Consider the following 72,089-nt stretch of genomic DNA (forward strand, 5'->3'; position numbering starts at 1 on the left):
TCGATGTCAATTTGGCTGAATATAAAATTCTATGTACAACATTTTAAAAATAGCATTGCTTTTTTATCTTCTCGCATCCTGTTGCTACTGAGAGGTATAAAGTAAATCTGATGCTTGTTTTTTTGTATGTGTGTGGCTTTCTCTCTCTGAAAACATTTCAGAATATTCTCTTAGTCTTCACTGATTCTACTTCAGATTAACGCATCTGATTTGGAGGGTTACTACGTTTTCTGTTTGGCTTCATATCATAGCCTTCATTTTCTCCTCTGTTTTTTTTTTTTTCCTCTTGTGAAATCCCTTTTATCTGACTGTTGGTATTTTATCTCTCGTATCTCTTAAATATTTCTCCTATTTTTAAAAATCTCTTTATATTTACTTTACAGCTTCTTAATTCACTCTTTTACTGTATCTATCTTGCTTCTTATCCCAACTATTATGTCTTTTGTTTCAACTACTGTATTTTTCATATTTGATATTTCTACTTGGTTGTTCTTACATCATGTTACTAATATCCTCCCTGATTGTATTTCTGACAAGCCAGTGAACTAGCTTGTGCTGATGGTCCTGTCCTCCAAAATTAACTCTTGGCAAACTACAGAACTGTTGGAGGGAAGAAAACATGGATAGGAAAAACTCACATAAAACAGAACCCTCTGAGAAGACCAAAGGCTCTTTCTGAGCAGGAGTGTGAGCAAGGGAACCCGAGGGGATATATGTCCACAACCTGGAGGAGAAAAGGGTAGGTCAGGGGAATTTGTAAACCATCTATGCTCTCCTGGCCCTGCCTGGGGTGCCTCATCACCACAGCGATCGTGGGCAACAGGGCTGTCAGCCTGGTGATGGCAGAGAGAGTGAGAGGAGTGAGTCTGGGCAGTGCAAGAGGAAAAAAGAAACATATACGCAGCCAATCATTATTCACAGTGGCTGTGTTCTGTAAAGCCACTACAAACACTGACTTAGCGAATCCCGAACCTTTGCTCCCAGGGGAAATACAGGGTTGGGTTCCTGTGAGCCCCTGGTCACAACATTTTTATCCAGTGATCAATATAGAGTTTTGTTTTATGTGCGTCTCTGTTCAAAGACACCTAATTTAGAATACATGGTTGCCACAGTGCTGAACTCATGGCCGACAGCACCATAACTCATACTGTAGTGAAGCTTATGTAACACATGGGTCTTTCTCCATAGGACACATAGAGCCTTCTGGCCTTTAGGAACATTATTAGACAGCACTTCAGCATTGTTACGGACTAATTATATCCACCAAAATTTATATGTTGAAACCCTAATCCCTGGTATGACTGTATTTGGAGATGAAGGAAGAGTAAAGACCAAAATCTCTGTGAGCAGAAGGTGCTTAATGACCTCAGACTTTACTCTGGGTCCACTTAGCTGGGTGGTTTTATTGGAAAACTCTGGACATCAGCATCATTAGATCTTTTTCAGTAAGGTTATTTGATAAGATTCTTTTTGATATGATGAATCTTTTCCAATATTCTGCCTGAAAATATCATGAATACTCTGTTTGATTTCTGCAAACTAGGTGGGGGAAGAGCCTGGTGGCAACATTCAGCAGAAATGTTGTCTTTGATGTCTCTGTTTTTAATTATGCTAAATTTTCTTCCTTCCCTTTGTCCTTGTGGTTGGTGTCTTTTCTTTTTTTAAGCTTAATGTTATTTTGGGGGGGTTTCAGAAGAGAGTAAAGGCTAACTCATGAGTTAAGCTGCTACCCTTAACTAGAAACTGCCCAGCCTTACCATCACTCCTTCCCTGTTCTCACCTTGAAGGCAGCTCCCAGGTGGCCCCAGTGTTAAAGAACCCACTTGCCAATTCAGGAGACAGAAGAGACATGGGTTCAATCCCTGGGTCGGGAAGATCCCCTGGAGGAGAGCATGGTAACCCACTCCAGTATTTTTGCCTGGAGAATTCCATGGACAGAGGAACCTGGTGGGCTATGGGCCATAGGGTCGCAAAGGGTCAGACACGATTTAGCATACATGCACCCTACAATCCAGATTTTACCTCCCCAGTCCATTGGCTGGGTTCTGCTGTCACAGTTCATTTGGGACCTCTGGGACTGCTTGATTTGTCAATAAAATTCATGAATCGATTGCCCTCTGCCAGCATTTGCTATATGCCCCTTCCTGATGCCAGCTCTGACCCCTGGGTAGATCTCAGACCTTATCAGAGGTAAGGTATCAGAAACATCAAAACCGCCCCTGCCTCCCCACTCCCCTGCTCTGTGTTGCTGTGAATAAACCACATTTTTTGGTTTTAAACCATCTGTGGAGTGGTGCCCAGACGTGTCATCAGGATGGCCCTGCATCAGGGCGGCCAGCAAGGTGGCAGGTGGCTGGTGGCTCAAACTTGGCTTTGTGGGGCAGTCTCAGAGATCGTGTTCTTTCACTTTTAATATGTCTGGTATAGAATTTTATCTGTTTGTCCTATGTGGCCAGATATTACGAAACTCACTCAGGTGAATCAAACTCACAGCACACGAAGTCACCTCGGTGTTGTCGTTCAGTCTCTTTGTGACTCCATGGACCATGGTCCGCCAGGCTCCTCTGCTCATGGGATTTCCCAGGCAAGGTACTAGAGTAGGTTGCCATTTCCTTCTTCAGAGGGTCTTCCCAACCCAGAGATCAAACCCATGTGTCCTTCATCTCCTGCATTGACAGGCAGATTCTTTACCCCTGAGCCACCAGGGAAGCCCAAGTCAGCTTACAGAGGGCTTATTTATTAACCCAAAATGGGCTGTGTCTCTTCCCAATAACTGGGCCATTTATATCTGCTATCCAGCATATTCAGTCTCAGATATCAAGCCAGAAAGAAAGCTCACAGTTATTGGATTTCTTCTGTACACAGGACATGCCAGTCACATTTACACATATTACTTCTAGTTAATCCTCATTTCAACCCTGTGAGGTGTTATCTCCATTTTAGAGATAAAGAAACCAATAGTCAAAGAGGCTGAGTAAATAGCTCAAGCTCGCAAAGCCAGTGAGCGAGAGTCAAAACCTTTTGGCGGCCATACCTGTGGGCCTCCTCCTCCTTTGACCTGGAGGACCATAGAGTGAGACACAGAGATGAAATGGTCTCATCTGGTTCATGTCACAGCAGAGTTCAGGGAAGGTCTCTTTCATGACCCTCAGTCTGAGTCCTGAGAGAAGAGTGTGGATAGATGAGAAGCCAGGTGAGGAGTGTGGACAGTGGGGTCAGCATGTGCAATGGCCCTGTGGTGGGGGACACGTCGGTGAGCTTGAGGAGCCATGTGGCTGCAGCCCAGCCAGCACAGGTGAGTTCCACACTAGAGACTGCATAGGAAAGACTGAGATGAAATTGCCAGGCTACAGCCAAGGTCCCCTTGAGCTAGGCTGACCCAGCTGCTAGGATCTGACTGCTTTTAGGAAGAGCAGGGAATCTATCAAAAAAGACTGGAGTTTTCCTTCATGCGACACTCTAGAGTGTTCCAGTGACTCCAATTACCTAAATATGTCTTTCAACCAGACTTCATTCCTTGCGGTAGACGTTATCTACCGGGGATTATTCAGCTGGGCTTTTGTTTTTCCCTCGGTGCTGTATTATTGATCAAGTCCTCAGGTTTGACCAGCCACAGGACTAGGAGACCTGTGGTTCCCTACTTGAAAACCCCTTGGGATTGTTATTGTTAAAAACAGAGGCTTGGGCCACAACCTAAGCTACTGAATCATCATTTTTTTTTTTTCCCCACAGGCTTCACAAGCTATTCTGTAGCTGGTCTGACCACATCTCAGAAAGTCCACACTCTGGGACAAGGTCAGTGGAAGGTCACACAACATCAGCACAAATTTCAAGCAGGGCCAGTGTTTTCTGCCTCTTGGCGGAGATTCCAGCAGGCCAGGAAGTGTATTTTACATATGTATTTTTCAGTACGGAAAAACCCAAACAAACCTGCTGGCCAACCCAATAAATAGATGCCTCAGATGTTTGTTTCTTTTTCTTTCATCAAGACTGTACTCACCCATTGAATCAACTGGCCAGTGAAATTTTCAGTAAAGTGGTAGGGGCAATGCTGAGAAATGGCCAAAGTCTTCAGGAGGCTTTTTAACTATGCATTTCATTAATTCTAAACACATTTTTTTTTTCACATTTTAACACCTCAGGAATAGGGTTGAAACTATAAATTGATTGTATCTTAGCATTTGTTAAAGTGCAATTGAGAGTGCTTTTTCTTTTAAATGGTGTGTAAATAATGGTGCCAGTTAAAATCAATAATGTCTTCAAACTGACGAAACATAGTAGTTGATAAAGGAATAACATATTTGCCTCAACAGACAGTCAGAGTGAGCTTTGCCCCTGCTGCTCCCTCTACAGGGGTAATTCTACACCTCTGCTTCAGCAGTTCTTTCGACTCATCTATTACAACTCAATTCAAATGCCACCTCCTCCGGGAAGCCTTCTGGGTCCCCCAGTCCTGCCAACCAATTCAGATTTCAAGTCCTTCCTCCCGTATTGGCCTCTGACCTACACTTATCACACGGTTACATTTATCCTGTAATTAGTCCACCCCTCCCCCATCCTGCGGAGCAGGCAATGGCACCCGACTCCAGTACTCCTGCCTGGAAAATCCCATGGACAGAGGAGCCTGGTAGGCTGCGGTCCATGGGGTCGCGAAGAGTCGGACACTACTGAGCGACTTCCCTTTCACTTTTCACTTTCATGCATTGGAGAAGGAAATGGCAACCCACTCCAGTGTTCTTGCCTGGAGAATCCCAGGGATGGGGGAGCCTGGTGGGCTGCCGTCTATGAGGTCACACAGAGTCGGACACGACTGAAGTGACTTAGCAGCAGCCCCCAACCTGAGCACCTTGAAAACAAAGATGTGTGCACCTCTGTGTTTCTAGCACCTAGCAGAGGGCCTGGTAGGTAGTACAAGTTCAATAAATGTTTGTTGAATGAGTAAGTGATGTAGGGATTTAATAGTTATAGGCACTGTACCATATGTATGCCACAAGACTGTGGGGAAAAGGCAGAGCACAGGGCTGGAAAGGCCAGGGAGGGCTTCAGGAAGGAAATGGGTTAGGAGTTATTCTGGCAGGATGGCTGATGGAATGGCACAGGACTGCAATGAGGAAGGAGAAAGGGGGCCTTTCTCTTTCTCTTTCTCTTCCTTTCTCTTCCTAGTAGATCTCATGATGACTATCACTTGACTAGACTCCATGTTAGAATTTCAGGAGGCGATGGGCTTTCATTCATCATTATTCTTAATAATTAACTCTGGGTGTTAAAACAATAGAAGCCCTGGTTCAGAGAAAAGAACAGCTCAACCCTCTGTGAGCTTTCACAGGAAGTCCTGAATGTACAGAGACTTTGCGGTTTAGACCTCAGAGCTTCCTGCCAGAGCTCGACAGGGTTTAACAAGTCTAAGAGGCCGGGAGAAGGCGGGCGGACGGGACCGCAAACAGCACGGAGCCAACATTGCAACCAGGTGCCTTCTCACCATCTATTGCTTTAGAACCTTAACTGTAAACTGGTTTTTTCTTTTTTTTTTCTCCCCCACTTCCCTCAAAGTACAACTAGCATGACTGCCAGCTGAGGGTGGGGCCTGACCTTTTAATCATGGTCACTTGAGACCTGGGGTTTGCTTCAACCGAGTTGTGTCTCAGCCTGCCCCTCTTGCATGTTGTTTGACAGGCTCGTGGAACCTCCAGTCTTTACGGATCCCCCTCTTTTCAAGGATGCTTCACCATGAACGTGTCTGAAGAACCAAGGAAGTAAAACTGCAAATGAGGTTATGTTTTCTGGTGCTTCTTATTGAAGTTTGTGCATAGAGATTTCAATTCCTTATACAAATCTACCAATAGGCCGTGGGTCCAGCTTTGCACCTGGAACGTGGGGAGTGGATGTCAGTTGTTCTGGTGGGGGATTAAGGGGAACTGGTTGAATTGGGATGGCCAAATTTGGTCGTGCTGTTACACCGCACCAAATAGCCTCTTTCCCATTCAGCACTAGATGACACCTGGGGTCAAGTCAGGGCTTTTATTTCACTGCTACTCCCAATACAGTGAGCAAGTGTCCACCAGGCACATGAGAAAACCAAGAGTGTCTCAAGCAGGAAGCTGCTTGTACAAGACACGGCCACAGTGACTGCTTGACATCTGACATGGGCACGTGCTCTGAGAGGGAATCTGTGTGCGCTCTATCACCCAGTCCTCATGTGCGCACTTTTATTGTTTTTTCCCTTCCTGGTGAAGTGGTGATCGGGGAAGGGGGCCAGAGACTCCAGACGTCAGGTGGCTGCGTCAGACCCCACGTGGCTGCGTTAGAAGGCACAGACCATGGCTCAGGAGATTGTGGCTCACAGGCTGGGGAGGTGATCGTGGTCTGTTGGAGAGCACCCTTGCTGGAGGATGGAGGTGTGGGCGTGCACACCGGAGTGCAGAAATTCCACAGTGCCTTTTATGGGAAAGGACTGGTTTTCATCTCTTTTGATGAGAGGAAGAGGACAGCTGCAGCAGAGTTAGGAGTTTTCTCCGGCGTCACAGGGAGGTTTCGTTTGAACGCGAGGCTTGGGGAGGGGAGGGCCTTTTTGCTGGTGAACGTGTGTGCCTGGCGTCGGAGGAAGCCTCTTCTGCTGGGGCTGGACACGGGGGCCATGAGGCCGGGGACGATGAGCGGGGGGCTGAGAACGATGGCCAGGTACTGGAGGAGCTTGGGACGTGCCTGGATTTGCAGGAGCTGAGCCTGGAATCTGGGGAGGCTTCCGGCCTCTTTCCTCAAGGGTTGCTCTCTGTGCTTTTATCTCCAGCTCCTCATCTGCAAGGATCAAAGGAGAGTTCTCTAAAGAGTTCTCTTGGCGAAAATCAACATACCAATATTGAATGCACCTCCTGTGTAGGCCACAGCATGCTAGCTGCTCTGGGGGGGATATGATGAGAAGGCAGAAGCCACCTCTCCTCTCCAGAGATTCCAGGTCTTGAGCGGGGTTGCAGAAAGGCCCGCCAGCCAGATAGAGAGACAGCCTAGGGCTTCAGAGAACTCAGGGAGTCAGAGGCAAGGAATCGCTGGAGAACCTGATGCCTGGATCTCTGGGGGACAGAGAGGGCACTCAGACCCCAGCCCTGCCTCAGAGTCATCCCAGGTATCACACCGTAGTGCCACTCAGGGTCAGAGCGCTTATAATAGGATCTGTAGTAGTCAGAGAGTGGCTTCCCTGGTGGCTCAGACGGTAAAAAATCTGCCTCTAGTGTGGGAGACTCGGCTTAATCCCTGGGTCAGGAAGATTCCCTGGAGAAGATTATGGCAACCCACTCCAGCATTCCTGCTTAGAGAATCCCACAGACAGAGGAGCCTGGCAGGCTGCAGTCCATGGGGACACAAAGAGTCGGACATGACTGAGTGACTAACCCACACAGTCAGAAAGGGTGTTATAACCACCTGCCTTCAGACGGGTCTCCGAGATCTACCTTTCACCCACTTCTGTAATTCACCCACATTTTGGAGAGGGGTTGGGATGTATGCAAGGGGCTGTTTAGTCCTTAGAGACAAATTAGTTTCTCAGAAATTCATAAGCCAGCCCTATGCTCTTGGACTTGGAAGAAAAATTTGTCCTCTGGTCACTCACCTCTCTGGGATTTTCTGCTTTCTGTGCTAGCAATCCGTGAAGACAGGCCTACAACTCAGAGAACTGTAATTTTCCTTTTGCTGTTTTAAAATTACACAGGAAATCTGAGGATGCTCAGGTGCCATAGGCGTGGAAGGCCCGAGTGGCCCCTGTGGCCCCCTTTGGGCTACAAGTTAAGTATTTCCTTCCCTGTGCCCAAAGCCATGCTCACAGTGTTCTCTAGAAAGCTAGAAAGAGGATCCCTCCCCGGGGTGGAAGACCGCTCACCTCAGTACAGGGGTGTATGTTAGGAAACGTGCCCTCTCTGAGCACCACCCTGCGACTTCAGGTGACAAGTGAGGTGAAAGTTACTCAGTTGTGTCTGACTCTTTGTGACACCATGGACTACACAGTCCATGAAATTCTTCTGTCCAGAATACTGGAGTGGGTAGCCGTTCCCTCCTCCAGGGAATCTTCCTAACCCAGGGATCAAACCCAGGTCTCCCGCATTGCAGGCAGATTCTTTACCAGCTGAGCCATCAGGAAAGCCCGAGCAGCCTCCTCTGACTGCTGGAAATCCAGGCCTTGGGTGACTCTGAACGCGAAGACTCAAAACCAAATGCTGGGGTTTTGGTGAGGAGCTGCTGCTGTGCTATGAGCACAAAAAGTGAAATGCACAGAAAGGGAAAAATATATCTTCTGTGCCATCTTTGGTACCTCCAGGAGGCAGAGGTGGTGCCATGAGGCCATGCAGAGGACTTTGAGCCCCAACCCCAGGTCCCAGCGATGGGGCTGTGGGAAAGCCTTTTTCCATCCTAGGACTGCAAGCTGGAGCTGGCCATTTGCTTACTGCTAGTCTGGTCACCCACTGTTTTGTTCATTTGTTTTTAGAACACTTATTCCCCATCTTCTAGGTATTAGGTATCATTGCTAAATGCCTGTGATGGCTCAGACACAAACACTCTTCTTGGCCTAAAGTCAACAAGCGGCACAAACCAGGACTGCAAATCACTATGTCAGTCTCTGGTGAGGGCCCAGGGCTGCTAGAGAGATGCAGACAAAGAGCCCCACGAGTTCTGGGAGGAAGAGAGGGGTGTGGCCAAGGGGCTGACACCTCAGGTTGGCTTGGACAGACAAGGCAGTCATCAGAGCTCTGTGCAGCCCACCGTCAGAGCAGGATTGTGGGCCCCAGCACACCCATGCCCGCAGCTCCAGCCACGGCCCACACTGCTGCACGGCTGCATGGCATCCCTCCAGCCCCATTGTGCTCCTCTCTCACTGCATCTACTGGTTACTCAGCACTAGGCCAGAACTAGATGAAGCAAACAGCCACCCAGGGCGCAAAACCAAAGGAGGCCCTAACCCCTGGGGCTGTGCAAAGGCAGGGTCAGCCCTGGGAGTGGAGGTCTCCTCAACTTGGGGATCCTTGTTTACCTTACCCTTGTCCTAACTCAGCCTACTGGCCACAGTCTTTGGGACAAAGTATTTAACCTCACGGAACTTGAACTTCACCTGAATGAATATAATCTGTCTCATATGATCATGCAGAAAGTTGGATGAGATAATGAATATAACACATCAAAATAGGGAGGGAGGTTCAAGAGGGATGGGACATGGGTAAACCTATGGCTGATTCATGTTGATATATGGCAGAAGCCAACACAACACTGTAAAGCAATTATCCCCCAATTACAAATAAATACATTTTGTAAAAGCATCATATTACAGATTAGGGTCTGGCACAGCCAACTGCTTTGTCAACATGAATTGATCATCATGTTGGTCATTTCAGCCTCATGAAAGAGCAGTTGTTTTGCCACCGGGTGGCATGTGAGGTCCAAGCATGTGATCTTTGACTCTTAAGCAGTGGGGAAGGAGTCTTTGCAGGGGGAATGGGGATGGAAAACTGCCCGAGCAGGGCCAAGAAGTGAGGAAACCATGTGTGCTTATGGGACTAACAAACAGCTCTGGTCCACTGGGGTGGAGGGTGCAGGAGAGAGGGAGGTGGAAGCTTGGGGTCCTGCTGGAGCAGTGGCCAGGGGGAGGCCTGAGGAAAGAAGTCTAAAGTGAGGAAGATAAATCCAAAGGTGGCCCAAGGCCACCACGGCCTGGGGAGATGCAGACCAGATCTTTGGGCAGTTGCAGAGGCAGCTGGCCTGGGAGTGCCAGGCCCACTCCAGGGAGAGACCCCACATGGGGGGACCCAGTCCTGCCGTGAATGTGAGCTTGTGCAGAACCTGAGGACCCGTCCACCTGGCCTCACGTCCTGCTGATGACTGGACACCCCCTGCTACACCCGCCTGTGGCATCGCTCCCTAACACCCTCATCCCAGCGTTCACAGAAACATCATTTTCTGAACACACTGCTTTGGGTGGCCTGGATGCTCCTTGAGCCAGCTCCTCACTAGCATAACGTTTTCATTCTTAGTGGGTTGTCAGGACTGATTCAAGGAAGAAACACTCACAACCCCACCACCTCCTCTTGGAACAGTGAATTGGAGAGGGACTAGAAACACCCAGTTTTAGAACAAGTGTGCTCCTGTGAGTCCCCAGTGTCCTGAAATTTTACCTGTGTTCCTAGGAGACTGGTCCTGAACCCACCTTGGCCACCCCCCTCAGGAGAAGACAAGATGTTGGTTCATAGAAATGGTGTTTTGAAGCTAATCTTTCTGTCCACATAGATACTCATGGCTCATTCAAAGCATGTCCACACAGCTTTGCACCGAGTCAGCTTCGGGTGGTGGATTCCAGTGAGGCCAACCTGGACTGAGCTTCTCAAATCTCCCCCATTGTCACCACTGAGAATCTGTTTTTCAAAACTCAAGCTAACCACAAAATGGAACAAACTGTAACCGCCGGTGAAGGCTCTGACGTTCTGAAACTACCCATTTCCAGTTTTTTCTTTCCAGACTCGGTGCCAGCCCCATGAGCTGTTTCCACGGGGATTTCACCCGGGCCTGCGGTGGGGCAGAAGAAGGGGGAGCTTACCATCTCTCCTGCGGTTCTGCTTTTTCCTCCTGCTGATGTAGCAAATGAGTAGTGCCACGAAGATGAGGAAGACGATGCCTCCTAAACAAATGCCGATGATGAGGTACAAATCCAGACCTTCATCTGCAAGAGGAACAGATGCGGCATGGATGGGAGGTCCTGGGAAGAGGGGCCATTTCATTGCTCTGGCCAAGGACTCGAGGACTCCTACCTCCCATCTTAAGGATGAAAGAGTTTGATGGGACTTCTCAGCCTTACGGAGGCTAAGCTCATGGAGGCTGGTGAACAGGGTCAAGGAGTGCAGGGTCCAAGATAAGCCCTCTCACAAGGCTCCTTCGAGAGCTGTTCTTCTGGACCAGAAATGCCTGATTCTTCGTGAGCCAAGGCTCTGTCCCCTCTCAAGGAGGATGTCACAGAAGTTTTAGATCTGAGAACGAGGTTAGAGAAAACCTAGTGTAATCTCTAGTTTCACATACAAGGCCCAGATAGGGAGAATGAGTTGCCTGAGGTCACACAGCATCCATTCCCGAGTGGTTCCTTTAAGCAGCCCCTCATCTTCATGTTTCTGCACTGTTTATCCAGCTTCATCTCTGGTTGCCCTCCTACATCATGATTGCTTTTTCCTCATTCTCATGACCAGGTATTTTCCAAAGACAGGATCCATGTTTCATGTGTCCAGCCCAGCTCTCTAACCTCAAAGCCAGCACCCTCTCCCAGGTTTTCCCTGGCCTGTGAGAGAAACTCAGACACACAGTGAGTTAGCCGCAGCAGTGAACTTGATCTTCAACTCACAGACCTTCAGCTGCTGTAATGCAATGAGGATAACGATGACTGTGTTAAGAGGAATGGATTTGAGTGCAGGCTTTTCTAGGTAGGAGCTGTGTGACCTTTGGCCAGTTACTTCACCTCTCTGAGCCTGTTGCTGTCTTTGAAAAAATGGAGATAATGAATTTACATTATAGGTGGCTGTTGGAAGTCAATCAGATAATGGATGTGAAAGTGCTTTATAAAGTGTGAAACTACACACAAAGATGGAGGCTTGCCCTGACTACAGTTCTGTGCTCTGGCACTTCTGGGAGCTGTTTCCTGAGAGGGATGCTGGGCCATCTCCCGCTTTGTGAGTCGATAGCAATCACAGAGTCAGCAGCTGGGGCCAGGGGTCAGGGCACTCGACCATCCTGAGAATGAACAGAGCTCGGCCCAGCATCACAAGGAAACCCTTCTCCAGCCAAACATTCTTGGGAAGATACTGTTACACATGAAGCCCAGGATGGGCCCCAGGAGCAAGCCAGAGGCTCAGAAACCAAACTAAACAGGTGTTCAGACTGCAGTGGTTTGTTAATCCTTGCTTTTCTTCCTAAGTGTCTATCTCTCTGAACCATTCTTTGCCTGCCTGTTACACAGAGTTTCTAGGCTCTGTGGATGAAGGGGCTTCCATTAGAAAAGCAGGCCTAATCCTAACCTGCTGTGAGACTGGACTGGGAAAGGCAGAAGGGCCCTTTAGGTTCTGCCTGCTTGGAGGAAGGGCCAGGGCTATCAGAATCCACCTTGGGCTCAGCCAAGGCCTTCCCAGGGTCTGACCTGGGGGCACTGGGGGCAAGCCTAGGACCAGTTGAGGAACACAGGGCTAAACCATGCAGCCACCAGCCTGTCTCCTCAGAGTCCTCAGACGGGACAAGCGTGCCCTTATCTGGGCACACTTGGGAATGTAGGTGTGCCTTACACAGTCTGTTCGCAGATTTGTCCAGCACAGCCTCTGGGTGCTTTCTGTGGGAAAGTTTCCAGCATGTCTCAGCTGTCATTCAAAGCTATGTCCTCACAGTCACTAAATCCAGCCACACTCTTTTCTGCATTCCCTCTCAGAGATAATATGCCCACGAATTCATGTGGTAGAGTCCTTTTGCGTATCTAAACCCGCTCCCTCCTCCTACTATTTTGATTTTAAGTACATACTTATCTGTTTTGAGCCAAGTGGTTAATCATGTCATTGCTCCTCTCTGCCTTGGCCTTTTAGGATGATGCATCCAGATCCGCTTTAGGGTCTTCAAGAGCAACCTTGTCCTCCCCAGGCTTGCCCTAGATATTCCTCCCATCTCTCTAGTGCCCCTTCCCCCACCTGACTCCCCCAACTCTGCACCACAGGGAGGTTCCAGTCTTCGAACCCCAGCTCCCCCCAAAGCCCTTCCTCTCTTCCTCCATCCCTAATGCACACACAGTTTTATACTGCTGGGATCTGGTTACAGGAGATGACTAGTTAAATTAGAAATAAACAATGAATAATTTTTTACTATAACGGTGTCCCATGCAACACTTGGAGCACACTTATGCTGTCCTTTTAGGGACTTCCCTGCCGATCCAGTGGTTAAGACTCTGTGCTTCCAATGCAGGAGGTGTGGGGTCGATTCCTGGTTGGGGAACTAAGACCCTGCATGCCATGCAGGGTGACCCAAAAAAAAAAAATTTACACTGTTTTTTTTTTTTAATTTGCTAAATCTGACAACTTTAATTAAGAGCATCCTGAAAGGGGATAAGAGCTTGTGAAGTCGAGGAAGGGCTACCTCAAACACTGTGCCTTAGTGATGGGGGGCATGGAGGGATGGCTGGGAGTCAGAGATTTCACAGGAGGTGACATGACGCTGGCCTGAGCGTGTGACTTGTGGACTCTAGAATGGTCCCCACTGAGCCCTGCCTCCTGAGATTTCTACCTGTGTGTGACCCCTTCTGATTGAATGTGGGCCAGGCTTACTGAGTGCCTCCTGAATGAGTAGAGTACAGCAGCAGCGATGGGACCTGAGACCTAGTACGCAAAGACCAAAGGCCCTGGCTTTCGTGCTGGGCCCTTACTGTTGCTGTTTCTCAAGCTGCTCCGAGGGAAGGGGCTGCCATAGAGGGAGGCAGCCGAAGGCCCACCACGAGTAAACTTGGAAGCGGCTCCTCCCTCAGCAGTGCTCGTGCCTGGCTGACATGACTGCAGCCCCTGCCGGTACCTTGATGATGGCCTGATGAATGACTCAGCCAGAACCAGCAGCTAGGCCAGCCCCAGACTCAACGTCTCACAGAAACCATGAGATTATTATCTTCAACGCTGTTTGCTGTTTTAAGCCACTAAATATGAGGTCATTTGTTACACAACTGATAACTAATTCAAAGTATATATTAAAGTCTTACTTCTGACTTCACACCAGCTCAGGGTTGCTTCCTAGGGTCACTGACCAGCCAAAATTGCTATAGAATCTAAGGAAATATGGCCAGATCACTGTTTTGTTTTGTGCTCGGCTTCCTTTCAGAGGATTGACCAGGCAGCACTGGAAAGATAATCGTGGAGTATCAGATGAGTAGACTCTTGGGGATCATGGGGCTTATCTTTGTGGCCCAGGAGGCTGAAGCCCAGAAAGAGAAGGAACTCTGTCCAGGCCATCCCGATATATTTAGAGAGACCAAAACTAGAAGTCCAGACCCCAGTCTTCCAGGACAGAGCAGGCCATCTTTCAAAAATTTACTTTTGGGGTCATGTCAAGTTGGGGACCAGGAAAGAACTTAAACTCTTGAAATTTCAGAACTTTCTGTGCTGAGCTGTCTGCTCTGAGGCAGTGAGAGCTTTGTTCACCTGGGTTCATAGCCCTCCCTGGCCTCAAGCTTCTCCTTTCTCCAAGTCCTTCACTTCCTGGGTTTCTAGAAAGAGTCCTTCTGCTCCTGCCTCTGATAGGAGGTGCTGACCATCGTCCCTCCAGAAAGGAATCTTTCTTGCTCCCTTCTCCATCATTGTCCTGGGGTCACAGTCATGGTCCCTGACTAATTGAAAGCCTGTGGGCAAGTCATTTTGCCTCTCTGGCAAGGGACCGTCTATATGAGATAACCATTTCAGCTCCTTTTATCTCTTCAACTCAGCAATTCTTTCTCCTAGAAGAGCACCTTTTTAATTTCCTAAGGTTAGACCATGCTCTGTGAGAAGAATCCCAAGATGGGTAAACATGGAACACTACGCCCTCTCTCCTCTAAGCCTTCCCTTGGAGATCTCCAGGAGAAAGAGGGATGTTTTCAGTTCTCATCCTGAGCCAAAGTGGCCTCCCAGGCCAAGCACCCATGCCCTGGAGCAGTCCTTGCCTGTTCGGCCTTAAAGACTGGATTGTGACATGAACTTGTGGTGCCTGAGCAGTGCCCACCACGCACCTGGACACACGACGATCTCTGTGCTGACTTTCCTATCGACATGGTTACTCGCCACGCACATGAATGTTTTATTCCACTTGCTGTTCCACACGTAGGTGATGAGCCTCTGATTACCTTGTCTGACACTGCTCGAATTTAAAAACAGTTGTAATTTAGGATCACTTCCATTTTCTACCTTGCAGCTCACAGTTCTGTTGGTACAGATCCAGTTAATTTCAGGTCCTGAGAGCATCTCTGAAAAGAAAAGAAAGATCCAACTCAAGTCAGGCAACTTACTTATTGTAAAAGATATACCTATTTAGAACGGGAAAATGGAGTTAGTTGGGGACCAGGAAACAATTTCAAAGATCCCTACCAATTTTAAAAATATCATTTCTATTTTATGTTATTTATACAGCACATTCAGAATAAATTTATTTCTGATATTTATAGATATATCAGTAAAATATACATCATATTCTCAGATGGTAAAGTGTCTACCTGCAATGTGGGAGACCTGGGTTTGATCCCTGGGTTGGGAAGCTCTTCTAGAGACGGAAGTGGCAACCCACTCCAGTACTCTTGCCTTGAAAATTCCACGGATGGAGGAGCAGGGTGGGCTACAGTCCATGGGGTCGCAAAGAGTCGGACATGACTGAGCGACTTCACTTTCTTTCTTTATACCTTAAAATGCTTTCACGTATATGATATCATTTCATCCTAACAAACAGAGAAGCTGATGTTTTTCTTCCTGTTTACAGATGAAGTACCCAAGGGTCTGGGAGGGTTAAATGGATGGTCCAAAGGTACCATCTAATTAGTGGGTACCACCCACTAATAAATGGCAAATCAGGAGAGGAGCTCACCCTCCCAAATTCAAGTTCAGTCATACAGTTAAGAGATTTACCATGCCGTGATCCCCACACGGCACAGGAGTCTGTGGGGGATGGAGGGTTGGGAGAAATGCTCTAAGAGCAAATGGGAACCTGGCCCTGGAGTAACCGGTACATGTATAGCCTGGGGCCTTGGTCACAAATGGAAACTCCCTCCTCCTCCCCCCGGCAGATCCTGGGAGCAGCGGTGCTCTTCAAGCTCTGGACAGACAGAGCCCCTTCATCCTCCCAGAGCTGCTGGGCCACTCCCCACACCCATAGGTAAGGATAAGCAAGATGTTCCCCACTCCACAGCAAGAATGGCAGGCGACAAAGCCCTGGCATGGGTAGGCTCTGGCAATACTGGTGGCGGGGCCTCCCAGGTGGCACAGTGGTAAAGAACCCTCCTGCCAATGCAGGAGGCACAAGAGGCAGGGGTTCCATCCCTGGGTCGGGAAGACCCCTTGGAATCGGAAGTGGCACCCCACTCCAGTATTCTTGCCTGGAAAATTCCATGGACAGAGGAGGCTGGTGGGCTTCAGTCCATGGGGTTGCAAAGAGTTGGACACAACCGAGCAACTGAGCACACACAGTCTTGGTGGTAGCTGTTGCAATCACACACGCCCTGCCTTTCCTTTCCTGACACGATAATATTCGAAGGCTGTGTCATGAAAGAAAAAGCCCTGGCCTTGGTGTCATTTGGACCAGGTTTAAATCATACTCCACCTCTTGTGAGCTGTGACCAAATTCTGCCCTTTTTCTCACCCCGCTTTCCTTTCTTTCCTCAGATTTGCCACCTTTTTCTCTCAGCATCCTTCCATTCATCATGCAGATGGATACCTTTTTTTTTCTGAATGATTTCCTCCCTCCCTGACTCCCAGACAATCATATCTTCCCCATGAACTTTCTCACCAAATTTCATTTCTGTCCCAGAATATAGGTACGCGGAGATTAAGTGTTTTCCCATCCAGAGATTCAGCGTGACCCCTAATGAAGAGGATGGAAAAACATCCTCATACACCAAGTCAGGGTCAGTGCATACTCTAGGGATTGAGTTGAGGAGTTTGTGTTTTCAAAATGGAAATACTCCTTTTTTTTCTATTTATAAATCTACATGTTGTTGTACAGTTGAAAACAACACAATATTATAAAGCAATTATCCTCCAATTAAAAATACGAGTAAAAAAAAACATACAAGTAAATCACATCACTGTAAAAATTGATAAAATATCAAAAAAGTTTCAAGAAGATTAAAAATCACTTGCAATTCTATCACGCGGTGTCAATAATTATTAATGTTTCAATGTGTTAGGTAGGTAGAACAGGGAAAAGGAGTCCAAAATGGTGGTGGGTACAGACAAGGAAGGGAAAAGCCCAAGAAAATGAAACAAAAGAAGGTCCCAGGACCGGGAGTGAGGACCTCAGGTAAAACAAACAATACTCCTGGCTGGCCCAATTTACATAGGACAGGCCCAGGGAGAGATAAACATATAAATAGAGGAGCCAGAGCCAGCTCTCTCTCTCTCACGCACTCTGGGACGCTCTTCTCTCCTCGTGTCTTTAGATTAACGTGCCCTCACACCTGAAAGATGGATTTTCCTGCTATCTTCTAAATAAAATAGAGCTGTAACACTGAGCTGTAACACTGATTTGTCTAAGAGCTATAACACGGTCCATTGGAGACCTGAGAGCTATAACACGGTCTATCCAAGACCTGAGAGCTGCGACACGCCGAGGGGGCTTTAATGTCCGTCACTCCAAATCTTGTGACGAGACAAGAATCGAGGAACATACACTCGAGTGACAAATGCATCTAACAAATGTTTTCTATGCATGCATATCATATATAAATAATGTTCTAAAAAATAAAATTGGATCATATGAATTTTCAGTCTGCCTTTTTCCCTTTACTGATGTATTATGAAATTCTTTACTTTATGAACACTAATAAATATACATCTCCACCATCTTTTTAAATGATATATTGTTGATTTTTACGGCTTCCCTGGTGGCTGAGTGGTAAAGAATCTGCCTGCCAATGCAGGAGACGCAAGCTCCATCTCCGGGTTGACAAGATCCCATGGAGAAGGAAATGGCAACCCGCTCCAGTATTCTTGCTGGGAAAATCCCATGGACAGAGGAGCCTAGCAGCCCATGGGATCACAGAGTCAGAAAGGACTGAGTGAATGGGCACGCACGCATTCTTGATTTAATCAGTAAGTTTCTAACTGCTGGGCACTTTAAGATCTTTTCCAGTATTTCGCTGACATGAACCACCCAGCGATGTGCAGCCACTTGAAAGCATATCTTTGTATACACGCTTTCTGTAAGACAGCTGCGTACAAGAAGCGTGATTGTATCGAGTGAGGGTACATCTCACAGATGAGCGCTCTCTGATTCCAGGTTGCTAGGACGAACTCCTTCTCCACTAAAGTCTGCTTCTAAGGGGACTTCCTCAGCTAATGGCAGCAGCCCCCTCATTAAGGAGTTGTGGGTACCAAGACTGGAAACAGAGAAGCTTGAAGGAACAAAGAGACAGAGAGAGCTCTAGCACTGAGGAGACAGGTACTGCGTCCCAGGGGCCTGAGGCACCTATGGTTAGCTGTTTCCCTTAAGCCTTGTCCCACAAATACCCCATAGGGTTATAATTATGAAAATCAGAATCAGAGCAGATAGAGAATTTGCCCAAGGCCATGTGGCAAGAAATAGTGACTGGATCACAAATGGACATGCTGTGTAACATTCACACACACACACACACACACACACACACACACACACACACACACACCAAGATGGCAGTTGTGTCATGGAAAGATCTCTGTCTTTTGGCAAAAGAGTGAGAATTTATTTTTGAGGTTGTGAAAACATTCTAAAATTGATTGTCGGTCTGGTTGTAAATACACTACAAGCCATAGAACCTTGTACTTTATATGGGTGAATTTTATGGCGTGTGCATTATGTCTCAATAAAGCCGATGGGGTAGGGGTGGGTCGGGGCAGGGTGAGGGCAGAATGTCACCATCCTTGCTGAAACCAGCCTTGGGTTTGGATCCTGACTTTGCTCCCGTCAGACCACTACCTGTTTCCTTATAGTTGATGAGGGAATAACTACCTCTCAGGATTGTTGGGATCCTTAAGTAAGAGCATGTAGCAAAGCGCATAACACATCACCAGGAGCCATTATCACCCAGGCAATACTAAATGATACATGGATGGGAAGCTCAAGTTTGAAACAGGATACTTGGCCAAAGTTATGACATCTGTGGTTCCCAGAGCCCACAACAGAGGCCCGTTCTGGCTGCATCTATCTCACCCCATTTCTGAGCTGTAGTCTGTATTCTGGGGCCAGACTAGGTGTGGAAAGTTGTCATCTGCAGGGGGGCTGCCAATGTCTGTGACTGTTGTGGGTGGGGGCTGCTACCAGATCCGTGTGCTCAAGAACAGGGCTGGAGGGTGACTTTACGTAGGAGGAGGGGCCCTTCCTTTGGCTGCATTTCCTGTGTCAAGCACAGAAATGCTTACTTGCTCACTGAATCTCTGGCTTGTGTTCAGGCTCAGGCTCCTATCTTCTTCTCCAAGCAAAGTTCAGCTTCTCCTACTGTTATCCATGCCCTGCCAAGTGACCCCTGGACTTGCAACTTCAATGTCATTTCAGTTGTACTTTCTCATCCCTCTCTCTCGAACTCAAGCCACTTTGTTCATCCTTTTTCCACACATGACCCTCAGTGTAAGCATGCTTCAGGCATTTTATAGGCACTCTTTGGTCTAGGCCTCCGATGCGGGAGACCTGGGTTCGATCCCTGGGTCGGGAAGATCCCCTGGAGAAGGAAATGGTAACCCACTCCAGTATTCTTGCCTGGAGAATCTCATGGACAGAGAAGCCTGGTAGGCTACAGTCCACGGGGTCGCAAAGAATTGGACACGACTGAGAGACTTCACTTGGTCTAGGCCACTGGTTATCAGTTTCAGCTGTGCTTTAAAATCACCTGGGGAGTTTAGCACCTACAATGCCCAGGCGCTGAGCCAAGTAACTCTGATTTAATTGGTCTGGGATGGGACTTAGTACTGGTAAATTTTACTGTACCTCAGCTGATTCCAACATGAAGCCTGAATTAAGACTCACCAACCAGCCCCTTCCTGCTTCCTCCGGATTAAAGCAGCAGCTCCCTGCCTAGTCTCCCATCTTTCATCTCCCATAGCTACTACTGCTCTCCTGGTACACGCATAGACACACAGAGCCACACCTTGTGTATTTTCTACAGTTACCAGCAAAAAACACCTTCTACCTTTGATCATGCTGATGTTGAGCAGATTAGAAACCATTCATCATTTAACACATTATTTCCAGCCCTTTCCTGCCTTACCACCACTCCTTCAGGACATCTGGGCTTGAAATTGTCTCTCTGGACAGAAGACCCACTGCCCTTCAATCAGCCTCCCCTTCCTAGCCTCATAGCTTATCCTTCATCATCCACCTGAAATGGTCACCTTTTCCCCCTTCTGCCCACTGATTCCCCTCCTCCTAAATAATACCATGTCAATCTAGATCCTTCACTCAAATCAGCATCCCAACCACCTCTGGAGAGGTGAAGTGTGTAGACATGAGGGTCTATTAGCTGTGGCGTCTATCTCTCCCACAAGACTGGAGCTTGCATCGAGGCAGGAGGAATGCATTCGGTTTCCCTTAGGGCTCCCCAAGGCCAACGTCTGGGCTGGGGGACCTTGCCTAAATGCTACTCTTTGGCTTGCTAAATAGCACCCATTTTGAGATGGAGGAATTTAGGGGTCAAAGACTTACCTTGAATCTTCAAATCAAATTTTTTTTCCAGTAGGTTTACTCCATTTGAATCATATACCTCTACCTTATAGAGATCACTATCGTTTCTCATCAGAGTTTTAATTTTCAGAGTTCCATTTGTAAACATATCGTATTTGTCCGTTGGCTCGTAAAGTGGCATATCTTTCTTTATTCGTGTAATCTTGTTTCTGCTTTTGTACCATTTTATATCTGCCACTATGTCACTTCTCATAAAACCAGGAATGTCCAGGTTGAGGTCATGATCCAGGGCACCCCAGATGACAGTGCTTTCAGGGTCTTCACCTACAAAAAGCAAGACAGGTGCTGAGGTGACTCACTACCAAGGAAAAGCAGGGCTGTGCCCTTTCTGACTTTTAAGCTCAGTTCAGGGTCTCCAACGAAGCTTCTAACAGTGAGAGTGAAGACCCTCACACCAACTTACCTTTGGTGGGAACAGTGAAAATCAGAAGGAAGCTGGCTAAGAGTTCACATGCGAGGTTCATCTTTGGGGATCGTTTCCTTCTGTGATTCTGTGTTCTTCTTGCAAAAGGAACTCAAGTTAACATCAGTGGAATCCACCCACTGTGAGCTTAACCACGTGCCTCTCTTTTTTGCTTCTTTAGGTAACATAGAAAACAGACGTACACACACAAACACACACACACACACACACACAAGCGTATACAATTCAGAAAACCAACCTGGCTGATGTACTTCTTTGCCAAAGCAGGTATATTTGTGAGTGTGTCTTCTTATCACGTTTTAATCCTCACAGCAGCCTTGAGTGGGTATTATTATGCTCGTCAAAGAGAAGAGGAACTAACAGACTATGTGAGCCACTCAGAATCACCCTTTAGTTAACAAAGAGCCAGATTCAACCTTACGGCCCGCCTTCTATGCCCTCTACTGCAGTATATATGAAAAAGTATTACTATTGAAATAGATAAATTATTCCTATCAATCAATAAGACAAATGAAATTTGGTTTTTAAAATCAACAAAGAATACAAACAAGCAATTTATAAAAGAAATACATTATAGAAAAAATGTCAGTAAATGTATGAGAAGACATCTAATGCTACAGATATATATATAATAGCTATTATATATATATAAGTCATAAAACACCATCTTCACATTCAAATTGGTAAAATTAGAAAAGATAGTGATTTACATTATTGACAGGAATGTTGGGAGAAGCAGGCACCCTCATATAATACTTGAGGGAGTATAAAGTATACTTCCCATGGATGGGATTTGGCAGTGTCCACTAAACTTTAAAATATACATATATATATTTTTTTAACCTAGTAATTTCAATTTGAGAAATCTATCCTTCAAAAATGCTTGAATAAATGTGTAAAAATTCTGTCCAAGGATATTTGTTATAGCTTTTTTGGTAATAAAAATTTTCAAACAACTAAAATTGTGGTATATTCATATGATGAAATATTGGTTGAGTTAAAATAGAATGAAGTAGCCCTAAGAGCATATTATATATATATTATATTGTATTGTATTATACTATAATAGTGTAGACATAGGAAGAAATGTGTAAAGACTCATGCCAAACTTTTCACAGCACATCCCTTTCAGGACTTGGATTTGGAGGAGGCAAAAAGGAAACTTTCACTATTTTATCAACTTCGGTGAAATTAGAAATTTTGATAATGAACATATTCATTCTGTAATAAAAAGTGTTTTTAATAAAGGGTGCTTAGGACACATCTGTTCCAAAGCATATGCAGATCCTGAGAAACAATTTGCCTCTAGCCCCCTTACCTATAAGTGGCTCACCCACTAGCCAGCTGCCAACCACAGCCTCCCAAGTCCTGGTCCAGATGACATGGTGATTGCCATGTGGCTCCCTGCCTTGGCCTTTCTGATAATTTTCCTAAGCTCTCATGGGACAAATGGAGAGCAGATGTCTGTTCTCTCTGAAATATTAATCAATCCTGCTCCTCTCACATCTCATTTAATTCTTTTTTTTTCCTTCAAACTTTAATTTTTTTAATTTTGTGTTGGGGTATAGCCGATTAACAATGTCATGATAGTATCAGGTGAATAGCAAGGGGACTCAGCCATACATACACATGTATCCATTCTCCCCCAGACTCCCCTCCCATCCAGGCTGCCACATAACACTGACATCTCACTTAGTTCTGAATGTTGAAGGAGCATGACTTCAAGGACAGAACCTGGAAAAGAAAAGGATCGATAAATCTGTGTAAAGTTTGAAACCTTTGTACATGAAAAGCCCTGAGAAATGTAAAAGACAAAGTACTGAAAGGGGCAAATTATTTGCATGATATATAACCTTGAAATTAAATTTTTCATGTAAATGTAGAAAGAAAAGATAGAAACCTTGATATTAAACTGGGTCAAGGTCATCAAAGGACAATTCACCAGAAAAGAAGCACGATTGAATAAACCTATGAAAATGGAGCAGACTTATTAATAAGCAAAGAAATGTAAATGTTAACATAGAGGTATTTTCATCTTTTATTTAAAAATGAAAATATACAGTGTTGATCATGGGAAAAACAGACATTCTTGAGTATGGACAGTAGAAACACAAGCAGATGTAGAGTTTCTGGTGGACAATTTCTCAGCATGAATTAGAAGCATCAAAAATATTCGTATTTTGACCTAGCAAATCCACAAGAATGATTTTATCTTAAGGAAATAATGAAAGACGTACAAGACTTGGCTAAAATTTATACCTTATAGAATTGTTTATAACTCAAAATTGCAGATGATTTAAATATTTGAAAGGAGGAAATCTGTTAAATCATGATATGAACTAACTGAATATGGGGAGAAAAAGTTCACAATAAACAATATAATCCTATTTTTCTTTCTTAAAAAGTGTGGTGTGTTGTTTATGTATCTTTTGGAAGAATATTCACTAGGGTGTTGGTCTCTGAGTGGTGGGATAATGCCTATTGTTCTGTTGTTCTTGGTTGTTGTTGCTATTCTGACATTTCTAAATTGAATATATATTGCTTTTCAAGTGATCTCTTTTTCATTATAAGTAGACCTTCTGCTTAGGTGAAAAATCTCAGGACTGAAGATGGGTGCAGTTCCTGCCCTTGTGTGTGTGAGCTTCTGGGGAAAATCCACCGATGACTCATTCCAAATTTTCCATCTCCATCCTCACTGCCCTCTGGGAGCTCTCTTGCTTTATCTTCACTGACTCTTCTTATCTAAACTAATACTCCTGGGGAAATAGTTGAAGAGAGTAAGAAGCAGGTCAAGGGGTGGAAGACGTTTTCACAGATCTATCCCTGGCTACTAAAATACCTTCAGTCCCTGCTCCTGCCGTCCCTGCTCCTGCCGTCCCTGTGCTGTGTCAAGGGAAAACTCTAGAGAGAGAATCACATTCTGTTAACACTTTGGCAGTTCACACCCAACCGAACGTGCTGAATTGTCAGATTTTAGAGCAGCAGGAAATTCAGGAAGTGATCTGGTCTGCTCTCTGCATTTCAGCTGAGGGTCTTGAGCCCACGGAATTTCTAGGGTGTTCCTGTCCCCCTTGTCCGAGTCAGCAGCCTAATCCCCAGGCTCTGGGACACTCTGCGTCCTACTTCAGGGTCATCTTTGCCTCTCACCCTTCATGTGCCCCCTCAACTTAGGCGTCACTAAGTCCAGCTTTGCTTTCCTACTTAACACCCGTCTCTTCTGCTTGTGCCCTCGTTATGCCTTCCCACAAGCTCAGGTGAGAATGTGAAACAGGAGGCAAGCAGGTAGCATTTTATACTAAAAGCTGAGTATGTTGTGGCTTCAGTGCTGATGAGAAAGGCCACGTGTGTGAGTGTTTGCAGCCTGGTCCCGTTGATACTCGGCCTCACATTAGCATTGTATCAGCACCAGTGCACAGCTATGCTATGCTCACCGCCAGGCAGCGACTGGCTGTTCTCACAAAGGCGGCCTCGTAATCAGCCACCCATGTATGTTCCAAGGTGGGAGGCCTCTGTCTCTGAGCCCCAAGTCCGTTGCCAAGTGTTATTTCCTCTGGGGCAAAAACTTGAGTTTCCTTTTCCTTCTGCGTTTCCCACCCACACGGCAGACAGGAGAGAATCAGCCCACGGAAAAAGCTCCTGTGTGAAGTCTGGATGCCTGAAATGAGAGTCATTGAGACTGAAAGTCCCCCAGAGGGGTAAATTCCTCTGAGAGAAGATGGAATACACATTTGTCACTAGCCGTATAATCATGTGATTACAGAGAAGCGAGTTTTGAGCCAAACCAAGCCGGCCTACGTGTACCAGTTATACAGATCTAGGCAGATAGGTCCTGCTTGTAAGCCTCAGTTTCCACATTCTCAAGCTGACTGTGAGTCAGATGAAGTGATGGGTGTCAGGCATCTAGGGCAGTGCCTGGCCCCTAGGAGACCCTCAACAAACATCAGCTTTCTTTCCCATCTGCCATTACGCTCTGGATAAGGGGCCTACTTAAGAGCATAAGGGAAGGGACAACATCGAGACACTTTGCCTTCAGAAAAAAGTCAGGAAAGCTGGAGGCTCTCAGGGCTTCTGAACACTGTCCAGCAAGAAAGCGGGGGACTTAAGATTGACAAGACCTAGGAAACTATGATTTTTTTAGGGCACATATTGCTTTTCTCTGCTTTTTATTTTTGTAGCCTTCTTCCCCGTATTTATTTCTCAGGATTGCTTAGCTGGATCGCCAGCAGGGCCTGTGAGCTTGTGAGCTAAGAAGCGGTGAAACAGAGCCCTTCTCAGCTGCTGGGGTTGGGGACATGAGCCCAGGTCACAAAAAGCTGGTGCTGGCTGAACAGTAGAGGAAAACAGACTAAGGGCCAGCACTTGAGGAGAGGAAGAAGGAGACCGCAGCTGGCTGAGCCCTGAGAAGGGCCCACAGTGGCCGGAAGTCCATACACCTCTCCAACAAACAGCAAAACACAGGAAATGCTGGTGGCATGAAGAGCTGAATAGGGAAGGTGAAAGAAAGGGTGATGTGCTTGGATTCAAGCTGGGAGACTCAGTTTAAAGACAGCTCTGACTTTGCCTACTTGCTAGCTGTGTGCTTCCCACAGTCCCTCTTTGAACCTCAGTTTCAATGAGTCTGAAATGGCAAGGAGGTGGAGGGGCAGTCATTCTGGTTGCTCAATTTTGCTCAAGAGGTTGTGATGAGGGCTAGATAAGGTAACCAATGAAAATCTTACATGTGATGGTGAGAGCGGCCACCAGAAACTTATGGGGGTCTGTGCCATTTTAGAGATGCAGACATAGAGAACAGATGTGTGGATGAAGGGTTGGGGAGTGGGATGAACTGGGATTGACGGGATATATACTGTGTGCTCCGTCGCTTCAGTCGTGTCCGACGCTTTGGGACGCTACGGACTGCAGTCCCCCAGGCTCCTCTGTCCATGGGATTCTCCAGGCAAGAATACTGGAGTGGGTTGACGTTTCCTCCTCCAGGGGATCTTCCCCACCCAAACTACCGTGTGTAAAATCGGCGGGAAGCCGCTCTATAGCACAGGGAGCTCAGCTTGGTGCTCCGTGGTGACCTAGATGGGTGGGATGGGGCGGTGGGAGGGAGGCTCAACAGGAAGGGGATACAGATACACATACAGCTGGTTTCACTTTATTGTACAGCAGAAATGAACACAACGTTGTAAGGTGATTATACCACCAATTAAAAAAACGTATGGGGAAATCATCGAAAGGAGGTTTCTGGGCTTAGTTCAGGCACAGCCAGATCCTGCTAGACAAGGCAATCTCTTCAGAGTCGGGGAGGCTGAGCAGGAAAGAAAACTGTCACCGATCACAGCACCAGGATCCAGCAGCTCCTGGGGCTGCTTTCTTTCCAAAGGATCCTGGGGCAAAGCTGCCTGCTGCTGCCACCCTCTGGTCACAACCTGAACTGCACCCTTGCTAATTTCACTGCTAATTAGAACACAACCTTTGCATATGAACAGTATTTGTATAATGTTTTTGTTTACACTTTTCCCCTCTAAAAAATTATATTCTTTCATCCACACAATATCCTTGCACTGTAAGCATTTTCATAGATGAATAAACCAAAGCTTAAAGAATTTGAAGCTTCCTCGGTGAAGACTTAGCCAGGAGGTGACACAGATTCTCTGATCCAAGAACTGTGTTCTTTCTGCCACTACTATAGTAGGTATCAGAATCTGAGGATGGAGTTCTCCTGACATCTTCTCCTATCCCAATCCCTCTTCCATGGTCCCAAACTCCCGATATGTCTGAGGTTGCCCATGGGCGAGGATGGTGAAACTAGAAAAGAAGTGAGCAGGGCACATGGTGCCCCAGTCCTCCCAAGGATCTCAGATGGATGAAGGAGGTGAGACAGGCATCCACGGGCCCCGGTACCCATGCGAAGTGCTACAGGCAGGCTCAGGTGGAGTTCATGGGAGGGCAAAGCGGTTCCAGTTGGGAGAGGTGATGCCTGAGCTGACTGTTAAAAGGCTAACAGGGTGCAAGTTCATCAAGGGGTGAGTGAAGGACATCCCAGGCTGAAGGCCCAGGAGGAGGGAAGCACAGATACAGATAGACTTCAGTGCAAGGGGAAGAGGCATTCCTGTTTGGCTGAGAAGAGGGCAGTGATGCTGGATGTGGAGACTGGGCGAGGGTGAAATTCCTCCTACTTTGTAAGGCCATCCATTCTTCATGCTTTCCACTTAACTTGTGTAACCAATATTTGTTGTGACAGGCACACATTCAGTTTGTTTCTAGGGACAATAGTGAAACCAACACTTTGTCCCATAGCTTTGAATTTATTCAATGAATATGTATTGACTGCCTACTTTCCCTGTGCCAGGCACTCTCCTGGGTCCTGGGATATACTCCTCACCCACCCACCCCTCAATGAACTTACATTCTACTGGAGACACAGACAATATACAACAGAAATAAGTAACATATAAATAAGCATTTAGATGGTGAAAATGAGGGAGAAAAATAAGGAATGAAGGGGGAGTGTGGGCAGGGTGGAGGGTTTGCACTCTTAGAGAGTGTGACCACAAATGTCTCACTGAGGAAGTAGCTTGGGTAAAGGCCTGAGGGAGTGAGGTGGAGGGAGCGGGGGCGGTGGGGGGGTGAGACCGCAGTCTGTTTGGGGAGAGGGGTGCGAATGCAGACGTGTTGGGGTGGAGCAGCGGTGGACGGGGGCGGGGGCCCCCCGGCCGGGGGAGGAGAAAAAGTCTAAGAGGCAGAGGTGAGACAGGTGGCAGGCAGTCATAGGAGGCTTTGCTCAGAGCAGGAGCAACTCCGTGCTGTCCTCCTTGAAGTCCCGTTGTTTCTGCAGAGTCAAAACAATGCGAAAGGAGCCTCTTCTGCAGTTTGACTCTATAGCTTCGACAAGGGTGTGGGGAGGTGAGGCCACAGGGTCCTGGGACACAGAACCAACCACCACAAACTTAGTGGCATGAAACAACCACCGTGCTGTTGTGATCCCAGAGCCTGTGGGCACGCCTCTTCCCGGGCTGGCACGTCTGGAGCCTCCACTGGAAGGGATGCTGGGAGAGCTGGGCCTGAAGCCTGCCCTGGGAGGGGGCTGCGGCACTGTCAGCCAGAGGAGCCCCGTGGCCCTTCCCAGGGCAGTGTGAGGGATTCCTTCTGAGAGCGAGGGGCCACCAGAGAGCGAGCACTCCAAGAGGAGTGGGCGCAAGGGCCTGGCCTCTTATGACCTAGTCTCAGGAGTCCCAGAACATCATTCCCACCACTCAGACGGCTGAAGGAGTCACAGAACTCAGATTTCAGGGGAGGAGCGCCATGTCTTAATGGGAAGCATCTCAAAAGAAACAGCAGCCTTGTAAAACACCACCACAATGAGCCTTAAGGCAGGTCAGAGCAGGAGAACTGTAGACATGAGCTTTGGGGTTTTGTTTTGTTAAATATTTATTTATCTTTTTGGCTCCGCTTGGTCTTAGTTGCGGCAGGTGAGATCTTTAGTTGCTGCATATGAACTCGGAGTTGCGGCATGTGGGATCTATCCATAGTTCCCCAACCAGGGATTGCATCCCCGCCAACTGCATTGGGAGCACGGAATCTTACCCACTGGACCACTGAGGAAGTCCCAACATGAGTTTTTAATAAGGATGAAGACCCAAGTTATATTTAACACTGTGCTCTAGCAAAGAGGTCTACTGCCTGTGTGCAGGGCCTTTAAAAGATCAAGCTCTGATGCACGTGGGAGTGTGTGATTCCCAATAGCCAATATATGAAAACGAGCCAAGTGTCCATCAGCAGATGAACGGAAAAAGAAATTGTGGTATATGCATACAATGGAATATTTTTCATCCTTTACAAAGAAGGAGACCCTGCCATTTTGACAACACGGATAATAGCAGACATTATGCTATAGAAGGACAAAGGCTGCCTGATTCCGTTTGTGTGAGTTACCTAAATAGTCACACACACGGAAGCAGAGAACACCACGCGGCCGCCAGGGGCCGAGGGAAGGGGCAATGGGGAGTCATTGTTCAGTAGGGGTGAAGTTCCGGTTGCGTCAGGTAAGTAAGGTCTGAAGATGAGCTCTACAACACAGCACCTGCAGTTCACAATACAGGAGTGTGCACCTTAGCATTTGTTAAGAGGGCAGATCTCACCATTGTGTTCTTTTTCCTCAGGTTTACTGAGAGGTACTTGACATATAACATTGTATCAATTTAAGGTATGAGGGAATGTTGCAAAATAATTATCATAGTAAAGTGAGTTCACAGCTCCAACACCTCACTTAATTATCTTTGTGTGTGTGTGTGTGCATGTGTGTGCGCGGGTAAGAATATTGAAGACCTACTCTTAGCAGCTTTCATGTACATAATACAGTATTGTTAACTGTAGTCACCAAGCTGTATGTCAGATTCCACAGAAAGTATTCCTTTTATGACTTGAAGTTTGTACACTAACATCTCTCCATTTTTCCTACTTCCAGCTCCTGGCAACCACTATTCTACTCTCTCTGAGTTTTTTGACTTTTTCAGATTCCACGTTTAAGTGAGCTCATACAGTATTTGTCTTTCTCTGAATTATCTCACCCAGCATAATGCCCTCAAGGTTCATCCATGTTGCCACAAATGGCAGGATTTCCTCCTTCTTAGGGCTGAATTATATATTTTCTGTAACAGTTCATCATTTAGGCTGCTTCCATGTCTTGGCTATGGTAAATAATGTACTTAGCCATGTACTTAGCATGCAGCTATCTCTTTGAGTTAGTGTTTTTATTTTCTTTGGAAATAAACCCAGAAGTGGGACTTGCTGGATCACACGGTAGTTCTATTTTTAATTTTTTGAGGAATCTCCATCCTATTTTCCACAGTGGCTGTACCATCATGTTAAGTGTTGCTATGATGGACAAAGGGACGCAAGGGTGCTTTGGGAGGTGTTGCTACGTCTGTTATCTAGATTGCAGTGTCTGTTACCATGATCTTGCCATCATGGATCTCTGCATATGTCCAAACTCTTCAAATCGTGTACATTAAATATGTGCAGTTCTTTGCATATCAATCATACATCAATAAAACTGTTCAAAAGAAAAGAACAGTTCCCGAGGAAAGGGGGGCTTCTCCACTGTGGGCTGTGTCTATAAACAGACAATCAGCCCCTCCTCTCTCTCCACGGGTGAGGGGGCAATGTTGGGTGCCAAAACTGTGCCAAGTATGTATTAATAAACTCTGAACCATACTGGCAGCTTTGTGGTTTTCTGCAGCCTTTTGCAGCCTGGAAAACGTTTTCCTATTAGAAGCCCCTGCTGTTTTATCTATTACACGTGAAACCGAATAAGTCTCCACACGTCCACTGGGAGTTGGGGAGTAGCATCAGAGTGTGCAGCGAGGGGAAGGGAATTAAAAAGGGAGCTAATGTCATCCGCGGGGAATAGCGAGTGGGGGTGGGGGGGGGGGTTGGGGACCGCTCCGGAGGAGAAGGGGCTGCGGAAGGATTTTTCGCCATGTGTTGCGGTCACTCAGGCAGGAGCACGCGCCTGCTGTCCGCGCGCCCCCCAACATATAAAAGGCAGCTGCCCGGAATGTTACACATGGGCTGACTTACAGAGAGAAAAATTTTTATCTCACAAGGCGGATTTGATTTCCCGAGACCATATGCTTGCTTGTCTTTTTTCCGAAGAGCCCACGATCTCATGAGGGAAAAATTCAGTTTTATTGGCTCTCGGAGAAGAGGGAATTGGAAATGTTAGCTAAATAGAGACCGCATGGACCTGAATCTCTGAACACTCCCCCGGGGCTGTGGAGGAGTGTCAGGCTATGAAACTGCAGATTCGAGGACAGAAATGCAAAACCGAGAAGAGCTGTGGCTGGGAGCAAGGCAGTGTGGGCTCTGGTCCCTGCTCTGTTGCTCACGACCTCCGAACCACGCTCTGCCTGTGATGTCGGGGGAGGACAGGATTTGCCCCGTTTGTGTTGCAAAACCGACGTATAAGTGTTGCATAACGGGTACCATATGCGACACTGACTTGGGACTTAACAGGGGTGTTTGCAGGCCAGATATTGTTATCATTAATATTTGAAGACGACTTCCAGTCTGACCAAAGCTAAGGTATTTGTCCAGTTTTTAAGCAACTATTACTTGAACACTGTATTAGGACTCTCTGTCTACAAGTGGCATCACGTCAAATGAAAATGCCTTATTCATAACAGGGAAGCCATTAGGTCATTCATTCATTCAATCAATCAGTAAGCTGACAACATTTTGAGTTTCTGCTGTGTGCCAGCTGCTTTTCTAAGAATTGGGTGCAGAGCAGCAAACTGAACACCCCAAGTTTCTCATAGGATGTACATGCTAAGGAGGAGATACAGATAATAATAGCCACAAATATATGTCGTTTTTCAGGAAGTGATGGGTGATATAAAGAAAAATCAAGCAAGGCAAGGGGATACAGAGTGACAAGGAAGGGCTACTTTAGGGAGGACTGGCCAGAGATGACCTAAACTGGAAAGGCAGTGGGTGGGCAGAGCTGTGAGGGCAAGAGGGAGCAAACTGTGCAGAGGCCTGATGGAAAGTGTCCCAGGGAGCGGGGACAGTCAAAGGCGGGAGTCAAAGGCCAGTGAGCACGGAATGGGCCGAGCTAGAGCAGGCGTGGTGGGAGATAAGGCCAGAGAGGAGCAGGTGGGTCATGCAAGGCCTGTGAGTCAAGAAGAAGTTCTTGCAGCTCAACAGAGAGCTTTTAGAGGGTTCTAAGCAGAGCAGTGGTATTATCTGACCCATGGTTTTAACAGGATCACTCAGGCTACCTTGTGGAGAAGAGTGCATGAGGGCTGGGAGTGGAGGCAAGGGTTCAGTGTGCAGGTGTTGCAGTGGCCTGAGCCTAAGGACTGGGAAGGGAGCAGCAGACGCACAAGGAGGGGCTGGATTATGGATGTATCTCGAAGGCAGCGCTGGTGGGATGTGTTTACAGCTTGGATAGGGTATAGGATGCCGCAGGCTTCCCTGGTGGCTCAGTGGTAAAGAATCTGCCTGCTAAGCAGGAGACACGGGTTCGACCCCTGGGTCTGGAAGAAGGAAATGGCAACCCACTCCAGTATTTTTGCCTGAAGAATTCCATGGACAGAGAAGCCTGGTGGGCTACAGTCCATAGGGTCGCAAAAGAGTCAGACATGACTTAGCAACTAAACAACCATAGGTCTAGAGTGGTCCAATACAGTTGGATCCATGAGCTCAAATATTAAAACCAAGACTCGTAGCCTTTCTGTGTCTCTTGGTGCCGTTCTCTCCTGTGCTGGCCTCATTTTCAGCTGGGCTCTTCCTCAGGCTGGTAAAGATGGCCACCAACGCCTGTGGCCCATCAGCTTGCTCAGAGAAGTAAGGAAGATTTTGTTCCAAAGAATCTTCAATAGATGCCCTCTCTGGCCTTGTTGGTTTGAACAGGGTCCTGTGCTCACACCAAACCAATGAGAATGACCAGGGAAGGGAATCACGTTGACTCGGTTAGGCTGAGCCACAAGCTCCCTTCCTAGAGCAGTGGGTGCTGTTAGCTTCCCCTTGGTGCAGGGGGGAGCTGCAGGGAAAGGACCAAAAATCAAGAGTGGCCGCTGAGAGAAGAGGGCTCGGTGCAGCCTGGCTTCCCCTATGGGCACTGCGACCAGGGAGACTTTAGCAAGGGCATCTCAGCAAACAGGAAGAGGTATACAACAAAGATGCAAACTGGGGAACAGTTACATGTGGAGGCTGAGGGAGAGGGGAGGCCAGAGATAATTCTAGAATAATTTAAGCAATGTTCATAGACATAAGGGCCATGGGATCCAAGTATGTTTACATTGCCAAGGGGTGAGATGATGAGATAGGTTTTGTCATCTGGGACACACACAAATGACTGACCACAAGCCAAGGCTGAACAAAATAGATGCTGAATGAGAGCCACGAGCAACATGCACGTGGGAAGCTTAAAACTGAGGTGCTGCAGTTCAGAAATGAGAGATGGACCACACTCAGGTAGACTTAGATCAGGAATGATGTTTCACTGTCACTGATAGCAAGCGCTTAATTATCCACGGCCACTGGCCCTGCTGGGTGGGCAGCATCTTTCCAGCCATTAGCTTCCCCAGCAGTCCATGCCCCGAGCTGCTAATTGGTGGCCCATCTGACTGCACAGCTTCCTCTTCCGCTTTGCCCCAGGCGTAGCTTTCTGTACTAGCCGTGAAACAGCCAGGGGAGGAACCACCAGCAGCTGAGGGGCAAAAACTGGAGAAACCTGGGTGGTTTTCAGGGGAGAAACAAGTGGCAAAGGAGGGGGCCCATCCATAACTAAAGCCCAGGCCACCCAGCACTTCTTCTAAAGGGGAAGCAAAATACAAGCAGTGCAACTTCCTCCAAAGACTGAGAAGAGAGTCACAGAGAAACACACTCCCATGTGTGGAGAAAAAGGGAGAGAATTAAACGAGAACACTCTGCATCAGTTAAAGCTTCCTGGGAAAAAGATAAGAGTGGCGAAAAATCAGAATTAGATCACACCAGCCGAAGCAATTAAGGAGAATAAGATGTGCTTTTTACAAATATCAGGGGAAAGGAGATTATGAAGGGGAAATAAGACTTAATAAATGCAGAGGACCATGAAATTAATGATGACCACAAACGACTGAAATACTCAATTCATTCTTTGTTAGCCTTTAACTAGGAAAACAAAGAGAAGAAATTGAGCAATTAAAAAGCAAGGACAAGTTGAGAAGAGAATGAAGTAACTGCTGGCAGGGAGGAGGTATCTGGCCACATGGTCCTCAAACTTTACAGGCACTTTGTTGGGATCCAACACCTATGGTTCATGTGTGAGCCGAAGCCTGGCACGTGTGCTGGGCTGGTGAGCATGGTGCCCTCGTTTTCCTGAGTCTAATGAACTGATGGAGCTGAGGAAAGGGAGAAGAGTGAGAGGTGGGAGGGGAGACTCCTAAGCTGAATCTGAAACCATCGTAATGGCCCCAGCTAAGTTGCTGGTCTTCAGTGTGGCCGCCCCTCCACTCCCACTCTTCCCACCCTGCCTCAGGTCCTCTGTCCTTCAGGGCTTAGTATCCAGTGTTTAGTGCCCATTTCTTGGCGTATTCTCTGTGAAGAGCCCACCCACAAGACTGGCCTGTTTCTGAGAATTGGGAGGAAGTATGGAGAGGCTCAGTGGTAAAGAATCTGCCTTACCAGTGAAGGAGACACAAGAGGCATGGTTCGATCCCTGGTCTGGGAAGATCCCCTGGAGAAGGAAATGGCAGCCCACTCCAGTGTTCTTGCCTGGAAAATCCCATGGACAGAGGAGCGTGAAGGGCTACACAACAGTCCACGGGGTCACAAAGAGCCCAACACCACTGAGCAGCTTAACAACAACATAGGTTGTTAACAACAACATAAGGTCAGGGTGGGCTGACCGAGCAAGAGTGACTTCTGTTTTGCCTAAGTGGGGAGATCAAGTTGATTTCTATAACTTGCAACCAGAAATCCTAACTTATCCCGCCAACTTCTACAACAGGTGTTGGAGATAGAAGGGTACGCAGTCAAGGGCACTGCTCTGAGAGTTTGTGGCCCCGTAAGAGAGACATCACACATACCCAAATCCTTGGAATACTGTGTGATGGATGCAATCATGGTAGACATCTGGAGGCAGTGCCCCAGTGGAGTTGTTGTAGGCACGCATTCTGGGAAACACACTCACTCAGAAGGACAATGCAGATAGTGGAGTGCAGTTTATTACACCGGCAGGCCCAAGGCAGGGTCTCCTCTTAGCCAAGGACCCTGACCAGTATTTGTGAAAATCTTCTATACCCTGTGTGTACGTGTCTGAACCCACCACTCCAAACTCCTTCAGACTTACATAAACAAAGGAAGGGTAAATACAATCCCATTAACCCCATCATTCACGTGTTATGTGCTCAAACAGTTAAACAATTGGCCAATAATCAATAAGCCCGACGTGACACTCTGATAGGTACGGAAAAATTTATGCCCTGTCCGGAGGGGGTCTTATCCTTCTGTTGTTGTTTCCATAGGCACTAAACACAGAGCTCAGAGTCCATTGGAAAGGTGGCCGAGCATGATCAGCGTGAACAGGCCTAAGATGGAGTTCAGGCCCTATGAATTCCCTCTTCAGAGTCAGAGGTCCAACTCTACTCAGGTGGACCAGGAAAGGCTTCTAAAGTTTACTGTGCTTGCTTCTGACAGGTGCCTGGGATGTTTGACATGTGGCAAAGGAGCTCTCTTCAGACAGCACCAACCCAAGTGGTAAGAGCAAGAGGCACCAACAAGATGTGGCAAAAGTCATTCCCTTTTGTTTCTAAATCTTTCCAGCATCTCCTTCCTCTGGCTGCCTCACATTCTCTTGCAGCACAAATATTTCTTGCTAGAGAGAGTGTTTAAAAATAGATTAAACTTTTAGCTAAACTCAAGCATTAGGACGTTTCACCTCCCTTAACTGCATTACAAAAAGGGCTGAAGTATGAGGTCAGGGCTTAACCAAACAATGGACTTCCTGACTTGGTGGTTATAGAGGTTTGGAGGAAGTTGGGTGGGGTGGGAACCTCAAGGACTGGAGAGCACCCTGTGGATGACCACGTGCTGTGTCCAGATGGCCCTTAGGCCCCTGGAAGCACACAGCACCTCATACACCTTGGTCGCCCCCTTCCTTTATTCAAGGAAGTGCCAGCTGAGCACACAGATGTGACTCTGCCCTCCCAGAGACCAGCGGCTCCCAGGAGGCTCAGATCACCCCAGGAATGAAGGGGCAGCTGCCAAGGGAAGGTGTGCTGGAAAGGAGAGGCATGGGCATTGTGACCATGGATCCAGGGCGGGAGGCCCAGGACAATCAGGGAGGCCCCCCTGAGCAAGCTCCACTGACCTGGCATAGGAAGGGCGGGTGCCCTGCCTAAACCAAGCAGGTGGGAATGAAGGAGGAAGCAGAACAGGCTCACACTTCAGCCCTCTTCGTAATGCGGTTAAGGGAGCTGAAATGTCCTCCAGCTGTCAAAAGGACAGAATCTCAGAACCGCACTGCCTGCTCACAGGTCAGTGCTGCCTCTTGGCACAGACAGAAACCTCCTGGGGTTCAGGTAAAAGGCACGCTGCCCTCTGAACACCTGGAAGTGGGCTTCCCTGAAATGAAACCTCACCGACACTACCATTACCTGCTGGTCATAGTATGTACGTTCTCGGGATGGGTAGAAGCTTTTCCTACCCGGACTGAAAGAGCATCAAAAGTAGCCTGGTGCCTGCTTAGGGAGATGGTTCCCAGATTTGGATTTCCTACCAGCATTGGATCGGACAATGGCCTGGCTTTTGTAGCTGATTTAGTATAACAAGTAAGCAAAACTGTAAACATCAGGTGGAAATTGCATACAGCATATAGGCCCCCAGAGTTCTGGGATGCTGGAAGGAACCAACCGGACACTTAAAGAGACACTCTCCAAGTGGATCCTAGAGACTGACTGATCCTGGGTGGACTTGCTTCCGACGGCTCTGCTCAGACTCAGGATGACCACACAGTCCCATGGCTCTTCTCCATACAAAATTGTGTATGGGAGGCCCCCTCCCATAATAAAACAGGTGTCAACAAATTTGCCTCAGGTAAGGGGAGATGAGACTTCAGAGCAGATGGAACAACTGGGTAAGGTAATAAATCAGGTAACTAAGCTTGTACGAGAAAGGGTGCCATTCCCCCTTGGGGAACAGATTCACAAATTTGTGCCTGGGGATCAGGTGTGGTCAAGGACTGGAAACACGACTCCTTGGCCCCACATTGGAAGGGTCCATACACTGTTGTTCTAACCAGTCCTACCTGTATGGATGTGAAAGTTGGGCTGTGAAGAAAGCTGAGCACCGAAGAACTGATGCTTTTGAACTGTGGGGTTGGAGAAGACTCTTGAGAGTCCCTTGGACTACAAGGAGATCCAACCAGTCCATTCTGAAGGAGATCAACCCTGGGTGTTCTTTGGAAGGAATGATGCTAAAGCTGAAACTCCAGTACTTTGGCCACCTCATGTGAAGAGTTGACTCGTTGGAAAAGACTCTGATGCTGGGAGGGATTGGGGGTAGGAGGAGAAGGGGACAACAGAGGATGAGATGGCTGATGGCATCACCGACTCGATGGACGTGAGTCTGAGTGAACTCCGGGAGATGGTGATGGACAGGGAGGCCTGGCGTGCTGCAATTCATGGGGTCACAAAGAGTCGGACACGACTGAGTGACTGAACTGAACTGAACCAGCCCTACTGCAGTTAAAGTTGCAGGTGTCACTCCCTGGATCCTCCACATGCGGGTGAAGAGGGCATACCATGCAGACCCGGAGGACGCTGAGCAGACTACACAAAAGGACCCCACCGATCCCCGTGAAACCAAGATCATCTTAAAGAAGAAACAGAGATGAAGTTCTACAATCAACTGCTGCTACAAGGACCTGCTGGTATCATCTTGAGACTAACCATAGTTTCAGTACAAAGAGGGCTATGCTATAATTAAAGTTGAATGTTCTGGGATGCTGGAAGGAACCAACCGGACACTTAAAGAGACACTCTCCAAGTGGATCCTAGAGACTGACTGTTCCTGGGTGGACTTGTTTCTGATGGCTCTGCTCAGACTCAGGATGACCCCACATGGCTCTTCTCCATACAAAATTGTGTATGGGAGACCCCCTCCCGTATATATCAGCCACCCTAGATGACATGAAAGGTCAGGTAAAAGTTATATCTGATGATAACCTTCCTTTTTAGACTTTGGTCCTATCTTGGGTGAAGAGTGATTGGTGAAAAACTATATTTACCATTGTTATAGTTGCCTTGATAGGTCTGCTTTATGGACCCTTTATTTTACAATGTATTATGAACTTTGTAACCAACCCAAAGGCTGATGTCGTTCTCCCAAATTGGAGGTCGGCAAGTCAGGGTGCAATATATCCCTGTGAATGATGCTCATACTATGAGTTAAGAGCATCAAGAGGTGGGAATGAAGGAGGAAACAGCACAGGCTCCATCCTGAAAGTAGGACTCCATCTTGGGCCGGATTGTGGACTTTGAGCTATATGCCCAGTATCTATGGAAACGACATACCAGCTGGAAAACCAGGCCCCCTGGATGGAAGAGCCCCAGGGCTCATAACTAGACTCTCTCTTGCCTAAAGAATACCCTAATTATCTGTGAAACCAAATAGAATCATAAATTCTATTATGCTTATTGGGGTATGATCACAGGCCTATTGATAATTGTCCACTACCTAGGCAGCTGTGACGGCACACATGCGCAGCCAAGAGGAGCTACCCCATGTCTGAGGTCAGGGGCAGCAGCTGGGAGGAGCAACCCCACCTCCAAGGAGGGGTGGCTGTGCGGATACAGGAGAGCCTAGAGGAGCTACTTACTCCACGTTCAAGGTCAGAAGGGGCGGCAATGAGGAGATACCCCTCGTCCAAGGTTAGGAGCAGTGGCTGTGCTTTGCTGGAGCAGCTGTGAAGAGATATCACACGTCCAAGGTAAGAGAAAGCCAAGTAAGACAGTAGGTGTTGCAAGAGGGCATCAGAGGGCAGATACACTGAAACCATAATCACAGAAAACTAGTCAGTCTAATCACACTAGGACCACAGCCTTGTCTAACTCAATGAAACTAAGCCATGCCCTGTGGGGCCTCCCAAGACGGGCGGGTCATGATGGAGAGGTCTGACAGAATGGGGTCCACTGGAGAAAGGAATGGCAAACCACTTCAGTATTCTTGCCTTGAGAACCCCATGAACAGTATGAAAAGGCAAAATGATAGGATACTGAAAGAGGAACTCCCCAGGTCAGTAGGTGCCCAATACGCTACTGGAGATCAGTGGAGAAATAACTCCAGAAAGAATGAAGGGATGGAGCCAAAGCAAAAACAATACCCAGTTGTGGAAGTGACTGGTGATAGAAGCAAGGTCCAATGCTGTAAAGAGCAATATTGCATAGGAACCTGGAATGTCAGGTCCATGAATCAAGGCAAAATGAAAGTGGTCAAACAAGAGATGGCAAGAGTGAACATCTACATTCTAGGAATCAGCAAACTAAAATGGACTGGAATGGGTGAATTTAACTCAGATGACCATTATATCTACTACTGCGGGCAGGAATCCCTTAGATGAAATGGAGTAGCCATCATGGTCAACAAAAGAGTCCGAAATGCAGTACTTGGATGCAATCTCAAAAACGATAGAATGATATCTGTTCGTTTCCAAGGCAAACCATTCACTATCACAGTAATCCAAGTCTATGCCCCAACTGGTAACACTGAAGAAGCTGAAGTTGAACGGTTCTATGAAGACCTACAAGACCTTTTAGAACTAACACCCAAAAAAGATGTCCTTTTCCGTATAGGGGATTGGAATGCAAAAGTAGGAAGTCAAGAAACACCTGGAGTAACAGGCAAATTTGGCCTTGGAATGCGGAATGAAGCAGGGCAAAGGCTAATAGAGTTTTGCCAAGAGAACGCACTGGTCATAGCAAACTCCCTCTTCCAACAACATAGAGAAGACTCTACACATGGACATCACCAGATGGTCAACATTGAAATCAGATTGATTATATTCTTTGCAGCCAAAGATGGAGAAGCTCTATACAGTCAACACAAACAAGACCAGGAGCTGACTGTAGCTCAGATCATGAACTCCTTATTGCCAAATTCAGACTGAAATTGAGGAAAGTAGGGAAAACCACTAGACCATTCAGGTATGACCTAAATCAAATCCCTTATGATTATACAGTGGAAGTGAGAAATAGATTTAAGGGCCTAGATCTGATAGATAGAGTGCCTGATGAACTGTGGACGGAGGTTCGTGACATTGTACAGGAGACAGGGATCAAGAGCGTCCCCATGGAAAAGAAATGCAAAAAAGCAAAATGGCTGTCTGAGCAGGCCTTACAAATAGCTGTGAAAAGAAGAGAGGCGAAAAGCAAAGGAGAAAAGGAAAGATATAGCATCTGAATGCAGAGTTCCAAAGAATAGCAAGGAGAGATAAGAAAGCCTTCCTCAGTGATCATTGCAAAGAAATAGAGGAAAACAACAGAATGAGAAAGACTAGAGATCTCTTCAAGAAAATCAGAGATACCAAGGGAACATTTCATGCAAAGATGGGCTTGATAAAGGACAGAAATGGTATGGACCTAACAGAAGCAGAAGATATTAAGAAGAGGTGGCAAGAATACACAGAAGAACTGTACAAAAAAGATCTTCATGACCAAGATAATCACGATGGTATGATCACTCACCTAGAGCCAGACATCCTGGAATGTGAAGTCAAGTGGGCCTTAGAAAGCATCACTATGAACAAAGCTAGTGGAGGTGATGGAATTCCAGTTGAGCTCTTTCAGATCCTGAAAGATGATGCTGTGAAAGCACTCAATATGCCAACAAATTTGGAAAACTCAGCAGTGGCCACAGGACTGGAAAAGGTCAGTTTTCATCCCAATCCCAAAGAAAGGCAATGCCAAAGAATGCCCAAACTACTGCACAATTGTACTCATCTCACATGCTAGTAAAGTAATGCTCAAAATTCTCCAAGCCAGGCTTCAGCAATATGTGAACTGTGAACTTCCAGATGTTCAACCTAGATTTAGAAAAGGCAGAGGAACCAGAGATCAAATTGCCAACATCTGCTGGATCATGGGAAAAGCAAGAGAGTTCCAGAAAAACATCTATTTCTGCTTCATTGACTATGCCAAAGCCTTTGACTGTGTGGATCACAATAAACTGTGGAAAATTCTGAAAGAGATGGGAATACCAGACCACCTAACCTGCCCCTTGAGAAACCTGTATGCAGGTCAGGAAGCAACAGTTAGAACTGGACATGGAACAACAGACTGGTTCCAAACAGGAAAAGGAGTACATCAAGGCTATATATTGTCACCCTGCTTATTTAACTTCTATGCAGAGTACATCATGAGAAACGCTGGGCTGGAAGAAGCACAAGCTGGAATCAAGATTGTCGGGGGAAATATCAATAACCTCAGATATGCAGATGACACCCCCTATGGCAGAAAGTGAAGAGGAGCTAAAAAGCCTCTTGATGAAAGTGAAAGAGGAGAGTGAAAAAGTTGGCTTAAAGCCATGTTTCAGAAAACTAAGATCATGGCATCTGGTCCCATCACTTCACTCAAATAGATGGGGAAACAGGGGAAACAGTGTCAGACTTTATTTTCTTGGGCTCCAAAATCACTTTGATTGTATCCTTCTTTTTCCTTTTGTTCTGACTAGTTTCAGGGGACCTTATACACTTAGGGTATATAAAGTTTTCACAAAAACTGGCCGGGGTCCTTGGCTAAGAGGAGGCTCTGCCTTGGGCTCACCCGTGTAATAAACTGCACTCCACCATCTGCATTGTCCTTCTGAGTGAGTTTGTTTCCCGGAACAAGTGACTACAACAGCCACAGGTGCCCCCAACCAAGGTGGGGACCTGTGAGGCCTGTGGCCTCACCCTGCCTCAGCTCCCCTCATTTCTGTGCATGGACCTTGCCAAGGACCATTTGGAGGTGCCAGCGGTGCCCTGGTTGGCCTCCGGACCTCCACTCTGATCCTCAACAGGACACCTCGTGGCCACTGCTTTCCCAGTGGAGGGAGAGAGGCACCATCAGACAATAAAACCCCGAAATTGTGGCTGTTACTGTCTTTCTATATTTTTACCACCTTGCTTTTTATCCCCCCTCTGGTGGGAAGACAGGCTTCCCAGATGGCACTAGCAGTAAAGACCCTGCCTGCCACTGCAGGGACATGAGACATGGGTTGAATCCCTGGGTCTGGAAGATGCCCTGGAGGAGGGCGTGACAAGGCACTCCAGTATTCTTGCCTGGAGAATTCCACGGACAGAGGAGCCAGATGGACTACAGGCCATAGGGTCTCAAAGAGTCGGACGTGGCTGAAGTGACTTAGCATGCATGCATGCACTCACGCACTGGTGGGAAGACGAGAGTCTAATGATCAAGACAAGAACTTTAAAAGGAGCTATCGACTTGGCAAAACATACTGAAGAGTTACATGATCAATCAATCACACACTGTTAGAACTGAAAAGAAACTTAGTGGGAAAAAAAAAAACAAAACAATCTCTTCCAGAGCAACTTGACAGCTGTTAAAACACCCTCTGCTTCAGCATTTCCAATTGCTGGGAGCAAACTGTCTGAACATACAGCCAGCTCAGTTGTTGGAGGGCTCTGAAAGCAGGAGATAGGGTTTTCTTGTATTCAGTTGGAATTTATCTCTGAGCAACCTCCACCCATTTGTCTTGCTTCCATTCTTTGGAGGCAGATCAGGTCAATGTCCCTTTTAAAATGTGGTGCCCAGAAGGTGACGCAAGACTCCAAATGTGGTCTGATTTAGTTAAAGCCCTGTAGGGAATTTAGAGGGGGAAAAAATAAAGCCACTGAGTTACCAGCTTTAAAAAAAAAAAAAATACAGTCATAGAAAGCGCCCATAAGCAGAACCTTAGAATCATAAACTAAAGGGGAGCCTTTGAAAACACCCAGCTGGTCCTGTTCCCTAAAGAGATCACACCTAAAGCTGTCCAACCCAGAGACAAAAAGCTGACCTATTTTTTTTTTAACATCTCTGAAAGCAGGAGTTCCACAGATTCCAAGAGGCTCCTTCCAAATCAATCATGGTAAAATATTTTCAAATCAGTGTTTTCTAGTAGGCTAATTTGTTTTTACATTTTCCTCTCTTGCTATTATCTCTCCTACCCCATAAATTGTCTTCCTAATGAAGCTGCTTATTGTATCATTTTCCGGGAGGGCTTGTTCTTCTGCTCCTTCTGCTTCTGTTTCAGTTCCTACTGCATTAATTAACCACACTTCCTCTATTATTTTCCTCTTTTTTTTTGTATGGGATCCACGCTATTTATCCTTATACTGTTGCATAATGCTTTGTGTGATGGATGTGTTCTCAAAATTGTGTGCAAATCTAATCTTTGTAAATTGAGTCTCTTCAATTAGAAGTGCCTTCCAAATGCATTTCAAGTGTCATTATTTTGAGGCACTCTGTGGGAGGCGGCCTGGTAGAATGGGAAACACTGGGCCTTTGGAGCCAGAAAATGAAACTACCCAGTTCCGGGTCTGCATCTCACAAGCTGTGTAACCTTTACTGGTTACTTAATCTATATGGGCCTTGGTTTCTAATCCATGAGACGGGAATAATAATGCTGCCTCAAATGTTGTTGGAAAAAATAACTAAGCAAACTAAAATCTCTGCAACCCAGGAAATAGATACCTCTTTCTGTCTCTAAAGTGGAGAATCCTTTTTAAAAGAGAATAATCTTCTCAAAAATCTATTTTGCAAATTCAGACATTCCTGATTGTGCGTGTGTGTTTATGTGTTAGTCACTCAGTCGTGTCTGACTCTTTGTGGCTCATGGACTTAAGCCCGCCAGGCTTCTCTGTCCATGGGATTTCCCAGGCAAGAATGCTGGAGTGGATAGCCATGCCCTTCTCCAGGGGATCTTCCTAACTCAGAGATCAAACCCAGGTCTCCTGCATTGCAGGCAGATTCTTTACCATCTGAGTTACCAGGGAAGCCCCTCAAACTCTTCTGATGACACATCCTTAAAGCAGAACACCTCATATATTGATTTCACTCTCTGATTTAGGAAACTTCTACCAAACTTTATCTTGGGTTCTGCGGTTGGACTCCACCCTGTTCTGACAGATCTTCTCATCTGGTCCATAACAGAAGATAATACCTGCAGCTTCTGCCCAGCAGGCTTGAATTTCTGAAGCCCCAAGTATACACCTCTGTTCTCACCGTCATCTACATGTGTCCTTCTGAACATCTTTACATGCCATTTTCCAGATTATTTGAGCTTTTTTGTTTTCCCCAAAGTTCTTCCTCAGAAGGGTAGGATTTTGCATTCACTCAAATCACTCATCTCTCCTGCTTGACTCTGAGTTCCTTGAAAACTCATGCCCACAGGCCAAGCATGGTGCGTGAATGAACGGCTAGTGACCCTCCCTGGGAAGTTCTTCTGCAGCTTGACATATGGAGCAAGTCATTTCAATTCTCCATTTATCTGTAAGATGAGAAAATACAAATATATTAGTGGTTTCCAGGCTGGAGTTCCTAGTCCTTAGGGATTCACAGTGGGAAATATGGAGAAAACTACGTTGAATGCTTTTAAGAGTTCAAAAGTAAGTGTGCAAGACTTCCCTGGTGGTCCAGTGGTTAAGAATCCACCTTGCAACGCGAAGGATGCAGGTTCAGTGCCTGGTTGGGGAACTAAGATTCCACATGCCTTGCCACAACTAACACCCGATGTAGCCAAATAAATAAAATAAATGAACAATTTTTTTTTAAAGTGTACAGTTACCCAGTTAAGGCTGCCCTGGTTCATGTAAACACTGTCTCTTGATCTAGGTAGAGCGACGTCAGTTCTGTGCGGTACAGTCATGTTGCTCAGCATGTGCATCAGTCAGGATTCTTTGTTGTGAAGAACAGAAACCTAGTCTGATTGACTACAGCAAAAAATAAGTGCATTGGAAAGATGTCAGCTAGCTCTAGAAGAAATGGAAGAACCGGGCTCTGGAAATGGGCAGTAGCCAGAGAAAGCTGAGCAATGAGATGCTGAGCTAAGATCCCATCAAAGAAGCAGCCCAGCAGGGGTGCCACTGGACGTCAGACAGGAACCACCATTCTAGGGCATAGGACGCTGTGAGATGAATTCTAAACCATGGTGGTTGCTGTGCGTCACTCCAGATGCAAGGTCTCAGGTGAGACCATCCTGTGGGCTAATTTCAGACTTTCTGTGCCTGTGTCCAGCTGCTAGAGGACCGGGATACTTGCTGAATACTTGCTAGCATCAGGTCTTCAGAGACTCCATCGTATTAGGAAAATCCCCCAAATATAGAGACAGGATCAGTTGTTGAAGAGCCCCCCAAATGGTAGATATCCACAACGGTTGTAATGTTTGTCATGATGAATAAACCAATTGAATTTAATCAGTGGAGAGAATTTTATTTTGAAACATAGGATCATAGAAGAAAAAAGTAATAAACAGGCCTGATGATTTTTAAAAAAAATTTGACAATATGATTTCTAATGTCACTCCCAGGCTTAAGTGCCCCCTGCAGGCAAGATAGAGGAATAAGAACTGAACTGATTTTTCTCCAGCTCTTAGTTGCATCAGATACAGTTGTCCCTCGGTATCCAGGGGGGATTTGTTTCAGGCTCTCCTGTGGATACTAAAATCTGCAGAGGCGCTAGTTCTTTATATGAAAGGGTGTGGTATTTGCATATAACCTATGTACATCCTCTCTTTCATATACTTTAAATCATTTCTAGATTACTTACAATATCTAATACAATGCAAATGCTATGTAAACAGTTGTAAATACAGTGCAGATGCTATGTAAGTAATTGCCAATGTAAGGCAAATGCAAGTTTTGTTTTTTGGAACTTTCTGGAATTAAAAAAAAAATGTTTGATTCATGGCTGGTTGAACCCACAGATGCAGAACCTGTGGCTGTAGAATTTATTTTGCACTGAGTGTTCATGCCATAAAAACCTGGACTTACACAATTAATCACTGCTCAGGAATAATTAGCCATAGCTGTTATTCAGTTCAGTTCAGTCGCTCAGTCGTGTCCGACTCTTTGCGACCCCATGAACTGCAGCACGCCAGGCCTCCCTGTCCATCACCAACTCCTGGAGTTCACTCAGACTCACGTCCATCGAGTCAGTGATGCCATCCAGCCATCTCATCCTCTGTTGTCCCCTTCTCCTCCTGCCCCTTATCCCTCCCAGCATCAGAGTCTTTTCCAGTGAGTCAACTCTTCACATGAGGTGGCCAAAGTACTGGAGTTTCAGCTTTAGCATCAGTCCTTCCAAAGAAATCCCAGGGTTAATCTCCTTCAGAATGGACTGGTTGGATCTCCTTGCAGTCCAAGGGACTCTCAAGAGTCTTCTCCAACACCACAGTTCAAAAGCATCAATTCTTCAGTGCTCAGTCTTCTTCACAGTCCAACTCTCACATCCATACCTCACCACAGGAAAAACCATAGCCTTGACTAGACAGAGGTCCTGATATAAGAAAAAACAAAAAGAACAATGACGTAAACATAATACTGAGTTTTCCTTTACATAAAAGAAATCTGGAGGTGGGCAGTCCCAGCTGGTATGGTAGTTTCATAGTGTTCATGAACCCAAGCCTCTCTTGTTTTCACTCTGCCATCCTTAGCAGTTCAGGCTTCTATCTACAAGGGCATTTCTTCAAGGCTGCTGGAGCTCCAGCCATCATGTCTGCATTCCAGAAAGGAAATAGGAGGAAGAGTGAAAGAACAAATAACAAAAGGGCACATACAAGCTGCCTTCTTAAGACTTCCTGAAAGTCGCACTTAACAATGTTTGCTTACATCTTACTGACCGTCTTTAATTTCAGGACAGCCTGGGATACTATGTTCTTTTAGCTGGCCACACTGCCGCTCAAATATTGAGTGGGAAGCTACAGTATTTGCCTCCCTAAGGAACTCTCAAGATAATTTAAGGTAGTAAGAGGTCTGCTTCGGCGGCCATCAGCCCTCTGCAGGTTTATAGATATCAGTAACAAGAAGCCTCAATGGGGCTGATCAGTACAGATACCCTAGGAGCTACCTTTCTGAAATTCCTGGAAGGAGATTGTGGGTCCTTTAATGAGTTTTCTAGGGAATAACAAAAATAGTGAACATTTGTTGAGGATTTACCTTCTGCCAGATGTTGTGTGAAGTGCTTTATCTCCACTTTCTCACCTCAGTCTCACAGCTGCTCCATGAGGTAGACGCAGCTCTACCCAGCCTACAAATGGGGAAGCCAGAGATTAGTGGCAATACGCATCTTGCCCAATCACAGTTAGTAAGTGGGAAGCCAGGGTCAAAACCCAGGTCTGCCTGACTGGAGCCTAATACACACACATACACATACAGTTGCAGCTGTGCTGTCCCACATGGTGGTTGCCAGCCACCAATACATTGAGATTTAAATTAATTAAATGGAATTAAATTAAAAACAGAGTTCCCACTAGCCACATTTCAAGGGTTCAGTAGCCACACGTGACTAGTAGCTACCATATTGGATAGTGAATATGCAGAGCATTTTCAACCTCACAGACAGTTCGATTGGACCACCTCGGGCTACAGGAATTGGATCATTGCTGGATTTCAGCTCTCATCGTAAATAAGGTGATGATATGTTCTCATCCTTTCTCTGGCCTCCCTTCCTGTTTCTGTTGCCCCATCTTGTTACACACACAGCTTAGCCTTGCAAAGAACGAAAGAAATTCTGCAAAGGAAAATATCGGTGCAAGTTGGAAAAGTGGTGGTGTGTGATCTTTGTGTTGCTACAGTACTTAACTTTGGGGCTGCAGAGCCACTGTGGAGGGCAGAGCCGGCCTAGGGTGGAGTTTGCAGTCAGCTCAGCTCACAGGGTGACTGCTAGACTGGCCTGAGCACTAAGCTGCAGCCTGCTTATTTTCCCCTCCTTTCTTTAGATCTTCTTCCCACCCCCCACCCCCCCTTCCCATTTTGTCACATGCCAAATGTGCTTTCATTAAACCTGCTCTTTTAAAAGGTTGCAAAGCTCCCAGCTGCTGCAAAGTCAGATTTTTAAGAACACATTTGCATCTTTTCTCAGTTGCTGCTTTAATTACACATAATAAAGGTATTTAGTTGGAGAAGAATAGCTGATGAGCCTGCACTATCATGAAAAGGTCTTGCCAAACGCCATTTCCTTTGTCAAGAGAGAACTTGCTCAAAGACAGTGGAAAGCTGTGATTCATTCCTCTGCCATAGTGTTACTATAAGAAATTCAGTTCATTGGGAGTGGCTGTCGCACAGACTTTAAGCAGTGGCAGAGTTCTCAGCCATGTTCTGCAGCCACCACAAACACCTGGCCTGGAAAGGTGTGCCAGGAGAAGAATGGTGCCATTTGTGACTGGTTTATCAGGGTCAGGAAGCTCTGTGGCTGGACCTCCTGTTTTTGCAAATAAAGCTTTATCAGGAGAATCGTCATGCTCATTCATGTACACATTGTCTTTGTTTTTAATTATAGGCCTGAAATGATTTATTTAGTCTTTGACCTGGAACTTTCTCTCTCTCTTTTTTTAAAAAATAATTTTACTTATCTATTTTTGGCTGTCCTGGGTCCCCGTTGCTGCACATCCCCCTACCCTCCTGCCCCCAGCCGCTGTGTGCAGGGGCCAGTCTCTAGCTGCTGGACGTCGGCCTCCCGCAGTGACGCACAGACTCTAGGGCTCAAGGGCTTCGGTACTTGCCACTCCCCAGCTCCAGAGCATGGGCTTGACAGTTGCGGCACACGGGCTCGGTTGCTCCAAGGCACACGGGATCCTCCTGTGCCAGGGATCAAACCCACGTCCCCTGCATTGGCAGGCGGCCTGAGCCACCAGGGAAGCTCCTGTTTACACATTGTTTATATCAACTTCCATGCTACTATAGCAGAGCTGGGTAGTTGCTGCAGATACTACCTATAAAGCCTAAAATACTGTCTGCTCCTTCCCCTGGCTTAGAAGGCGGGAGTTGGGATCGATCAGAGGTCTCAACCCTATCCTGCTTGGATGTCTCTCTGGAAGGATTTTCACTGACCCTACCCCTGACCTGGTCCAGGGTACCATCACCTTGCCCCTGTGTGACTGCGCAAGTTCCCACCTACCTGCATCCCCCTTGTCCCCCACAGTCTATTCGCCACCCTGTAGCCTGAATGTCCCTTTGAAACATAAGCCCTTTCTTGTCCCTGCCTTGCTCAAAGCCCTCCAAGCGCTTCCATTTCATAGAAAGTGTGCATGTTAATTTGCTTCAGTAGTGTCTGACTCTTTGCGACCCTATGGACTGTAGCCCACCAGAATCCTCTGTCCAGTCCTTGGTATCTTCCAGGCAAGAATACTAGAGTGGGTTTCCTCCTCCAGAGGATCTTCCCAACCCAGGGCTTGAACCCACATCTCTGATGTCTCCTGCATTGACAGGCAGGTTCTTTACTGCTAGCGCCGCCTAGAAGCCCATTTCATAGAGTCAAGTTCAAAGTCCTTGGACAACCTGCCAGACCCCCACCACCACCCACTGTACCCAAACCTGGCTTCCTCTGCCCCAGTCACACCAGTCTCCTTACTCACCCTTGAACTGCCAGCCCGTGTCTCCACTCAACCAGGGATGGCCAGCTGGCCCCAAAATGCCTGTCCGCAGTGTGCCTTGTTGCCAGTAGAGGGCAACCCAGTCAGACCCCTGGCATCCATGGGTGGCCTCCTGACTGGTTCTCTCTGAGAGAAAGTGATAGAAAGTTGTGCTTGTCACTTCTACTGCGGATTCAGGTCTTAAGAACGGTCTGTGCCTTCTGCATTCCCCATCTACCCCTTAATGGAGTGGTCGTCGAGACCCTTGGAAACAGGAAATGCCACAGAATAGAAGGCATTTGAGTCTCTGGACCCAAAAGAAGACTGCCCATCACCAGTAGCTTGACATGGAACTGGAACATGAGCAGGAAATGAGCGTTCGTTGTGCCATCCGTTTAGTGTGGAGTTTCAGATTTGTCATGACAGCATCACCTGGACCAACACAGGGCCTTCGCACTTGCTGTTCCCTCTGCTTGAAAAGCTTTTACCCAGATATCTATGTGGTTTTTCACTTCCTTCAGGTCTCTGTTCAAAAACCATGTTAACCGAGCGGCTTTCTCGGGTGATGAAAGCAAATCACCCGCCACCGCAGCACTCTCTGCCTGCTTGTATTGTTTTATTTTACTTCATAGCAGACACCGATACCTGACACAGCCTCTGTTCTCTAGCTTACTGCTCAGTGCGACGTATTTTCAGGGCTTGCCTCAGTGCCTGCTGCAGTGTGGCGGCTCAACAAATGTCTGATGAATGAATGAATGGACAGACCAACAATCTCAAGGATCAGTGGGTAAAACAATAAGGTTTTTATTCGTGGGGTGGGGGAGAAGAAAGGATGTGGGATGATTCCTTTTGCAGTTTTTAACACTGAGTAAGTTATTGTCATTTTAGTCACTAAGTCACGTCCAACCCTTTGTAATGCCTTGGATTATAGACCACCAGGCTCCTCTGTCCATGGGATTTTCCAGGCAAGAATACTGGAGTGGGCTGCCATTTCCTTCTCCAGGGGATCTTCCCAACCCAGGGATCGAACCCATGTCCCCTGCATTGCAGGCAGATTCTTTACCACTGGAACCACCAGGGAAGCCCAAGTAAGGTATTAATTGATGCCAAAGTAAATGCAGACGTGATGTGTGGAGCCCCTGCTCTCGTGGGGGTGAGGACAGGTGGCAGCAGACTGCGAGGGCTGCTCTGTCATAGAGAGCCCAGGGTGCTCGGCATCTCAGGGGATGGGTATCAAAATTAGGCTGTGGGGTCTGGGAAGCTTGCCAAAGGAAGTGACATGTGAAGGAACTGGCTGGGAAAAGCTGGAAGGAGAGATTCTGGCATACAGAAGACAGAAGACTTGCCACAGCCTGGGAGCTGTGAGGAGCCCTGAACAGTCTGCTGTGGTGTGAGCTCAGGGGCAGGAGAGAAGTGGGAGTGGGAGAGGGCAGAAAGGCCTATGGGCCGGACCATGAACAGACTTGCTTGTTATGCTAAGAAGCTTGAACTATATCCGGAAAGCATGGGAACCACGTAAGAGAAGGCCAAGCAGGAGAATGGCGTAATCAGGGGTGCATTTTATGAGACTCCTCTTGGCAGCAGCCTGTAAAAGGGGTTGGCAAGGGTGTGAGACTAGAGGCCAGGTGAGGCAACTACTCAGTGATGCCCTGGGGTGGTCCAGGATCCCAGCCCCTCTCAGCTGGAAGACAACACAGACCACATGGCCTCGCTCTAGCCAATGGGAGCCTGGGAAGCTCTTTCCACTTTCTTCCTCCCTGTGCCAGGTGAGGGGGTAGGTACCATCTGGGTCTAGTTTCCTAAAACCATGAGTTCCAGGGAAAGGCAGTGGCATCTCTGAATCTGTATATGCTCTGCATCCTACCTTCCCTCGCCATCCAGCAGGGACCCTGCAGGAATGGGGGACCTTGATGCATTCCTGCCACAAGCCAGCAGCGTGAATGTGCCCAGAGTCTCGGGATCTGTCTGAACAGAGGATATTTGTGATGCCCCCGGGCACTCAGGTCTGCCATGTCATAACCTAAGTGTTTAGAGTCTTGGCACCTTAGGGGTGTCCAGAGAGGAGACACTTAGATGATGCAACTGCATTTCAGATGCAACTGCATTTCAGATGCACGGGGCTGGCATTCTCCAGTTAGGAGAGCCCAGGGAAGACAGGGAAAGTCTGCAGGGAGTAGTTGTGTGAGCTGAGCCACTCAGTTGTGTCTAACTCTTTGTGACCCCATGGACTGTAGCCTACAAGGCTCCTCTGTCCATACAATTTTCCAGGCAAGGATATTGGAGCAGGTTGCCATTTCTTCCTCCAGGGGATCTTCCTGACTTAGGGATCGAACCCGTGTCTCCTCCATTGGCGGGTGAACTCTTTACCATTGAACCACCTGGGAAGCCACCAGAGGGTAGCTGTAACCACCCAAATGTCAGCAATAGACCTTCAAGACTCTTGGTTTGCTCCCAGTCACTTGGTGGCTTCCATGTAGCAGCAGCCACACAGCAGTAAGACTCTGGATATGTTCATTTCCGTCCTCTCCTGAGCTCACCCCCACACACACGCTGCTGTGAAGCACTTGCCAAAGTTTCCAGGAATGGGAGGAGGGTGGATGGGATCTCCCAGTGTTGGAGCTGAGCAGTCGGTGAACTGCAGTGCTCGTGGATTCCAGCAACGACTCATGAAAGCTGGGAGAGGGTCAAGTCAGCCGTTGTTCCTCACATGGTTTATGCTGTGAGTAAGCCTTCTGTGTTTGAGGAGCTTGGAGAAGCTGCCAGGCTGTAGGTAGGTGTGTGAGTGAGGTCGGAAGCAAAGGAAGCCATGTGGAACATGCAACAAGTGCCTGAAACGGGGCCTTATTGCTCAGGACTGGCTGTTACAAGGACCTCCCTGGTGGCTCAGACGGTAAGGCGTCTGTCTAACTCTCTGTGGCTCTTGTTATGCAAGGGTGGCATGGGAGTTTGAGTTAGACCCTTAGAAGGGCCAACAAGTCATGCAAATGAGTAAAGTGGGCAGATGGTGACTGGTCTCCACGCAAAAGGGGAGCTATTCTTCATCTCCAGTCATTTATTGCCACGGGGCCCTGGAGGCCCTCATTGGATCTTTTGATTCTTTAAGGGAAGTGCAAGGCTCAGATTCTCATGGGCTATCTCTTCTGTCACTTTTTCTAGGTTAGGCTGTGCTAACAGGCAGCCCTCAATGTATCAGTGGCTTGTAACAGTAAAGGTTCCCTTGTTTTCTTGTCTTTACTGAACTTGTTACAATAGTGTTACTGTTTTATGTCTGTTTTTTTGGCAAGGAGGTATGTGACAGCTTGGGCTCCCCTAGTGGCTCAGATGGTAAAAAAATAAAATCCACCTACAGTGTAGGAGACGTGGGTTTGATCCCTGGGTGGGGAAGATGCCCTGGAGAAGGGACCAGCTACCCACTCTGGTATTCTTGCCTGGAGAACACCATGGTCAGAGGAGCCTGGTGGGCTACAGTCCATGGGGTCGCAAAGAGTCTGATACGACTAAGCGACTGACACTTTCACATGTGCGCCCTCTGCATCGGAAGGCAGTCTTAGCCCCTGGCCTGCCAGGGAAGTCCCATAAAGTTTCATTCCTATTCTTGTTACTTATCCGCAGGGATGGTTCTGCTCTGCGTTTCCTCTTGTTCAGGGATTCAGGCTGAAGAGCAGACCGGGTCCTAGAAGTGCTCCCGGGGAGCAGAGGAAACTTCTGCTTGCACCCTGTCCGCCAAAGCAAGCGTCCTGGCCAAGCCGGAGTGACTGGGAAGAAGGGTGAGCGCCCACCCACCCCGACCTCCCACGGGGAGGCATCACCGTTCACGTGACCACTAGTGGCAGGGCGGAAGGAAACCATCTGCCCCTCCCCTGTCTCTGAGCCCCAGCACCTGCATCAAGAGCATCATAAAAGCTGGGCAGAGACAAACACAGGGAAGCACAGACCACAGATTTGTAATTTCTAATTTATGGGGTCAGCTGTGGAGTGGATAGTCTTGCGGTCTTCCTGAAACACAGACCCTGGCTCAGAATCCCCTTGATAGTCCTCTCAAAAAGAGAAAAATGGTTACTATGCCTCACAATAGGAGTGAATCTATACTGGCTCCTAGTGCTCACTACCTCCTTTTATAGGTGCTCATAAATTCCCTTTAAACAATTCTTTCATAAATACTACCCAAGATCCAAGTTGCTTACCATTTGTGGTTCTCAGAATTCAGCTTCTATTTTTTGCATTCAGAACATTTGCCTGGGTCTAGTCTATAGCACCCAGCTTTGTTCTCCACAGAACTCAGCAGTGACATTGGCAAGACCCCTTAGCATCCAAAGGTTAAATGGTTTCAGTCCAAGAAACCACTTGGCACCATTTCTAACAGTAAGAAGGTCTTTTAGTTCCCCGAAGTTATTTTTTCTCATGAGTGTGTCCTGGCTGAAACTGGTGGAACCTACTGTTGTTTTTTTTTTGTGTGTGTGTGTGTGTGTGTTTGAGAACCGTGTGAGTAGAATGTGAGGCAATTGTCATTTAAACCTGCATCCATTTTGGTCCAAAAAAAGATGATGAGTTGAATCCATCTGATCACACCTGGTGGGTCATTTTGTAATGAACATGTGCAAACAAGTACCCTGTGTGTGCTCTTTGGAATAATTATAAAGTCATCTTTAATCTGGATATGGTTTTAGGTTTGGATGATTAATGCTTTATTTTGAGAGTGTGCATTTTTGTATATGATGGAGCCAGAGCTGAGTTGCTATGACCTTACTTTCATAGAAGGGGAAAATATTTCTTAATTCTGTATGAATGCAATGAATTACAGTAGTTGCTTATTCTTGTGGAGTTGAGAGGATGTTTTCCCCCAGACAACTACAAGGGACATTCAGGCAAAATAGTCCTCTCTCCCCAGAAGAGAACTAAGGATGCCCAAAGCAGTGTAACTGGGGTGGACCCTTCCTGTCCTTCACATGGCATTATTGGAGACTGATGTCCTCCAAACCTCTTAGATTATTGTGTTCTGATGGAACTGTTCCACTGGTCACTGCAGGGCAAGATGGTGGGCCTGGTGTGAGGGCCGGCTTTTCCAAGGGAAGGGACAGGCCATCAGCAATCACAGAGGAGAGCAGGTGCTGGGACAGGAAATGAACACAGGGAGGCTGGCTCTTTCTGGGCTTTGGGTGGATTCCAGGCAGAGCAGGCCTGACTCCAGGGCACTTGCAAATGGGCAGTTGCACTGACTCCTGCCAGGCGGCAGGATGGGAGCCACATAAGGAGACAAAGCAACTTGTCCATGGAGCAAAGAGCCTGGCCAAGTGGTGACACGAAGCTGTGTGTCCAAGAACAGGGCCACATCCACCTCAGTGTGGGGTGCCCCTGCTGAGAGAAGGCAGCCTTCTTCACAAAGGTACCACCTACTGACCCAGGGGCCCACAGGCCATGCCCACTGTGGGGTCTCCTTCTTGGGGAGGGTAGAGGGGATACTTTCTTTCTGTTTCATCAGCCGAACACACCCTTTACTTCCCATGAAAGTATCTTCTATGTGCAAAGCCATGGCCTGCTCATGGAGGAAGCAGGTGGGAGGGGTGGGGGCGGGTGGGTGTATTTTTGTTGTTATTTATACAAAAGAACTCCTAAATCTGGGCCTGAGAATAGTGAAATTAGCAACATCTTTTAACTGTTGTTAGTTTTTCTCCACTTAGTTCTTATATTTTGGAGTGTGTAGTCAAGACTTGCTGAGATTAGAGATTTAATGAGCTCCATCTCTACGTTAGGAACTGTTCTAGACCCTGGGGATGCGTAAGTGGGGAAAACAGAACAGACAGAACTCCCTGCCGGTGTGCAGCTCGTGTTCTAAAGGAAAGACTGATCAATCTCAGTTCTGCTCAAAGGCATGTAGGGAATGCTGTGTCCTGTGCTTTGGTGGGGAGGCATTAGGGAGCACGGTGTCCCTTGCTGAAGGCTTGCCTGATGGTAGCAGCAGTAGAGTGAATTAGCTGTGGCCTGCAGATGGCCAGTCGGTGAGTATCATTAGCAGCAGGCAGAGATTTGGGGTAGTGGACAAACATTTGGATCCCGGCACTCTGGGCATCTGAGAAATATCTGAGGAGCGCTCTGAGGGGGCTAAATCCCACGGGGGGCTTTAGGTATTTAGTGGGCATGTGAAGTCTGCTTGTCAGATTCTCTGTGGCTTCATTCCCTCTGCACGCGTGCTCAGTCGCACCCCACTCTGTGTGACCCCTTGGGGGTAGCACGCCAGGCTCCTCTGGCCATGGGATTCTCCAGGCAGGAATATTGGAGCAGGTTGGCATTTCCTTCTCCAGGGCATCTTCCCGACCCAGGGGTCAAACCCGTGCCTCTTGCTTGGCAGGCGTATTCTTTACCAGTGAGCCACCTGGGAATCCCCATCTAACCAGCATTAATTCTGTCTTTTCCAGTCTGAACATCAGTCTTCTTGGCTGAGAGTTTGGAGGCAAAGTATAAGTTGAGGAGTTCTGCTTTCTTGCCATCATCTGTTAAAAAAATAAAATTGGTCTCAATTAGCTTCCTTTTCCTCTTGAGCTGTCTGCTCACTGAGAGCCTCTGCCCATAGAGACCTACCCAACCCTTCTTTGGACATTTCTAAAATCTGCTTTCCCGACAGGTTCAGAGCCCTCATCTGGCCAGGCCTTTGCAAAGGCCAGCTCCTCTCAGGGACCCTGTCGCTTGCACTTCTGCATAGCAGGGTGCCCAGAGTCAGGCGCAGGAGAGCTGTTCTCGTTTCTTTCCTCCAATTAGGAAAGATGAAGCTGTCAGCAGTTTGAGGAGAACATATCTGACATCTTGGGTCCAGTACAGCGAGATTCCCACGCTATCCCTCCCCTATCTTGCCACCGCTGTCAGAAGACTTGCTCAGGCCTTGGAGCCCTGAGGGCAGTACCATCACATGTGAATAAACAGGCATGAAAGTGACAGCTCAGCAGCAGATGGCCACCAGGTGGAATTCCATGTCAGGCTTTTTGTCTGCAGCCTTGTAACTGCTCACCTCGTCCATACCCACCCAGCTCATCCGGTTCCAGGTTCTGGCCTCTGCTCCTGGGTTCCTCCCTCAGACTGTGTCTTACACTCTGGGTTTGACTCACTCCCGTCACCTGCCTTCTGCCCTTAGCTTGGCCTTGAGTCTGCATCTGTCTACACTTGATTCGATCCATTTTGCATCTAGTGTGTCTCCTGCTCCCAGGGCGTACCTGGCTGTTTCCTGGCCTGGCTGGCTAGGCTTCCAAGACTTTGATCCTTGCTTCCAGGGAGCTGGACATGCCCCTGCTCCCGCCCCCTGCCCCAGCCCAGCACACGGGCTGTGAAGCTTCTTAGGAGCAAGTCCTCCATTTCTTCTCTCTGGTTGCACAGCCCAGAGCTCATGCCACCCTTGCACCCCCTTCCTCTCCTCTCTTTTCCGTCATTCTCTCTACACTCATGGTTTGTGGATATCCACGCAGACGTGCTCATATCTGTGTGACACGTTCACCTTTTACTCCCTTTCCTACAAGCACTTCGAAAAGCAGAGCTCTCCCATTGCTTCCATCCCATCCCACCCTACCCTATCCCATCCCATCCCATCCTCCAAGGTAATGAAACCAGTGAAGTCACATCTGCCTTTCTGGGCTCAGATCTCAAGGTTATCTTTTTCAGTACCCATTCTCTCTACCCTGAGGTACAGACTTCCAAGACTGCAAATTTGATTCTCACTGTTCATTTTTTTTCTGAGAATTATCATACATTTCTTCCATTTTCCTTGTTGTCTTCGTGTCTTTTATTTTATCAGGTTCTATGGTTTTGCTGCCCTAGCTGGTGCTTTGTTTAGGATGTCTCTTGTTAAAAAAAAAAAAAAGGCAGACAGAAATTCAATTCCAACAAGCTCAAGCATGAAGAAAATTTATGGACTCATGTAACCCAAATGGGAGAGACAGGAATAGTGTTGGGCGTCAGCGATGACTAGAGCAGGGCCCAGGCCCTCAGGACTCTCTTCCTCCCTCTCACCTTTGTGCTGCAAGGCAGAGATGTGCTGTTCAAGGGGCCTTCCACCCAGCAGCTCCAGTCTCACATATTCTAGCTTTGCTGTTGGACAAGGCAGGGCTTGCTTCTCAGTTAAGAAAAAAATCCTTGGAAGCACCAGGTTTGTGTCTTGAGTTACTGGGTCATCCCTGAGACCAAGAACAAAACTAGAAAAGGACTTACAGAACCTCATCTTTAGGAGTGGGAGGGGCAGTTCTAAATAACAGATGACTGGTCCCAGAGAAAAGAAGGGGTAATAGCGGACAAATGACAGATGTCCACTATAGACCAAAGTTACATACATCCTGGCTCTGGCCCGCCCATATCAGTTCCCCCTTAAGCTGTCTTCCCAGTATTGCTCTTCTACCCAGAAGACTAGATGCAATTCTGCCTTGGTGTATTAGTCAGAGCTCTTAAGAGAGCAAAGAAGAGAGAGAAAGAGAGGGGGAGGAGGATTTATTTTATATATAAAAATATTTACTATAAGGAATTGATTTATATAATTATGGAGGCTGAGAAGTCCCACAATCTGTGGTCTACAAGTTGGATACCTAGGAAAGCTGATGGTGTAGGCTGAGTCTGAGCTTGAAGGCCTAAGAAACAGGAGAGATGATTCCAAGGGCGGGAGAAAACTGATAACCCAATTCAACAGTCAAAGCGCACAGAGAGAGAATTCCCACTTCTTTCTGTTCTATTTGGGCCTTCAGTGGGTTAGATAAGGCCCACCCACATTGGGGAAGGCAGTCTGCTTTACTAAATTCACTAATTCAAATGCTAGTTTCTCTAAGAAACACCTTCACAGATGTACTCAGAAAGAATGTTTAGCTAAATATCTGGGCACCCTGCGGCCCAGTCAAATTGACACTTAAAATTAACCATCAGATTTAGTAACCTGATTAAGGAGATTTCGACTCCAGTACCAAAAGGTCTTTGTGGGTTAAATGTGGTGAGAGCGTGTATTGGAAATGACGGGGAGTGAGAGAAGAGACAGGAGAAGATCAGATAACATTACAGTTGTTACACACAGCTCAGCTGGTCTAGACCAAGTCTCCCACATTCTCACTGGCATAAACCAACTCAAATACATCTTTGCACTTTCGTTACAGCAACAAGCGGCATTGGACATGGTGAGAGATGTTTGGTGCTTGAACAATGGTTTTCAAAGCTTTAAACACAACGGGACCCACTGTATTTATCTCAGAAGGAGCAGCATGCAGAACCCCAATACATAGAACAGACAAGAGCAGAGCTGCCTGGGAACACTGGCTTCCTCAGGACTCAATGAAAAGGCAACTGTAACAGAAGAGACATGTTACATTCTCTGTAATTTCCTTTGAAATGGCTCAGCATTGACAGTGTGACTTGTATATGCATGTGATTTAGATTTAATCTGCACCCAAGGATTGCTCGGAGTGGGGATGCATACCCAGGGCTGACTGCTACTGCTAAGTCACTTCAGTCGTGTCCAACTCTGTGTGACCCCATAGATGGCAGCCCACCAGGCTGCCCTGTCCCTGGGATTCTCCAGGCAAGAACACTGGAGTGGGTTGCCATTTCCTTCTCCAATGCATGAAAGTAAAAAGTCAAAGTGAAGTCGCTCAGTCATGTCTGATCCTCAGCGACCCCATGGACTGCAGCCTACCAGGCTTCTCCATCCATGGGATTTTCCAGGCAAGAGTACTGGAGTGGGGTTTACCAAGAAAGCATACTTCAGAGGCAAGAACTCTGAGTTCTTCAGTTATCATCATCTCCAGCAATTATCAGCAGTTAGACAATTAGTATAATGAATATCAGACATGCTTTTTGTTGGTGACATAAGTGATGATCCAGAGAAGAGAATTAGATAAAATACTATAGAGGGTCCCCACATTGTAAGAGCAGGATACACGAATCCGGCAAGTGCTTACTTTTCACCCAGGCTCAATTCCTATACAATCAATCATGGGTAGAGATGCTGATTCCGAGGATTCCTGTTTGTCTGACTCCAATGGGATGCTTAGCAGCATTCAGCCTTTAGAGTATTATCATTTGCTTCATACAAGTTTTCCATGAAATGTCCTGTCAGAGCACCTGAAAGGACATAGACTTGGGTCCCCAATAAGATTACAAAACAAGTTTTGTGATGATCCTTCTGCCTGCCTAATAATGCAAGTTTGTTACATGAAGTAGAACCGAACCTGACTGTTGCCTTTGCTGTGATCTGGTAGCAAACTGCAAACATCTTTGTACTTTCATTATAACAACAAGCAGCATTGGAGATGAAGAGAGGTGCTTAGTGCTACAGCAATGGTTTTCAGAGCTTTAAACGTAACAGGGGAAAACAAAACATGAAGGGGAAAAGCAAACATCTTCACCCATCTAATGTTGAGTACGACTTTTATGAGGCCTGAGACATACCTCTTGAGGGTCTTTTTTGAGAAAAAGCATTAAAAATTATAAATACAAAATTAGGTATAAAACTAAATATGTATACAAAATGGGAAAAATCATAATAGATTTTGAATTGTAAAAAGTTAATAAGGGTTACAAAGAATCCAAAAAACATGATATTTTAATTAATTAATATCTAATAGCAGCTTTAGAATTATATTCCTACATTTGGGGGCTGTATAGTCTTTGATGGGCTTCCCTGGTGACTCAGAGGTAAAGAATCTATCTGCAGTGTAGGAGACCTGGGTTCGATCCCTGGGTTGGGAAGATCCCCTGGAGGAGGGCATGGCAACACACTCCAGTATTCTAGCTGGGAAATCCCATGGATGGAGCCTGATGGGCTACCTTCCGTGGGGTCACAGAGAGCCAGACATGACTGAGTGACTAAGCACATATTCTCTGATAGCCTCTTCATGTGACAATTATTCTGTAATAGTTTCAATAGAGAATAAAATAATTTAGTCCTTCCTCTAACTTGTTGATCAAAATGTTTTGTTTTTATTGTTTAAATGCACCAATACACAACTTCAGTGGATGTGTTCACTATAGCTCTCACACAGGACTTCTGCCCTGTAAATAAGGAATTCTGATCAGTTTGATTTGGCATAATTTCTTCAAAAAAGAAAAATTCATGAAATGTTTATAATTGTATATACTGTTTATAGAGCATATTCTTAACAAAATTTCTCTTATTATTGATGAGGACTGAATGCTCCATCACAACTTTATATGTCTTGATTGGGAGAATCTTCACAGATTATCTTTTGGCTTTGCACAGTTAAAACCTTGTATCTCTGTATCCCTCCCTCTCTCATGTCCATACTCAATGCCATAGAACCTGTTCTATTGCAGTAGGCTCTCTGGTTTGCATCTTCCCATGATGTCAATGGGTAAGTTTGCCCAGTGGATAATAAGACTATCCCTGCACAGGACAAATAGGAATAAGTTAACTATATCTGGAAATGTTTGCAAACCACACTAATACATCCCACTAAACCTAAACTAAATCGATTCAACTTTCCTTAGCTACATCCCCCTAACACTCTTAAATACCACCTGATAAAAGGAGAGATTGGCTGGGGAAAAAAATCCATAAAGGAACGAGAGAGTTCCTTAACTGATTGTGGTTCAAATATATGTCCTTCGCAAAATGTATTAAAACATTCATCAAGTAAACAGGTTGTTAAGGACCTTCCCATCATCTTGGAAGAGGCCCATTAAGTGAAAAATCTCATATTTAGCTTCATTTCTTTCATAGTACATTGACTCTGCACCAAACTATTGAGGGTAACTAATATTTACTCAATTCGGGACAGCCAAATTGGCTTAGGTGGCTTTGCAACAACGGGAATAAATGGAAGACAGACCTCTTCCATTTATAAGCTCTTGCTTATAAATATCAGCAAAACAGTCACATATAAAATAAATGCCAAAAAATTTTTACAGAACCCTATGGCCATAAGTGTAATTTAATCTACTAGAAACTATTTACAAACTATGACAAAGGACTCGTGAATAAAGAGGGGTGGATAGATTAACCACTGGAGCTTTTCTGGAAAGGATGAATTTTAAGGTAGCCTTTGTAACAGGTGAGACACAAAAATGAGAGGGGAAGGTACATTCTAGGAAGGCATATAAGATCCAAATACACTGAAGAACATCAAATTGTGTAAAGGAAACAGTTTAGGATTGTCTGGAACAGAGTGTTCATGAAAGAGAGCATAAAAACTAAATTTTAAAGAGCTGTATCTGGTCATAGTAAAGAAAGTGGTACACAACTAGTCCCCCGAGTGTAAAGAATTAGGGAACTATACAAAAAATATGAAAGAATTCTTTGCAAATGTTGAACATCAGGTGTTTCAGGACCAGCATTCCTGAAAGAAGAGAATTGAGTGAGGTGAACTCTACCATGACCTTGGCCTTTTATTTTAATACAGTTTCTGGACCAGGATGCAGGAAGGGGGGATCCACACAGAGTATGGAAGTCTCACTGAGCTGAAGAGTCAGAGATTAGAGTTTGGCAAGGCTGGGACAGCTGGAAGTTGTGATGCGTTCCAGAGTAGAAGAGCAACATGGAGAAAGTGCCTCAGAAATCTGCAGACGATCCCTGTGAATCTTTGGCTGAATAATAAGATGCATATATTTGAGGTTAAATTCCACAAACCTAGGTAAATAATAACTAACAAAGAAAGATAAACTATGAGGAATTATAAGCTAAACAGCTACCAGAGCTCACACAGGGTTGGAAGATATTTTATTATAGTTCAGACGAGACAAAATGAAAAGACTTTGTTGAACACCTGAAGCATTCAGGTGAAATTCCAAAAACAGTACATCTTACGAGTAGGATTAAACTAGTCCTAGAGCAAAAGCTACCCTAGGTCCTAACTTAAAAAGCTTCAGTTCAGTCGCTCAGTCATGTCTCTTTGTGACCCCATGGACTGCATGCAGCATGCCAGGCTTTCCTGTCCATCACCAACTCCCAGAGCTTATTCAAACTCATGTCCACAGAGTTGGTGATGCCATCCAACCATCTCATCCTCTATTGTCCCCTTCTCCTCTCACCTTCAATCTTTCCCAGCACTGGGGTCTTTTCAAATGAGTCAGTTCTTTGCATCAGATGGCCAAAGTATTGGAGTTTCAGCTTCAGCATCAGTCTTTCCAATAAATATCCAGGACAGATTTCCTTTAGGGTGGACTGGTTGGATTTCCTTGCAGTCCAAGGGACTCTCAAGAGTCTTCTCCAACACTACAGTTCAAAAGCATCAATTCTTCGGTGTTCAGCTTTCTTCATAGTCCAACTCTCATATCCATACATGACTACTGGAAAAACTACAGGTTTGACTAGATGGACGTTTGTTGGCAAAGTAATGTCTTGGCTTTTTAACATGCTCTCTAGGTTGGTCATAACTTTTCTTCCAAGGAGCAAGCGTCTTTTAATTTCATGGGTGCAGTCACCATCTGCAGTGATTTTGGAGCCCAAGAAAATAGTTTCTCACTGTTTCCATTGTTTCCTCATCTATTTGCCATGAAGTGATGGGATTGGATGCTATGATCTTAGTTTTCTGAATCTTGAGTTTTAAGCCAACTTTTTCACTCTCCTCTTTCACTTTCATCAAGAGGCTCTTCAGTTTTTCTTTGCTTTCTGCCATAAGGGTGGTGTCATCTGCATATCAGAGGTTATTGATATTTCTCCCGGAAATCTTGATTCCAGCTTGTGCTTCTTCCAGTCCAGCATTTCTCATGATGTACTCTGCATATAAGTTAAATAAGCAGTTAAATAAGTTAAAAAGCTTCAGAGGGATCAAACTGATCTGAAATTAAATGAACACAAGAAAATTTAAAAGAACACAAGAAAATTTAATAATGTAACATTTACAATAGTCAGCATCTAATCAATTACTGCTGCTGCTGCTGCTGCTGCTAAGTCGCTTCAGTCCTGTCTGACTCTGTGGAGAAATAAACAAATACAAAAATGTATTTGGAGGTTTCAACACTCCTTTCTCAGTAATTTATACAACAAAGAAACAGAAAATGAGTCCAGATATAAAGGGTTTGAACAACATTATCAGTTTATTGAGCCTAACTGGTATTTGTAGGACACTACACAGCAACTGCAAAATACACATTCTTTTCAAATATACAGAGTATATTTATCTTGGAGTTCACAGAAGAGCACATACTAGGCCAAAAAACACGTTTCAATAAGTTTAAAAATATCTATATTATACAGAGTATATTCTCTGACCAGGCCACAGTGGAATTAAATTAGAAATCAATAACCGAAAATTATCTGCAAAATCCACAAATATTGCAACAGAAACAGCACAGTTCAAAATAACCTATGCATCAGATTAGAATATATTTGGTGAAATTAGAACATGATAGTTATATTTAATAGGTGTATAGCTCCAGATTTCAAAATACATGGGATACAGCTAAAGAAGTGCTTAAAAGAAAATTTGTAACTTTAATGCCTATGTTAGAAAGAAAGGAAGATCAGTGATCTAAGCTTCTACCTTATGAAATTAAAATAGAGAGAAAATTAGGGACTACCCTTGGCGGGCCATTGCTTAAGACTCTGTGCTTCCACTGCAGGGGGCACTGGCTCGTTCTCTGGTGGGGGAACTAAGATGCCACATGCCACGCAGTGTGGTCCAAAAAAAAGTAAATTAAAACTCAGATGAATGGAAATTATAAAAATAATAAAGGAAATAAATGCAATAGAAAATAGGCAAAGAATAAAGAAAATTGAAAAATCAAAAAATGATTCCATTGGAAAAAAAGCAGTGAAATAAAAAAGCTTCTGGTGAGACTGATCAAGGAGGAGAAAATACAAAAAACACAAAATACCATTACAAATAGAAAGGGCACCACTACAAATCTTATAGACATATAAAAAATAAGAAATATTATGAACAACTTTATGCCAATAAATTTGATAAATTAGTTGAAATGGACAGTTTCTTCAAAAACACAAATAACTAAAATTGACACAAGAAAAAATAGGAAATCCAAGTGGTCCTACATATATTAAAGAGATTGGATTCATAATTTAAATCTCCTGATAATATAAACTCCAGGCCTAGATGGATTAAACAAGGAAGCATCAAGGGAAGAAATAGTACCATTCTTAAACAACATCTTTCAGAGAAAAAAGGAGGAAGAAACACACCCCAACTCATTTTACAAGGTCACCATTGCTCTGATACCAAAACTGGACAATTATGACATTAATAGAAGATTACACATCAGTTAATTAAAAATAAAATACATATAATTTTTAAAAAAGAAAACTACAGATCAACATCCCTCATGAACATAGATTTTAAAATCCGTAAAATATTAGCAAATCAAATCCAGGAATATAATTTAAATGATAATATATTACGACTGAATGGGTTAATTTAACATTTGAAAATGAATCAATATAATTTCCTATATTAAGAGAAGAAAGGTGAAAAATCATACAATCATTTAAATAAATGTAGAAAAATCATGTGATGAAATTCAATGTCCAGTAGCAGTTAAAAACAAACTTCAGCAAAAAAATAAAAAAACTACCTCAGTCTAATAAAGGAATTTATGAAAAATCTGAGCAAACACTACAATTTAACATTGAAAGACTCACTACTTTCTCACTAATAATAAGATCAAGGCAAAATGTTTACTCTCAACAAAAAGTCTTACAGACTGAGAAGACAAAAGTCAAACTTTTATTCACGGAGGACATAACTGTGTATCTAAAAAATACTAACAAGTCTACAAAATATTTCCTACATTAATAAGTGAGTTTATAAGTTTGCAGAATATAAGATCAGTATACAAAATAAATTGAACGTATTTCTGTATACTAGCAACAAATGTGGAACAGGAAATTTCAAGTGGAATTTGCAATAGCACCAAAAATGTAAGATACTTAAGAACGAATTTAACCAAACATGTATGTGACTTGTACACTAAAAACTACAATAAAAGAAAAAGAAAACCCTCAGCAACAGTGGAGGCAAAAACACCAGTAGGCAGGCTCTGTGTCCCCCACCTGGCCCCAACAACTACTTCAAAGGAACTCAGTGCTGTGTGATCCCAGGATCAGGGAAAACTTGTGGTAGGAGGAGGTGGCTCTTGGTGTTAATACCTGTGAATCCTCCCAGCTCCCCAAAGCCTAGCCCTGGCGAGGCCAAGGCAGCTCAGCACTGCCCTGGAGCTCAAGGCCCCTTGCCTCTGAGCTCTTTGAAGTCCATGGCAGAGCTGGCATCCTTCAGTTCCCATGTTGCCTATGATGCACCCAACCGAGCAAGACATCATTCTGAGCAGCACCATGGCAGTTTCATGGCTGTTGCTGGGTGTGTGTCCACCAGGGTTTGCAGCCCTCACCAAAGACAGCTCCACCTGGCACCACATGCCCCACCCTTGAGACTCTGAGCCCACCCCACAGTCTTTGCAACCCCATGGACTGTAGCCCACCAGGCTCATCCGTCCATGGAATTCTCCAGGCAAGAATATGGAGTGGGTTGCCATTCCCTTCTCCAGGCAATCTTCCCAAATCAGGGATCGAACCTGGGTCCCACCACTTTGCAGGGAGATTCTTTACTATCTGAGCCACCAGGGAAGCTTCTTTCCCCGGGAGCCCCTGACAGAATCCCCCAGCACCAGCAGACGCTGCCCTGGCACTTGAACTCTGCAGAGTTCCACCAGAGCCTGTGAACGGAGATGCCCTACTCCATCCTCTTCTATCCAGAGGGCCCTAAGGCGCAGCACCTGGCAGCCAAAGTCCTAAAGCAGCAGCTGTGGGCGCTCTGCACCAAATACACAGTGTGGTTCCAGATGCACGAGGAGCATCACTGTTGAGTTTGGGCAGGGCACCTATATCGGCTGATAGTCGGCTAGGAAAAATGGGTTCTACAGGAGAAGGAAGGTTTTACCTTTGAGTACACTGGTCCCTCCTTCTACCCCACCCCTCTCCCTGGCATGCTGATTCTTCTGCTCAGGTGAGGGCCCTGGCCTGGAAAATTGAGAGGAGGGCCCAGGGCATGGGAATCCCCCTCCCTTAGAAAGCAGGGAAGGGGCCCGAGGTTTTCCCATCCTCATGCCACAGGAGCAAGGGCTCTCCTCAGTGAGGGACATTTTTCTGGTAGACCTGTTTTCATTTTGGAAAACATTTATAAATAAAAAATTTATGAGAGAAAAGCAAAGATACACCATGCCTGTGAATTAGAAGGCTGAGTATTATTAAGCTGTCATTTCTCTTTAAATTGAATCAATACAATCCCAAACAAAATATGAGCAGATTTTTAAAGAGAAATTGTCATGCTAAACCTAAAATTTATACAGAAATGCAAAACTAAATTGTATAGTAGCCGAAACAATTTTGGAAAAGAGATTCAGAGTTGGAGGACTGAAACTACCTGAGTTCAAGGCTTGTTTTAAAGCTACTGTAATCAAGATATATTGTCTACAGCTACTTTCTCACTATAACAGTAAAGTTGAATAGCTGTGACAGGGACCATATGGTTCACAAACCCTAAGATGTTTACTATCTATCCTTGTACAGAGTTTTCTGACCCTTGTGATGCTGCTGCTGCTAAGACGCTTCAGTCGTGTCCGACTCTGCGACCGCACAGACGGCAGCCCACCAGGCTCCCTTGTCCCTGGGATTCTCCGGGCAAGAATACTGGAGTGGGTTGCCGGTTCCTTCTCCAATGCATGCATTCATGCTAAGTCGCTTCAGTCATGTCCGACTCTGTGCAACCCCATGGATAGCAGCCCACCAGGCTCCTCTGTCCATGGGATTTTCCAGGCAAGAACATTGGAGTGGGTTGCCATTTCCTTCTCCAAGATGATGTTTATATATAAGACATACTCTTATATACAATTCCTGGTCCAATAGATATCATTCCACCAATTTCTCTGTATATTTCTTTTATAGTGCATTAGAATGCAGGTTGGTTAGAATAATTTTAGAAATGATCTTTAATCCCATCTAATGTATTGAAGAATATAAATTATAAATTATGATACCTTATAATTAACAATATATTGTTTGCAATATCCCTTACAGCTGCTCACAAAGCTGTGGCTGAAAATGCTCTTAGCAGGATGAAAATAATTGCACAGTAAATGTGTATAGTATGTACATATGTAAATTAGGCTAGTGCTATTGCTGCTGCTGCTGCTAAGTCACTTCAGTCGTGTCCAACTCTGTGTGACCCCATAGATGGCAGCCCACCAGGCTCCCCCGTCCCTGAGATTCTCCAGGCAAGAACACTGCAGTGGGTTGCCATTTCCTTCTGCAATGCATGAAAGTGAAAAGTGAAAGTGAAGTCACTCAGTCGTGTCTGACCCTCAGCGACCCCATGGACTACAGCCTTCCAGGCTCCTCCATCCATGGGATTTTCCAGGCAGGAGTACTGGAGTGGGGTGCCATTGCCTTCTCCGATAGTACTATTAGGCCTGTTTTTTAAAATATTTATTTTAATTAATTTATTTGACTGCGCCGGGTCTTAGTTGCAGCATGCAGGATCCGGTTTCCTGAGCAGGGATTGAAACCCACTCCCCCTGCATTGGAGGAACAGAGTTTTCACCACTGGGCCACCAGGGAAGTCCTTAGACCTGCTCTATAAATGAGCAGCATTTGCAATTGTTGAGACTGCTCTAGGTAATTAGGAAAAGCAGACCAATGAGACAGTGGGATGAATGGGTGCCAGTTGGAGATGGACTGGATATAGGTAGGAAACACAGGGATCGAGAAAAGTAAGACTGAGTGTTATTGTGAGTCTGAGCTTTAGGATGTAGTTGCTTTCGACCTCATGGGACAATTGTGAAGAAATATTTATTTAGCGGTCGAGAGCAGAAAGGCTCTGTGATCAATTTGCAATTGCTTAAAGCAATGGGTTTCAGTTTCATGAACTTTGCCAGGTCATCCTGCTGGAACATAGATTGATTCAGTAGTTTTGGGACAAGTCCCAAATTTCTGCAGTTCTAAGAAGTTTCCAGGAGATTCTGATATGGCTGGTTCAAGGAGCAAGCTTTGAGTAGCTAGTAGAAATTTATGTGTAGATTTCTTCTGGAGGATAAGGGGAAGGTTAGGACAGGGAGTGATTTTTATGCATGGAAGGAAGGACTCTATGATCTCTTCTAGGGCAAGACTGTAAAGGGCCTTCAGTCTTAAGAAAGTCTTAATGCAGAGAGGAGGAGGATCCAGGGCAACCAAGGATAAAAAAAAAAAAAAAAAAAAAGAGCTATAGGGAGGAAAAAAAAGAAGATTCAGGAGGATTTAGTTGCATTAAGGCATAAGTGGCTTAAGTATTCCTACGGAATACTGACCTTCAAGTAGGCGATTAGTGGAATTCCAATATATAATTCATTCATCACATTATCTTCCCTGGTCTCTTTTCCAGTCCTCTCTTGGCTGTAGTAATGTTGATGGATTGTCTGTCAAAAGCTTATCCATTCCTTTTGCTAAAAAGGCCTCTCCTTATCAATAAGAGGTCCATAAGAACTGCCATGTTTTTATATGACCCCATGCCCCTCCCTACAGTTCACTGGTCCAGGCATTGAACACTGGATCCCAGTTGGGTCAGTCATAGTTCTTCCCTGAGATAACGTTGGGTTCCCAAGTGGTGCTAGTGATAGAAAACCCACCTGTCAGTGCAAGAGACATAAGAGGTGCAGGTTTAATCCCTGGGTGGGGAAGATCCCCTGGAGAAGGGCATGGCAACCCAATCCAGTATTCTTGCCTGGAGAACCCCATGGACAGAGGAGCCTGGCGCGTTACAGTCCATGGGGTCGCAAAGAGTTGGACACGACTGAAACGATGTAGCACGCATGCATGAGGTAACTTGAAATGGGACTTGATCATGGCAAAAGTAATTCGTACAGAATTGTTTTTATAGTGGTAAAGGTGTTAGGTACAGAGTCTGCTAGTTGTTGCCAGCCGTGTTAGAACCAGCACAGAGGAAAATTAAAGACAGGTGATAGAACAGAGCTCTGGCAGTGTTCCAACTCTTCCAACTATTCCCAAACCCAGCTACATCCCCTTTCATTCCCCATGATTTGGTTATTAAACACGCCCTTCTGTGACCCTGAAAATTCCCCTCTTGCTTAAGTGAGTTTGAGTCACTTTCAGCAGAACTCTGACTAATAGCCAGCAAACCTTTTCCCAACACGTTTCCTCATGTACATCACTTCCCTGGGGCCTCTGCACCCCGTTGACTGAAGCCTTCCCCAGGTGCTTCCCCAGCATGACACCAGGCCAGAACCAGCTTCAGGACAAGGACCATAAACCCCAGCATTGGTCTGGATGGACATGAATGTGTCAGTGAACACCAGTATACCAAATCCATGTGTTCATGGCAACAGCCAAAAAGAGCCACAAAAGTCTAATCTTCAGCTCACTGGGCATCTCCTGGCAGATTGTTAAGACCCTGGGGCAGAGCTTAATGTGCATGACTATTTGCGATGCACGATTTCCATTTTACTCATTTCGACTAAATTAAATTCATTTTGGAATTCTCGGAGTTATTGCCTGTTGATTTTCCCCACTCCCACTTCATATCCTAGGTACACGTGTGCCTAGTCCCTCGGTTGTGCCCGGCTCTTGGTGACCCCATGGACTGTAGCCTGCCAGGCTCCTCTGTCCATGGAAGTTTTCAGGCGAGAATACTGGAGTGGGTTGTCATTTCCTCCTCCAACCCAAGGATTGAACCCACGTCTCCTGTGTCTCCATTGCAGGCAGATTTTTTTAACCTGCTGAGCCATTGAAGAAGCCCATGTAGGTACATTTCACCCCAGACTGAAAGCCACCCCCATCTCTAGGTTCCTCAGTGCCTCAGATCCCTGGAGAGTTTCTATCCCTTGGCAGTTTGTTTGGGTTTCTGGTATGAGTTAGCTCCTTCCCTGCTGGGAAATTAAACACACACACACACACACCTAAAACCTGGTATTCCACAAAAAGGCAAAGAATTTCTCACTCCCTCCGTCATCTCCAACACACACACACACCCACCACACATACACACACACACCAGGCCTGGCTGAGGGCAAGAAACCCATCTCCCACCACCCTTCCACAGGCAGAAATGCCTGCATTCGTAAGCTGTCACTCCGAGGAAGACAGCAGCTGTGTTATTCTATGATTTATAGAACAGATTTGCATTTCCTTGCCTTTGAAGCTTGCCTATAATCTGCCACATAAATATTTGAAAGACAGGATGGTGGAAAGAGACCTAAGCAGCTTAATCGAACGCTTGGCAGGTAGAGGACTTAGGCTGGTGTTCATTTCCAATGCCCCCACTACCCCAGGGCCTCTTGGTATGTGTGTACAAAATTGAAATTCAGTGTTTAAACCCAATCCTACAGTCAAAAATCCCACTTGAAGGAAAAACCAGAAGAACGCCATTGGAAAACAGGTTTCATTTCGTGTCTGGTCTCTTGGGCCAAAAGCCCGTTTGGCTTCCGGAAACTGCTCCAAGGAGCAGGGGGCAAGGAGTAGGAGCTTCAGCCACTCCAGAAGGCCCACCTGTGGAAATGGGGTGATCTGAGCCCCACCCTTCCCTGCAGCAGCCCTGAAGCCAGGTCAGAGGCACAGCTATCTACAGAAAGGTGGGAGAGATCCCTATGCCAACACTGCCTCATGGCACGGAGCTGGCACACCCAGCAGCAGCCTTGTCCTTCCTCCACTTGTGGGAAGAGCAGCTGGGCCGGCCCTGCCACGAGGGAGAAGCCCGTGAGCCCATGGGAGACACAGAAAGCACTTCTATGTTTACCTTGCCCCTGTCTGTTCATGCCCCGTCCTCATGTCCGCAGGGAGATGTGGCCAAGGACGTCTCTGCTACGCAGTTTAGGCGGACGCCTCGGGTGGGTCCCTCATCACAGTCACGGTGGCTTCCCCTCACTTCACAGGCGGAGCCCACACCTGAGCCTCTTGTCTTGTGGCCTCAGCAGCTGTGCCTCTGGCCTGGGAGGGGCTGCAAGTCTGGGCAGGAGAGGCTTTGGGAAGCCGAGTTGTTGCCAGTGATCTGTTTCCAGCCAGGGGGAGAGCCGGGTTGGGTTCCAGGAAGAACATTTGCTCGGCCATTAGGCACAGACCTTGCTTCAGCCACACGGTCACCTCACTCCTGCCTCAGAGCCTTTGCACTTGCAGTCGCTCTCCCTGGACTACTTCTCCTCCGGACTTTCCCCTGACCTGTGCTCCCTGTTCCGTCAGATGTCACTTTCTCAGAGAGGTCTTCATGACCACCCAGGCTACTGTAACCCTCGTTGTCTCTCTCATTTGTTTCTTTGTTGACACTCCCAACAATCTGTAATTCTCCTGTTTGTCTGTTGCCAAGCTCACTGTCCCGTTCCCCACTGGGATTGTAGCGCTCTGCAGGGAGAGGTCTTTTGTTTCTTGTTCACAACTATTCAGAGCTTCCAGCACCATTCCTGGTACATGGTAGGCACTTAACACATATCTATCGAATGAATAAATGAATGAACGGACGCTTCTGCAGCAGCTCTGTGGCTGCTTATCCACAATAACCTTGCCCCTCTGCTTCTCCCTTTTTCACAAAACCTCAGTGTTGTTTGACAGCCTTTGCTGCTCACTAACATGAGTTATGAGCTGTTATGGTGTCCCTTAACCCATGCCAGTAATTGGCTTCAGAAGGATAACTGACAGAATTTTGACCAGAAACTTGAGCAGAAGTCTATTAGATGAGGGCCAGAGGCTCTGAAAAAGGTTTTTGCTTCATTAAAAAAGAGCAGCAGATCCTGTTGTTTGATCTAAACACCATGCCTTCTGCAGCTGAAGGTCCAGGGTCCTCCACGGTATTACCGAAGAACAATACTTTCTGTGCTGGGGCAAAATAAATGTTCTCATTTTTCAGTCATTGTAAGTGGCATCTTTTGTTGCTGCTGCTGCTGCTGCTAAGTTACTTCAGTCGTGTCCGATTCTGTGCAACCCCATAGACGGCCTCCTACCAGGCTCCTCGGTCCCTGGGATTCTCCAGGCAAGAACACTGGAGTGGGTTGCCCTTTCCTTCTCCAATGCATGAAAGTGAAAAGTGAAAGGGAAGTCGTTCAGTCCTGTCTGACTCTTCGCGACCCCGTGGACTGCAGCCCACCAGGCTCCTCCGTCCATGGGATTTTCCAGGCAAGAGTGCTGGAGTGGGGTGCCATCGCCTTCTCCTGCATCTTTTGTTACTTGGTGCCAAAGGCTTTTGAGCCATAGCGACCATGG

The 72,089-nt window shown here is 46.3% G+C and overlaps 1 protein-coding gene across 1 annotated transcript; it reads right to left on the bottom strand.

The window, feature by feature from the left end:
* Positions 1–5,771: 5,771 nt before the first annotated feature.
* On the bottom strand, positions 5,772–21,124 carry CD2 (CD2 molecule). The gene is made up of 5 exons (XM_040230949.1): positions 20,834–21,124; positions 20,392–20,694; positions 14,741–14,974; positions 10,571–10,693; positions 5,772–6,795 (listed from the first exon to the last, which is right to left on the bottom strand). Exons 1-5 carry the CDS (start codon positions 20,892–20,894, stop codon positions 6,500–6,502), a joined length of 1,017 nt encoding a protein of 338 aa, XP_040086883.1. The 5' UTR covers positions 20,895–21,124; the 3' UTR covers positions 5,772–6,499.
* Between the last annotated feature and the right edge of the window lie 50,965 nt (positions 21,125–72,089).

The sequence above is a fragment of the Oryx dammah genome, unplaced genomic scaffold (genome assembly GCF_014754425.2).
Source record: "Oryx dammah isolate SB20612 unplaced genomic scaffold, SCBI_Odam_1.1 HiC_scaffold_28, whole genome shotgun sequence".
NCBI classification, from domain to species: domain Eukaryota; kingdom Metazoa; phylum Chordata; class Mammalia; order Artiodactyla; family Bovidae; genus Oryx; species Oryx dammah.

Excerpts from the sequence above, each read along its gene's own strand:
- CD2 (XM_040230949.1), bottom strand. The coding sequence starts at position 20,894 with ATGAACCTCGCATGTGAACTCTTAGCCAGCTTCCTTCTGATTTTCACT. Across the intron at positions 20,695-20,833 it reads TTTCACTGTTCCCACCAAAG|GTGAAGACCCTGAAAGCACT; the intron begins GTAAGTTGGTGT and ends TGCTTTTTGTAG. Across the intron at positions 6,796-10,570 it reads GCAGAACCGCAGGAGAGATG|ATGAGGAGCTGGAGATAAAA; the intron begins GTAAGCTCCCCC and ends TGATCCTTGCAG.